The 72,089-nt window shown below is 39.4% G+C and overlaps 1 long non-coding RNA gene across 3 annotated transcripts; it reads right to left on the bottom strand.

Annotated features, from left to right (window-relative positions):
• Positions 1-19,560: 19,560 nt before the first annotated feature.
• Positions 19,561-47,521, bottom strand: LOC107973155 (uncharacterized). Of its 3 annotated transcripts, XR_001715522.3 has the most exons (7): positions 47,274-47,521; positions 39,730-39,944; positions 31,360-31,485; positions 28,455-30,725; positions 28,229-28,330; positions 27,340-27,401; positions 19,561-24,364 (listed from the first exon to the last, which is right to left on the bottom strand). It is a non-coding gene; the product is annotated as an uncharacterized LOC107973155 (long non-coding RNA). The 3 variants fall into 3 exon arrangements; XR_010149180.1 differs by lacking the exon at positions 31,360-31,485 and having other exon boundaries at positions 47,274-47,514; XR_001715521.3 differs by lacking the exons at positions 31,360-31,485; positions 47,274-47,521 and adding an exon at positions 41,526-41,716.
• Between the last annotated feature and the right edge of the window lie 24,568 nt (positions 47,522-72,089).

Below are 72,089 nucleotides of genomic sequence, written 5' to 3'. Positions count from 1 at the left end.
TCTGATGCATCTTTCTTTCTTTCTTTCTTTCTTTCTTTCTTTCTTTCTTTCTTTCTTTCTTTCTTTTCTTTCTTTCTTTTTTATTATTATACTTTAAGTTTTAGGGTACATGTGCACATTGTGCAGGTTAGTTACATACGTATACATGTGCCATGCTGGTGTGCTCTGATGCATCTTATTGATCAAAGGAAGTCACAGGACCAGCTAAAATTTAAGGCAAAGGGAAACAGATTACATCTTTTGCATGAGCAGAGGCAAAATACAAAAATGAAATAAAATATGCCCATCTTTAATACACAATGTACAGAAAGGAATGTATCTGGGATGACTGTAGAAAAGAAAGTAGTCTTATCAGTAGATCACTGATGAGGGTTCAAGTTTGTGTGCGTATGTGTGTGGAGTGAAATTTGTATTTTTAAAAATGTCTTACATAGTTCACAGGAAATTTTAATGGCAGTGAGAGACCAGGAGCCCATGTATACCAAGCCAATGTTGTATGAGCTGCATTTTCAGAGAAGGCCATCGTATTCCGTCCCCAATGGTTGTGGGCTTGTGGCTGGGGACCCTCAGAACTGTGGCTCCTCCTTCAGCCTCTCTGCCATGCCAAGGCTCTGGGCAGTCCCTCCATTATTGAGGACAAGGGGATCCTATCTATATGGTATGATAGTGATTCTAGCTTGGGTGTTACACAAAATTTGAAAAAACACTTAAATTCTTATTTTCCTGATTTTAGTTCTTTCTATGCTTAACTATTATACATGAAGACCGTGTTCCCTATTCTTAATATTAGTCCTTCTGTAAAATCTTGTATGCTGTAAGAGCTTAGTTAATACTTTTTGATTGATTAAATAAATGCATTCTTTTAAATCTAATACCAATTTTCTTCATTTTTAGTTATTGTGGTGTCTCTGATTATGACAATATTTTCTCGAGATGCATAAAAAATTCATGGTAGGAATGAAATCAAAATCACAATTTTATTTACTTACAAGTAGTTTGTTTTATTTGGATACAATATCTAGTTTTCTGTACCTACTACAAGTTATAATTATACCCCTCACCACTGACCCAAAGCTATACTATTTGCTAAATGGGGAATCTGGCAAGAATATGAATGCCTGGCTAACCAAAGATGCTGGAGTTTTCTGGAGGGACTCAAAATATAACAGAATGCTTGTGTCACATTTGTATTCAAAGGAATATGTGTGTATTTAAATACATACATATATGTGTACATTGTATACATATTGATCAATAGATAAATACTTACATGATTTCTTGAGGATAATGATAACCCAGGAAATATTTAAATTATCTGAGCTGAGCTACTTATTCATCTTCAGCAACTCCCATCACTAGAAAGGCTTAACTTCTCATTCAAGAATTAGAGGACTGAGCTTTAGTTCCATTTCTCCTTCTGAATAAGTCATAAAGACATGCCTCATTTGCCCATAGGCCATATTTCCTGCCATCTGATCCACACAAAGTGATCGAAATTGGTTAAACAGATTTCTAAGAACAAAAAGAGCTCTCACAAATCCTGTACCCTTTTGCTTTTTGGAGAGATATGACACAACCTTTATAGCAGAGGAGACTTAATGTGGTTTGTAAAGTTAAGCTTCTTAGGAGAGAATACTAGAAGTAGTGGAACAGTGAGGGTTTCTGCATATAGACAGTGCAGTATAATGGTTAAAATCTAAGTTAACACAATGCATAAGTAGCAGTTCCAAGTCCAAATGTGCTTCACTGCTCTGGACCCAATTTCCTTATATGTAAAATGGAGATAGATACTTTGCAGGGTTGCTGTAAATTCTGTAAACTCTTTATATCACATAGCATAGTGCCAGGAAACAGAAGAAATCAAATGGCACTTAAACTATACAGAAACGTCATTTATATAAAATAGATAATTTCCTAGTAATACTGGAAAATAAACCAGCACTCTATATATGTACACTTCTGTATTATATGTTAAATCTGGCAGAAAAAAATGCTACTACCACAATGCCAATGACGTGCATACATGATGAATAGATTCAGCTCATCTCTGAGCTCCGTGGAGAAGGATACATAAAAAATGCAAACATACATTCAGACAAACTACTAAGATACACCTGTGCAAACAGAAAATTAGCAACATCTCAAGAAGTGTGAAAAGAAGGAGCCTAAAAACCTTGTTTACTCTTGAGTTTTGCTGATTTTCTGCAAAAAGAATAATGATTGAAGAGAAGTACTTCTACTGTTCTTCCTGTCTGAAATTCTAAAGCCTGGAGGCCATCTGAGTTCTCCTTTTAGGTTTTGGCAGTTATTTGAGAAGTGGCATAGGAGGGTAAGCAATCACAGCAGGTTCTAGAGAAAGAAGCATCACCTAAATTGCTATTCTAATGTAGTAAACAGGATTCAGGCAACTTCTGAGAGTTAGACAACTTCTAAGAGGGCAAACCAAGGATAGAAACAGGATGTGGAGTGTTTACCTGTTCTATATGCTTCACTCTGATATATAGATGACTGATTTATTATTTTCTCTTTGAAGAGTATGCAAAATTTCTGCCTTTTGAAATAGATGATTATTGGTTACAGGTTGCAGGAGCAAATTAATAAATAACTTTCATAAAGTTAGAGAACCAAGGTCATGTTGGGACAAATATGGACTTAGGCTTGGACGGCAAAACAGCGAGGTCAGGTGTAGTTGAGTCACTGGAAATGTTGCAGTATTTGTGTGTTCAGTACAGGAAGTGGTCCTTGTGTATTTGGCAGATCTGTTTAAGGAAAAGATTTGGTCATGTTCTTAGTCCAGACCCTATACTTAACACTTTCCAATCAGTAGCCACCAGCCACATGTGCCATTCAGCACTTGAAATGTGGCTGGTATGAATGAGTAAATCTATTAAGTATAAAATACACATGCAATTTCAAAGATTTAGTATTAAAAAGGATGTAAAATATTACATTACTAATGTTTATACTGGTTGTTGAAACAGCAGTATTTTGGATATCTAGGGCTAACCGACAAGTTATTAAAATTAATTATTTTGTTTTAATTTTTGTGGATACATAGTATGTGTGTATATTTATAGGGTACCTAAGATGTTTTGGTACAGGCACGCTATGTGAAATAAGTACATCATGGACAATGGGATATCCATCCCCTCAAGCATTTATCCTTAGAGTTACAAGCAATCCAATTTCACTCTTTATTTCAACATGTGCAATTAAGTTATTATTGACTACAGTCACCCTACTGTACTATCAAATAGTAGGTCTTATTCATTCTTTCTATTTTGTTGTACCCATTAACTATTCCCACCTTCCTCTCAGCTCCCAACTACCCTTCCCAGCTTCTGGTAACAATACTTCTACTCTCTATGTCAGTGAGTTCAATTGTTTTGATTTTTAGATCCCACAAATAAGTGAGAACATGTGATGTGCATCTTTCTGTGCCTGGCTTATTTCACTTAACACAATGATCTCCAGTTCTGCCCATGTTGTTGCAAATGACTGGACCTCATTCTTTTCTCTGGCTAAATAGTACTCCATTATGTATATGTACCACATTTTATTTATCCATTCATTAGTTGATGGAAACTTACATTACTTCCAAATCTTAACTACTGTAAGCAGTGCTGCAACAAATAGGAATGCAGGTGTCTTCAATATTCTGATTTCCTTTCTTTTGAGTATATACCCAGCAATGGGATTGCTGGATCATACAGTAGCTCAATTTTTAGATTTTTGAGGAATCTCCAAACTGTTCTCCATACTGGTTGTACTAACTTACATTCCTATCAACAGTGTACAAGGGTTCCCTTTTCTTGACATCCTCGCCGGCATTTGTTATTGCCTGTCTTTTGTATATAAGCCATTTTAACTGGGGTGAGATGCTATCTCATTGTCGAGTTAACGGGTGCAGCACACCAACATGGCACATGTATACATATGATTTGCATTCTCTAATGATCAATGATGTTGAGCACCTTTTCATATGCCTGTTGGACATTTGTATGTCTTCTTTTGCAAAATGTCTATTCAAATCTTTTGCCTATCTTTTAAATAGAATTATTAGATGTTTTTTCCTGTAGAGTTGTTTGAGCTCCTTATATATTCTGGTTATTAATCCTTTGTCAGATGGGTAGTTTGCAAATATTTTCTCCCATTCTGTGGGTTGTCTCTTTATTTTGTTGGTTGTATCCTTTGCTGTGCAGACGCTTTTTTAACTTGATGTGATCCCATTTGTCCATTTTTGCTTTGGTTGCCTATGCTTTTGGGCTATTGCTCAAAAAATCTTTTCCCAGACCAATGTCTTTGAGAATTTCCCCAATGTTTTCTTGTAGTAGTTTCATAGTTTGAGGTCTTCGATTTATGTCTTGAATCAATTTTGATTTTATTTGATTTTTATATATGGCAAGAGATAGGAGTCTAGTTTAATTGTTCTGCATATGGATATCCAGTTTTCCTAACACCATTTATTGAAGAGACTGTCTTTTCCCCAGTGTATGTTCTTGGCACTTTTGTCAAAAATGAGTTCCGTATAGGTGTGTGTATTTATTTCTGGGTTCTCTATTCTGTTCCATTGGTCTATGTGTCTGATTTTATGCTGGTACCATGCTGTTTTTGTTATTATAGCTCTGTAGTATAATTTGAAGTCAGGTAATATAATTCTTCCAGTTTTGTTTTTTTTTTTTTGCTTAGGATAGCTTTGGCTATTCTGGGTCTCTTTTGTGGTTCCATATAAATCTTAGGTAGGTTTGCTCTATGTGAAGAATATCATTGGTATTCTCATAGGGATTGCATTGAATCTGTAGATTGCTTTTAGTAGTATGGACATTTTAACAACATTGATTCTTACAATCCATGAACATGGAATATTTTTCCATTTTTTGGTGTCCTAATCAATTTATTTCATTAGTGTTTTATGTATTTTATTATAGAGATCTTTCACTTCTTTGGTTAAGTTAATTTATAGTTATTTAATTTTATGTGTGGCTATTGTAAATGGGATTACTTTTTTATTTCTTTTTCACATTGTTCATTGTTGGCCTATAGAAATGCTACTGATTTTTGCATGTTGATTTTGTATCCTGCAACTTTACTAAAGTTGTTTATCAGTTCTAACACTTTTCTTGTATACTCTTTAGGATTTTCCAAATATAAGATTATATCATCTTCAAACAAGGATAATTTGACATCTTCCTTTCCAATTTGGATGACCTTTATATTTTCTCTTGTCTGATTGCTCTAGCTAAGTCTTCTAGTACTGCGGTGAATAACAGTGGTGACAGTGGGCATCCTTGGCATGTTCTGGATATTAATGGAAAGGCTTTCAGTTTTTCTTCATTCAGTTTGACATTAGCTGTGGGTCTGTCATATATGGCTTTTATTATGTTGAGTTGTGTTGTTTCTATCCCCAATTTTTTTGAGGATTTTTAATCATGAAGAGATGTTGAATTTTATTAAATGCTTTTTTGGCATCAGTTGAAATTCTCATATGGTTTTTATCTTTCATTCTGTTGATAGGATGTATCATACTAATTTATTTGCATATGTTGAACCATGCTTGCATCCCAGGGATAAATCCCACTTGATTATGATGAATACTCTTTCTAATGTATTGCTGAATTTGTCTTGCTAGTACTTTGTTGAGGATTTTGCATCAATAGTCATAAAAGACATTGGCCTGTAGTTTTCTTTCTTTGATGTTTCTTTGTCTGGTTTTGGTATCAGGGTAATATTGGCCTCATAGAATGATTTTGGAAGTATTCCCTCCTCCTCTATTTTTTAGAATAATTTGGGTAGAATTGGTATAAGTTATTCATTAAATGTTTGGTAGAATTCAGCAGTGAAGCAATTAGGTCCCAAGTTTTTCTTTATTGGGAGATTTTTATTCCAGCTTTGATATCATTGTTATTAGTCTGGTCAGGCTTTGGATGTCTTCCTGGTTCAATATGAGTAGGTTATATGTATCCAGGAATTCATCCATTTCTTCCAGATTTTCTAATTTTTTGGCATATAGTTGCTTACAATAGCTGCTAATGAACCTTTGAATTTCTGCAGTATCAACTGTAATGTCTCCTTTTTCATTTTGATTTTGTTTATTTAGATCTTCTCTCTTTTTTTCTCTTAGTCTGGTTAAAGATTTGTCAATTTCGTATAACTTTTCAAGAAATCAACTTTTGGGTTCATTTGTAATGTTTATTTTTATTTTTATTTCATTTATTTCTGGTCTGATCCTCATTATTTCTTTTCTTCTACTAATTTTCGGTTTGGTTTGCTCTTGCTTTACTGGTTCTTTAAGATGCATGATTAGATCATTCATTTGAAGTTTTCCTCTTTTTAAATGTGGGCACTAATAGCTATAAACTTCCCTCTTAGTACTACTTTTGGTGTATCACACAGATTTTGGTATGTTGTGTTTCCATTATGTTGTATTTCAAGACATTTTTCAATTTCCTTCTTAATTTCTTCATTGGCCCACTGGTCATACAGAGCATATTGTTTTAATTGCTATATATTTGTGTAGTTTCCAAAATTCCTCTTATTATTAATTTCTAGTTTTATTGCATTGTGGTCAGAGAAGATGCTTGATATTATTTCAATTTTTAACTTGTTTTAGGACTTCTTTTGTGACATAGCATATGGTCTGTCCTTGAGAATGATCCATATGCTGAAGAAAAAAATGTGTATTCTGCAGCTCTTGGATAAAGCGTTCTGTAAATATCCATTAGATCCATTTGTTCTATAGTGCAGATTAAGTCTGATGTTTCTGTTGATTTTCTGTCTGGAATATCTGTCCAATGACAAAAGTGGAATGTTGAAGTCTCTAGCTATTATTGTACTAGGGCCTATCTATCTCTTTAGCTCTCAAAATATTTCCTTTATATAGCTATGTGCTCCAGTGTTGGGTACATATATATTGAAAATTGTCATATCCTCCTGCTGTCTTGCTGAATTGTCCTTTTTATCATTACGTAGTGAACTTCTTTGTCTCTTTTTGAAGTTTTTGTCTTGAAATCTATTTTGTCTGATATAAGTATAGCTACTCCTGCCCATTTTTTGGTTTCCATTGGCGTGAAACATCTTTTTTCATCCTTTCATTTTCAGTCTATGTGTGTCTTTATAGCTGAAATGTATTCTTGGTAGGCAACAAATCAATGGGTCTTGTTTTTTCATTCATTCAGCCAGAGTCTATGTCTTTTGATTGGAGAGGTTAGTCCATTTACATTCAGTGTTATTATTGATAAGTAAGGACTTACTACTGCCATTTTGTTATTTGTTTTCTAGTTGTTTTATGGTCTTCTCTTTATTCTTTCCTTCCTGTTTTCCCCTAGTATAGGTGATTTTCTCTGGTGATATGACTTAGTTTCTTACTTTTAATTTTTTGTGTATCCATTGTATGTTTCTTGGTTTGAGATTACCATGAAGCTTGCAAATACTACGTTATAACCCATTATTTTAACTTGATTACAACTTAACATTATTTGCATAAACAAACAAGCAAAAGGAAAACAAATAAAAACTGTACACCTTAACTTTGTCCCCCGACTTTTCAACTTTTTGCTGTTTCTATTTATATCTTACTGTACTGACTATATCTTGAAAAGCTATTGTAGTTATTATTTTTGATTGGTTCATCATTTAGTCTTACTACTTAGGATAAAATTAGTTTACAATACCACAGTTACAGCATTATAATATTCTGTGTTTTCCTGTATACTTACTATTACTGGTGAGTTATGTACATACAGGTGATTATTTATTGATAATTAGTGTCTTTTTCTTTTTTATTGAAGTACTCCCTTTAGCATTTCTTATGGGACAGGTCTGGTATTGATAAATCCCTCAGCTTTTGTTTGTCTTCCTTTATTTCTCCTTCATGTTTGAAGGATATTTTTCACTGGATATACTATTCTAGAGTAAAAGATTTTTTTCCTTTAGCACTTTAAATATGTCATGCCATTCTCTCCTTGCCTGTAAGATTTCTACTGAAAAATATGCTAACAGATGTATTGGCACTCCATCGTATGTTATTTGTTTCTTTTATATTGCTGCTTTTAAAATCCGTTCTTTATCTTTTACCTTTGGGAGTTTGATTACTAAATGCCTAGTGGTAATCTTCTTTGATTTAATGGACTTGGTATTCTATAACCTTTTTTTGCTTGGATATTGATAACTTCCTCTAGGTTTGGGATGTTGTTTGTTTTCATCCCTTTGAATAAACTTTATACCCGTATGTCTTTCTCTACTTTCTCTTTCAGGCCAATATCTCTTAGATTTGCCTTTTTGAGGTAATTTTCTACATCCCATAGCCATGCTTCATTGTTTTTTTACTGTTTTTTCTGTAGTCTCCTCTAACTGTATATTTTCAGATAGCCTGTCTTCAAACTCACTAGTTCTTTCTTCTGCTTCATCAATTCTGCTATTAAAAGACTCTAAGGCATTCTTCTTTCAGCTCCAGAAATTCTGCTTGATTGTTTTTAATAATTTTGCACTCTTTGTTAAATTTATCTGATAGAATTCTAAATTCCTTCTCTGTGCTCTCTTGAATTTTTTTGAGTTTCCTCAAAACAACTATTTTTAATTATCTGTCTGAATTGTCACATATCTCTATTTCTTCAGGATTTGTCCCTGGTCCCTTATTTAGTTGATTTGGTGAGGTCATGTTTTCCTGGATAGTGTTGATGTTAGTAGATTTTTTTTTTTTTCTAGGTATTGAAGAGTAAGGTATTTATTGTAGTCTTTACTGTTTTGGCTAATTTGTAGCCATCCTCCTTGGGAAGACTTTTTAGACATTTGAAATGACTTGAGTGTTGTGATCCAAGCTGTATTTACCTTGGGGGGTAACTTAAGCCCAATAACACTGTGGTTCTTGCAGACACATTGACATACTGCCTTGATGGTCTTGGACAAGATATGCTAAAATTCTTTTGATTACCAAGCAGAGACTCTTGTTCTCTTCCATTACTTTTTCCAAAACATACAGTCTCTCTCTTGTGAGCCACCTAAGGCTGTGGGTGGAGTGACATAAGCCTCCCTGTGGGCACCACGACTATTACTGTGCTGGGTCAGACCTAAAGCCAGCACAGCCCTGGGTCTTGCCCAAGGCCTACTCCACGGATACTGCCTATGTTCACTTAAGACCCTGGGGCTCTACAATCAGCAGGTGGCAAAGCCAGCTAGGCCTGTGTCCTTCCCTTCAGGGTGGCAAGGTGAGTCCAGAAGTGCCATCCAGGAGTAAAGGACTAGAGTCAGAAACCTTAGAAGTCTACCCAGTTTTCTATTATACTGTGGCTGAGCTGGCACTAAAACCACAATATGCTGTCCTTCCCACTCTTTCTTCTACTTTCCAAAGGCAGAGGAGCCTCACCCCGTAGCCACCATGACCCCAGACCACAAGGAGTACTACCAGATTACCGCCATCGTCTCTTAAGGCACAAGGTCTCTTAAGTCAGCTTGTCATGAATGCTGCCTGGCCTAGGACTTACCCTTCGGGGCAGTGAGCTCCCCTCTGGCCCAGTACAGGTCCAAAAAAACCATCCAAACATCAAGTCCTGGAATCAAGGACCCCAAGAGCCCACTTGATGCTCTACTCACCTGTGGCTGTGCTGGTACCTAAGGCGCAAGACCAATTCCCATTTACTTTTCCCTCTGCTTTTCTCAAGAAGGAGTTTTGCTTCACAGCCACCAAAGCTGGTGATGTGCTGAGTCTTACCTGAAGCCATCAAGTCTCAGAGGCTCACCCGAGCCCTCGATGTAGCACCTGGGTATTGCTGCTGCTTATTCAGGGCCCAAGGGCTCTTCAGTTATCAGGTGATGAGTGCTGCCAGCACTGGGTCTTTTCCTTCAAGGCAATGGGTTCTGGCCAGGATGTGTCTAGAAATGTCTGTTTGCTAGGGCCTGGAACAGGGGCTTCACGACTCTGTCCAGTGCCCTATCCTGCTGTGGCTGAGCTGGTATCCTAGATGCAAGACAAAATCTTTCTCATTCTTCCCTCTTCTCTCCTCAAGCAGAAGAAAGGGGTTTCTTTTGGAGCCTTGAGCTATGCAGCCTGGTTTAGAGGAGGGGTGATGCCAGCATTCCCTTGGCTTCCCCAGCTGGTGTCTCAGTATGTCACGTGTCCCCTCAGTCCACTGTCTCTGGACCTAGTTCAGCACTAGGACTCACCTAATAGTTGCAGTCCTTATGGCCTAGACTGCCTTTCAAGTTTAGTTGGTGATACAGCGTGCTGTAGCCCTCGGTGGTGAGGTTTGTAGGCACTCAAGTTTGGACCACTGGGATCTGCAATTCCCCTCTGGCTAGGGCTGGTTTGAAAGCTCCCTCTGTGAGCAGGCATCAGCTGAGTTTGGTCTGGTTTTCCTTTCTGCTCTAACAGAACAGCACTGAGTTCAATGCCTCACAATTGCTGTGTTCTCCCCCAGCACCCAGAGAGGCTCTCTGCATCACACTGCTGCTGTCGGGGGTGGGTGAGGGGTGGTGTTGGTGATTCAGGACTGTTTTTTCTGTCTCTTCAAAGCCTCTTTCGGTGATGAGAAGTTAAAAGCAGTACAATGAGGGCTTGCCTGATTTTTAGTTCTTACGAAAGTGTTTTATCTGTGTAGATAGTTGTTAACTTAATGTCCTTGAGAGGGGAACAATTGCTGGAGCTTTCTATTCTGCTGTTTTGCTCTGCTTCCTCTCAAATTATTAAAATTAATTTCACCTGTTTCTTTGGACATTTTAATGTGGCTACTAGAAAATCTAAAATTACAGATGTGGTTCGCATTATGTTTGTATAAAGAAGTGCTATCTAGACAGTGCCAGACTAAAAAAATAGGTAAGGCTTAACCAGCCAGGTAGTAAGTCTACTAACTTGTCAACTCTATTGTAGGAAGCTTTTTGCCCAACTGTAACATAAGGAATATTCATAGTAGATAGAAAAAATTTCAATTTGAAAGTGAAGAAGGAAGAGGAGATAGAGAAGAAAATATTAAGGTGGTTAGCATAGCAATAGTACAATTTATTGCAATATAGTCTTGGAAATGAAAAAAGAGAGCAGAGATCAAGTATACTCACGTTCTCTGTTAGAAAAAGGAGATTAAGATGCAGATGATAGTCTGATAGGTTTGTGTCAACATGCTGTGCTCTATGTCAAAATTTTAGTTGGTATAACTTAGGTGGAGTATTAGAGTGTTTTTCAGTATCACTTATAAGTGCAGATAGAATGCCCTACTCCCACCTCAACGAATAACCACGTTATGCTGAGTTAAACAAATTTATAAAAGTTTGTTAAGCTTTTCTATATTATAAATCTGAGATATTCCAAATCTCTTTGAGGCACTGAAAGGCCAAAATCATTTCACGTGTTGGAACAGATAGATCGTCTCAAAATTTGTTTTCAGTAGTAGTCTATGGTTGATTTTCTTTGGGCTGGACTGCTGAAAGTAACCATGGGGATCTCCCTGGGAGCAAGAGTGAGGATGAAAAGCAGATTCCTTCAGAAGAAACTGGTTTCGATGGACAGGATCATACATATCTCAAGTTAAAAAAAAAAAAAGGTGGACTATTGAAATTGGAAAAGAGAGAAAATCCATTTTTTCCTCGCTCATGCCTACTTTTTGTTACACATCTGTAATGGCACTACAAAACAAGTTAGCTATTCCTGGCTAATGTTGAAGAAACAAAGTCTTAAAATTAACTTTCATTAGTTCACATAAGGAAAACAAAGGTAAACTTAAGATTCTGCTTGTAAGGTCCAAACTGTCTACTTGCGAAGACAAAATGTACAGAGCAGAGAATGTTTTACCCAAAGAGAGCTTCTTTGTGGAAAATTTCTCACAATCTTAAAGGTCCAGGGCTACAGAAATTGGTATTTTCTTCAAGAGAGAGCTCTAGTGAGGGGCTTAGGAGGGCAGTTGTTGTAGATAGGTTAACTTGGTTAATATTGGATCAGCTGCTTGTGAGCAGTGTGACCATAACAAGTTACTAATCTCTAAAATTTAGCATACCCATCTTGGACATGATAGTATAATAATACCTACCTATAGTGTTATCTCACGCATGCAAAAGAGTTGATACACATAAAATGCCTAATAGGATAACTGACACTTAATAAACACTAAGTGTTAACTGTTATATACTTCAATGGCCAATGATGATTTATCTGTATAGTAACATATTACTCATTGCTGAAGGATGAGTTCTCTGGCATGCAGATTCTAAATGGAGCAAACTCTTCAGAAAATTAATTACTGAATACTGATGCAATCTACTCTTATGGAAGGAAGCAGAATTGGACAGGATTGGGATGGAAGCAGGGTTTGCCAGAGGGAAAAGTTTTGTTGAGATATAGTTTCAATCCAGATTTCTGCTTGCTCCTTAGGAAGCTCTGAAGCTGGCATGGCTCTTCAGAATTGTCCAAATTAGGGTAAGGGACTGGGCCTGGAAACCCCCATGTTAAACAATCACTGGATGTGGTTTGCCTTGGGAAAAAATATGTCTTTGGGTAAGGCAATTCATGAAGACAGCAATTTGAAAGCCACAGTCTCAGTAGTTGGGAACCAAGTTCTTCCATTCTGAAAGGGGCACTGAGCAGCATATCACAGCATCCACCACACTCAACATGACCAGAAGCAGTGCCATCACTTGTCAAGGAGCTCTATTTCAGGCGTTGGAACAGATAGATCACCTGTTCAATAACGCCTATTAGGTTTGTGGGGAGAGGGGGTTCCAATAAAAACACCTTCTTTTGCTTCTCCTGAGTTTGAAGTCAGATGAGAAATAAGATATTTGAATCCTACACATGGAACTAGAATGACAGTTTTCTTTCTAATAAAGCTGAATTGGATAATGTGGATTTATCTCCTTCAATAATTACCCTATCTAATATACCTTCCCACTGGAATCCAACATATAACGCAATCTTCAGGCCTTTCTCTGCAGTCAGGGCCAGACACTGTCTAGAATGCAGCCCCTGGACTAGCAGAGGGCACCTATGTCCTGAGGGCGATACGCGCAGAAGGAAGCAGTACTCCCAGAAGTAACTGAGCCTCATATACTCGGTGCTTTCTGCTAATTTCAGAAGAGGTCATGGGAGAGCACAGGAAGTGTTTCCATGGCTTTCTCTCAAGGGGAGTAGAAAATGAGAAAATTTTTCATTCTATAAAAATGAGAAGTGGGATTTAAACATTCCTGCTTAATTCTGCTGCTTCCTCTGGCTACTTTTGGTCTTCCTTGGAGGCTTTGTGTCCTCAAAATAGCTCAACAGAAGACGTTATGTTCATTGGCATCTTCTAACAAGGTCTTTCTGTCCCTGAGGCTAGCTTTAGGCTTCTAAAGAGTGACTGTGTAGCTATGATTCTGAATTTTATAGACATGCAACACTTTTTACCACATAGCACGTAAAGATGCAAATAATTCTACAAGACTAATTATACAAAATATGATTGCCTTTCTACACCTCTTCAATTGCCGTTCCAGAAAATGGCAATTTTCAAATAGTTTTGCCTTCCTCTGGTATCAATCTTCATGTTTCTTAATACTACACTTACACTGACATGTTTTGATTTTTCCACTTGAGGCATTCTCTATTGATTTACCTGTGGAAGAGAAAGAGCTAATTTTATTTGCTGGTCACCTTTCTCATGTACACTTCCCACACTCCATCCTACCACAATAATTATGACATAATTTTTGATTAGATCAGAATTACAGTGTATTATACTATGACAACTTTTTCTTTTATGTAAAACTTCTTGGTTTCCTTAGAATTAAGAATAGTCTTTTCTTTTTTTGTTGTTTTGTTTTGTTTACCACTAATTCATTTTCACTCTTATCTCTGGTATCTAAGTATTTTTGTTAAAACACATCAAATATTTGATCAGCCTCTTCTTGAAGAATCTTTTCTGGGTCCTTCTGACCTGCTAATATCTGAACTGTTTTGTCTCTGGGACTTTTTTTGTTTTTTTTGTTTTTTTTTGTTTTTTTTTTTTTGAGATGGAGTCTCGCTCTTTCAGCGGGCTGGAGTGCAGTGGCGCAATCTCGACTCACTGCAACCCCCGCCTCCTGGGTGCAAGTGATTCTCATGCCTCAGCCTCCCAAGGTGTTGGGATTACAGGTGTAAGCCACAGTGCCCAGCCTGTCTCTGGGATTTCAATGTAGCTTTCGGTCTAATATCTCCTTCCATTGCCAAGTTGGAGATTTCCTGCATCTACTTTGATTGCTAGATCCCATGTCTTTTCATTCTCTGATTTACTTCCTTATTTTGGTAACCACTGTTTCATTACTTTTCTGAGAAAGGGTGCATGAAAGGCAAATCTTTTATGATACTACATGTCTACAAATGCTTTTTATTGATCCTTATACTTAAAGTGAGAGATAGGCTGAGTAAAGAATTCTAAATTGAAGATAACCTGATATAACCAATTCTTAAGCTTGTAGGAGATACAGGGAGAAGCGGGGAAGGTGTGTTACTGTTTACTACCAGCTGAGTGTTCAAAATGCTCACATCTGACAAGTCAGGTTCACTCATTCTTCTGCTTTCTTGCCTGCAGCATTTGGTTTCTATAATATTTTCTCCTATTCCTTTGAATTTGTGATATAAATAGTTCCCTGCTATTGTTTTGGTCAGGTTTCTGGAGTGGTAGCAGAGGAAAATGTGTTTTCCAAATATGCCATCTTATGAAAGTTTTAAAGCCACTATTTCCCTGTCTCCTAAATTCAAGCAGTGCTGTTGAAAAGTCTACAGCCTTTCTCTTTCTCCATCTTTTTACTTAGCTTACTTTCTTCCTTTTAAATCTCAGCAATAGTTAGTTTTAGGTTTTGTTTTTATTCCAGTGTTGTGAAATTTTATGATGTTGTGCCTTATAGTATCTTTTACTTATTTTACAGGAAACTTGATGACACTGTTCATTCTAGGAACTCACATAATCATTGCTGGCAATCTTGTAAAAGTTATTTTATTTTACCTTTATGTTTATTACTTATATATGAACACTTCTGAATGATTAGTAATCTTGACTGTTTATTTTAATTTTCGTTTCTATTCTCTGACTTTCACTCATTCTTCTGCTTTCTGGAAGATATGTGCAACTATTCATCACTGTATGGTTCAATCTGCTTATTGGTGTCTGGTGGGTTTGGGGGGACGTTGCCTTCCTATGTTCATTTCCGATATTCCTTTTCTTATGGTTATTCTCTTTTTATAATACTTTGTTACTGTTCGGGGGTGTAATATTTTCCCTTATTTCAGTAAGGATATGACTGGAACTTTCTTTTTCTTTCCGAATTTCTTCTATGTCCAAGTTGTTCTTTCTATTTGTTTTGTTCTTTGCCTTTTGAATGGTATCTTCCTTAGATTTCTTATTATTTTTCTTTTAATTGCCTGTCTATTTAAAAAGATGACATAAAAAGTTTGATTTGATATTCTGTATATGTTGGTAGATTTTACCATAGTTGAAACGACTTAGGCTTTTCACTGTGAGCTTTAAAATTTTTCTCTTGGACTGCAAATTTTCTGCCCGGAGGGTATAATTCTGGCTGCCAATACTCTTAGAGCACTGCAGAAGAAGAGTATCACATCTCTGCTGTTCTGAGTATCATGTCTCAAGTGTTCCCTGTCTTTTACCCTCTTCACAGATAATATATCCACCTCCAACCTACAAACAGGGTGTAGGAGGGACGTTGCCTAGCTAATCCAAGAGGACAAGGGAATTTCTGATGCAGCTTCTTAAAATAAACTTGCCTGATCTTTTTCTTTCTAGTACCAACTTTACATCCACTGCTCTAGATACCTGATGTAACCAATTCTTAAGCTTGTAGAAGATACGGGGAGAAGTGGGGAAGGTGTGTTACTCCGTTTTCTCTACTACCAGCTGAGTGTTCAAAATGCTCACATCTGACAAGTTAGGTTCACTCATTCTGCTTCCTTGACTGTAGCATCTGGTTTTTATAATCTTTTCTCCCATTCTTTTGTATTTGTGATACAAATAGTCCTCTTGCTATTGTTTTGGTCAGGTTTCTAGAGTGGTAGCAGAGGAAAATATGTTTTCTAAATATGCCATCTTATGAAAATATCTTTTTTAACATATTAGTACTGTATTTTCCCCAGATGCATACATTCACTTTCTTTCCTTTATCTCCCATACATTCAGATCTTTATGTTTAGTAAGCATGGATTTACAAACCTGAGAATCCTCTGAATCTTTAAACATTAATATATAAAATAGAACTTAATTTTCAACTGCTATCTCCCCACAAACTATCCAGAACAGGTCTTACACATTTCATCTTAATGACTACTTTAGATCCAAAATAATTTTTATTGATAACAGTAATATGGTAATTCATTATGGTACACTGTTACCCAAGTGCTAATTAAAAGGAAAGATAGTTGAAGGATAAAGGAGGGCTTGAAAGCACATCGCACAAAAGTTCCTTCCTAATGTATTTCCTGTCTATCACACTTATTACTGCAGGGTGGGATGACAGGTTAATTATGTACTAGGCAGGAGAGCAGGTACAGAGGATGTTACAATCTCAAAAGCAAACACTTACAATCATTTTATCTAAATATAAGACAAACTTACCTTGATGAAGGACTGCATTTAGTGATTATGTGTGAGGCAACCTCCTTACCTATAGATTGCAGATGGCACCCAGTTAAATTGTACACAACAAAAACTAGTACATATGTGCTGACCCTGCAGCAGCTAACTGTGACTCATATGTAGGGAGTGTGGATATTTGAAAGTTTGCTGTTTTCTTTTACCATGGAGGGTTCTGCTTCCTCCATTTCCTTCTCAAGTCATAGTTTAACAGCAAATCTCCCACCTGGTATTTACAAATATATAATTGAAAAAATCCTATATTTATAGCTTATGTTTATTATGAAATAGTGACAATTTGTCATTTCACTTAGGGAAGATTCTTACCCCGTGAGGGAACCCTTTGCCAACATTCTGCTCTTGGCTCCTGTCCTCTCCTGTCCTGCCCTGGAACCCATCACCTGGTGACAAGAAGCTCATCTCCACGTGGGACAGCCCATTGAATCATCCGAGAGTCCTGTTAGAAAGTTCTGGTTGCCGTTTCATTTTGCTTTAGGTTGAGAAAATACATCCTTGTAACTATTTTCCACTGGTGGTTGTTCTTGTTTGCTGGACTTGTGCATCAGCTCTCACTATCTTTCACAGGAAAGTATTCTCAACTTTGAATATAGTTGATTCATTAGCCTGTTCTCAGGCTGCTAATGAAGATATACCCAACACTGGGTAATTTAAAAAGGAAAGAGCTTTAATTGACTCACAGTTCAACATAGCTGGGAGGCCTCAGGAAATTTACAATCATGGCGTAAGGGGAAGCAAACACATTGTTCTTTACATGGTGGCAGCAAGGAGAAGTGTCAAGCAAAAGGGGGAAAAGCCCCTTATAAAATCATCAGATCTCATGAGAACTCACTATCATGAGAACAGCATGGAGGTAACCGCCCCCATGATTCAATTACCTCCCACTGGTTCCTCTTACAACATGTGGGGATTATGGGAACTACAGTTCAAGATGAGATTTGGGTGGGGACAGAGTCAAACCATATCTCTTGAAAGTTTTGTTTCATCTCTTGTACCCCTAGTCAATTTATTTCATCATTTCATCTTGTCACTTTTTCCCAGAATCTTCTTTATGCCAGTTGACATTCTCTGGACAGTATGTCATGATATTCTAAATGAATAGCTATAGCAATATAATATGCCAAATATATGACTACACAGATTAAAGTAAACCTATTAAATTTGTTATTGAGATCAGTATACTTTCCCTGATGTATACCAAGTTGCCAATAGCTTTTCACTTTATAAGTTTATAGGAAGCATAGAGTTTTCCCTGTTTCCTCAACTCACCTATTGCTCCAAATAAATAAGACTTACCTATTTCTAATCAAAATATTTTCAGATTTTAGAAAACTGTAAGCAGCATACTTCTTTGTAATATTTTCTTTTTTTTTATTATACTCTAAGTTTTAGGGTACATGTGCACAACGTGCAGGTTAGTTACATATGTATACATGTGCCATGGTGGTGTGCTGCACCCATTAACTTGTCATTTAACATTAGGTATATCTCCTAGTGCTTTCCCTCCCCCCCTCCCCCCACCCACGACAGGCCCCCATGTGTGATGTTCCCCTTCCTGTGTCCTTGTATTCTCATTGTTCAATTCCCACCTATAAGTGAGAACATGTGGTGTTTGGTTTTTTTGTCCTTGCGATAGTTTGCCGAGAATGATGGTTTCCATCTTCATCCATGTCCCTGCAAAGGACATGATCTCATCCTTTTTTGTGGCTGCATAGTATTCCATGGTGTATATGTGCGAAATTTTCTTAATCCAGTATATCATTGTTGGACATTTGGGTTGGTTCCAAGTCTTTGCTATTGTGAATAGTGCCGCAATAAACATACGTGTGCATGTGTCTTTATAGCAGCATGATTTATAATCCTTTGGGTATATACCCAGTAATGGGATTCAACATATGCAAATCAATAAACATAATCCAGCATATAAACAGAACCAATGACAAAAACCATATGATTATCTCAATAGATGCAGAAAAGGCCTTTGACAAAGTTCAACAACCTTCATGCCACAAACTCTCAATAAATCAGGTATTGATGGGATGTATCTCAAGTAATATTTTCAATGTATTTTCTCTTCGAATAATTTCAGTTCTTCTGAAAATGTGTATACTTTTCCAGTGTGGAGATTGCACTTGGTGTTTTATTTTAACGGACTCTTCTTCACTCTTTGGCACCCAGAATATGGTGAATGGCTAATAATACTTAATCCATTTTGATTTATCCATCAAATTAATATTTATAAACAAATTCAGTCTCAGGTACTGAGTTAAGCTCTGCTGCAGTACATATTAGTAAACTAAGTAGGATCTCAATCTTTGGGGAAAGATAGAAATATAAACAAGTTGCTCTAACAGATGATAACTGCAGTGGAAGGTATATTATAGGTATAATGCAATGACGGTGAGGCAGAATGAGTTTCCCAACTTCTCAAGCTATTCTGAATGTGCTCTGCTTTTGGTGGCCAAAATCAAACTGTGGGACCATGGTGAATTGATGTGATGCTTTGATAACTTTTCCTGACATGCCAACTTATGAATGATAATGCCACTTTTATAAGTCTACTGGTTTGTTTATATTGTTTTATTGGTAACATCAGACACTCACCTCTGAGAAAAATAGTAATAAACTGTGAAAAAAAGCCAAGTATAAATAATTTAGATTGATTAATAATTCTATAAAAAATAGAATAATGTCATTACCTGTCAGATAATACTTGACCAAATCACAGTTCTTTGCCTCTTTCAAAATATGTTCACATTTGCAATTCTATTCAATCCTCATAGTAACAGCAAGGTAGGTAGAATAGAGATTTTGTCTCCAATGAGATGAGAAAACTGAGGAGATTTGGCTTGCTTGGCCAAAGTGGTACGACCAATGTGCAACAGACATGTGGTCTTCTGAATTTCAGCTTTTTCTTTTTTTCTTTATCTTTTCTTTTCTTTGTTTCTTTCTTTTTTTTTTTTTTTTTGAGACGGAGTTTCGCCCTTTTGCCCAGGCTGGAGTGAAGTGGTACAATCTTGGCTCACTGCAACCTCTGCCCCCTGGGTTCAAGCGATTCTCCTGCCTCCCGAGTGGCTGGGATTATAGGCGCCTGCCACCATGCCCAGCTAATTTTTGTATTTTTAGTAGAGATGGGGTTTCACCATGTTGGGCAATTTGGTCTCAAACTCCTGACCTCAGGTGATCCACCCACCTTGGCCTCCCAACGTGCTAGTATTACAGGCTTGAGCCACCATGCCCAGTCTCAGCTTTTTCATTCTACAAAAAGCTACACTGAAGGGTCAACCATTTTCCTGTCTCTCTGCCTGGTGTGTATATTGGAGGAGAGAAAACTTAGATGATGCTCAAAGGGGGTCATGTGTAACTTGCAACTTTATTAGGGAATTCTCAGCACAGATCCCAAAAAGCAAAGGTATAAGAGAAGATGCCGGGCCAATCTCATTTAGACCTTTCTTGTGAAAGCTAAGCCAGTGAAACCATGTGATTGATTCTTTTTAATATGGTATTATTGTCAGGGAATAGCTTCAGTATGCACCGTAAGCATTAAATGCTAAAAATAATAACAGAAATTATAGATTGTTGTGACACCAGAAGAACAGAATTATGCTTCTTAACTGCATTGCCTTTAGCCAATAAAAATACAAAATCACTTTTCTAAAAACTGTTTTCTTCTGTGCTAGATTACCAAGAGATGGCAGCATTCCATCCATCATTCAGCAACTATGTATTCCTTGCTTGAGAAATAAGATTTCCCCTTTCCCAATGAAGTGCTGAGAACACATAATAAAATTTAAAGTATGAATCTGTTTCATAATCACCCATTGTCACACAGTCATGCGGCTGTAGATTGCCTGGATCTAAGTTTGGGTGCTGATGATACATAACTGTAAAGATTCAAATGACCCATTTTAAAATAATACATAGCATAGAGTTGGTGGTAGTGTACAAAATCCACTGAGTGATGATTTAAGAAAGAGAATGGTGATATGTGGTTCCTCCTTGGATGCACTTGAAGATTTCTATTTGCAGGTTTCCCCTTTCTGCAGATACTTGGTAACCCAAAGCAAAATGTTCTGTGTTAACAAAGTCAGGCCACTGTGTTATCCAGTTTGATATTTTGTTTGGAGTTTGGTGTTCATCGGGCAGTGGAACATTTTAGTAAATGTAACATCACAACCCACCAGTACATTCTAGTCAATGAATGGAACCACAGACATGTCATCTTTTCTAGGGAGAGGTGGAAGGAATTCTTTATTTGGAAAGATTCAGAAATTATATAAAGTTAAATATTTCACAAGTTCATGTTTCCACTGCTCAGCTTGTCATAAAAACTTTCTGGAATTTTTTCATCATTGAGTTGTTGTTTTATGACAGAGGCCAATGAAAAAAATAATTGTGATACATTTATTACTTAAAAAGTGAACACATTTAAAGTAATGGGTATATTGACAGTCTCCCTTTTTTTTTTAGTAACTATATAGTTTTACTAGTTTTCAATTGTCAAACATCACAGATTTGTTATAGAATTCACTTCTCAACCAATGACCTCTGTGAAATACCTTAAACACAGTTTTGGAATGTGTAGATTCTCTAATATGTCTCATTGCTTTCTGCATTATTGGAGGCCATTGCAGCCTCACTTGATGAGACAATCATGAATCTGAATAGTATCTGCGTTATCTTCATGTCACCCAAAGGATGACTCATTCATCCCAGAGAGTTGAACAGAGGTACCAAAAGTCACACAGCAAGTTAGTAGCAGACACAGCCATGGCTAAACTCTCGTGGTCTGACTGCCAAACCAGTGTGTTTGCTACTGAATCATAATATGTAAACAATGTTCAGAAAATGACACCTTTGGTTTTTAAGGTGAGCCAGTAACAGTCCCTTTCAGGCATTCTTAGTTACCAGCATTGGAGGTATTTGAGCCATTATTTAAAAAAATATATATTTTGAGCCAAGGAAGGAGCAGTAGGAACTGATCTCTGCAGGCAAGGGAAGATGCTGGTGAGTTCTGGGCACACATGGAAAGGCATAGGTCCTCCCTCTATCAGAGACTGGAGGTTGAGCTGTGTGTCCGGAGGCAGGAACCTTTATCTATTGCATAAGACCCCTGTGCTCCTGTGTCTATTCACTTCTAAGAGAGAAGATCCACCAAGTAGGACCTCAGAGGGATCTCCAATTGTTTTCTGCAGATTGGGCATTTTGCCTAAGTCTAACTGAGAGGTTTGAAAGGATGAATACATTTTTCCCCATTGGAGAGCCAAAGCTCATATTGCTCCTTCCTTTGCTCAAAATAATATTCTTTCAAATAACGGCTCAAGTACCTCCAAAGTTACACACAGATCAAGGCCTAGGTACAGACTTGCTGAAAGTGTTACAGTTACTGCAGCCAGAGACTGGGAGGCCTTGAAGGATGGCTCCTCTCTGGCTGATAATCAAATGAACTAAATCTCCCCTTCAGCTTCTTCCTTCAGGGCAACAATGCCCCAGGTGGCAGATTCCCAGAGATGTGGGGTTTTTATTGACGAGGCACAGTCTTATCTCTTTGGTTTCCATGGATGTCCCTTTAAAGTGGATCCAGGGCCCTGGAATAAGCAGAAAAATCTTGAACAAGGAAATGTCTCAATGACTTCTCCAAGGCTCTTTTTCCTACATGTAAGAAAGCCTTCATGGGGTCTGATTATCCAAAGGCCTGCATAAGAGGGCCAAGTTCTCCTTCTTTCAAGGCCAAATTAGAAAGAAAAAAAAATAGGAGAAATTATTGATAATAATGACAGTCTTTTGTTATGTGTCAGATATGATTCTGAGTGCTTTTCGTATGTTAATATTTATTTTCTACACTCATCCTATGCAACTGCTACCATCATTACCTCCATTTTGCAGAGGAAACTGAGTCTCAGAAAGGTTAAACAACTTCTTGAGGTCACACAGGTAGTAGGCGCTGAGACTGGAATTTGATCCCAGGGAGACTGACTCCAGCTGTTTACTCTTAACTATACCTTACTGTCTCTGTGCCTATTTTCACCCCATCATGGTTAGTATTTTCTTTTTCTCTTTAGAAAGTCAAACCATAGCTAGTTGTGGTGTGACCTGTCTATTTTTATCTGTATTTCCAGAGAACACAGAGGCAATCAGGGTGGGAGACTTGAAAGCAGGAATATTTATTCCTGGCTGGGAAATATACAGTTTCCCTGATATGACCATAGATGGTGCTCAACCCTGAGGACAGCGGCCTCCTGGTTATAGGGTTCCTTCAGATGGCTCCAGTTAATCTGCTGAGCGTATAAAGATGGTACAGGTCAGACCCAGGCACTGATGTGGAAAGGTGATCCGCCATGCCTTGCCCTCGAATGAGACAGATCTCATAGGCGTTAATTTTTCAACAAGCCCCAGAGTCATTTTGGGCAGATTTTACCTGCTTGTGTCCATCAGGTTTAACTCTCTTTCCTGTACTGCTGGAAACAGAAACATGACTTTGATTTACACTTCTCACAGAAAGCAAACTTTTCAGCCATTGGTTTCCAAAGTGCTTCCTATGAAAAAAAGGGAGGAAAAAAGCAGCCTAGTGGAACTTTTCTTCCAAAGACTTTTCTCCACCTCTCACCTTGTTGAATAGATAAATTTAGATGGCAATACATCTCTAGCTTCTGCTTTAACTTCTGGAGCTGCTCACCACTTCCCAGCTTCCATAGTTTCGAGCCATCCTCCATTTCAAGGTCTCTACTTGTCAATTTTCTCCATAGAATTGAGTTCTCTGAATACTTGTTCATAAATCCTTTAATTGAAGAAGCTTGCTGTGGTGAATTTTACGTTCTCTCTATTTCATCTGTTGATCTTGTTTGGAGAGCCTCAGAAAGAACCAGTGCCCCCTGACCTTTCATTTAGCAACACAATTTATCCTAAAATAGGTAAAACAATTTGCAAGAGAAAACTTTCCTACTGTTCTAAGCTTCCAAAGAATGGGAAATAATTTATAGTAGAAGTTTGATAAAAGTCTTAGGAATCCCTCAATTACTGAATGTGGGTGAAACAATAGAAAATAATGAATTTGTAGGAGTAAAGAGCAGAAGCCTCAGACCTGGACAAGAGTCAGGATGATTAAAGGCATTGGGGCAAATGGCCAGGCCATAAATACACTGCCTACCTTCCTTATTTCTGAGTCTTTGGATTCAGGGTAGCTTTCACTCATGTTCCTTGCTATACATTGATGTACAGATAAAATTCAACATTTAAGTCAATCAAGTTTATTTCTAAGATCTATTTACTTTCTTGGTCATTATAGGGGTTTGGTTGTAAGTTTTACTATCTCTTAGTAGCAATATCCACTGGCTAGAGGAATGTATCCATTGTTAGTTTCCATTATCTTGTAGGTGACTTTATTTACCCCTTCCTGAAAGAAGATGATGACAGGACCTCTATTAGACCATATGCTTCATTATAATAAAAGAGTTGTATCATTTATTGACTCAGTTGTAAACCAAGAACTATACTAAGAATTGTAACCATATTATCTCATTTAAACTGAAAAATAACCCTATTAGGCATTTTTAGTTATCCTCATTTTACAGGTGAAAAACCAAAGGTTTAGCAAGATGAAGAAATTTGCCTAAAGTCACATTGCTAGTAAATGGTAGAGCAAAGATTGAATCCGAGATGTCTGACTATGAAAGCTGCAGTAGAAACAATTAGCCTCTTTCAGTGTCTCCTTAGGGCTTTAATTTTGTCTCTTAGTGCGGGCCCTTGTGTCTTATCCTTTATATCCTTGGAGCCTGAAACATAGAAGGTGCATGGGAGACAATGATGTTGACAGATTAGATTTGATGGCTCTTTTCTGATTTACCTGATGTGTAGTTATGAACAAAGTAGGTTTTAGAATACATTCTGCTCTTTTAACTCTGATCACCAAGATCTCATACCACATTTGTGCCTCTCTACATTTTTGTGTGTGTGTAAACTATAAACTCCCTAGGAGTAGGAATTATTTTTGCTTCATTTCTCAACTAAGTTCTTTGAATAGGGATAATCTTTTATTCCTATTTATCTATTATATATATATACACACACACACATATATAAAATATAATAATATGTATTATTTATGTGTATATATACAAATAACATTATAGTGCAATATATTATATATATTATACATATGTTACTGATTTAATGGTGACATTGACCCAATAGAAACATCAAAACAATGGAAACATCAAAAAAGATGACATCAACATGGAGAATGAGGCATGCCTTGCACTGTCACAAAAAGTCACCTGAGGCCGACCTGCTCAGCTAGAAGGAGTGATCCGCCTTATGCTTCCATTTTGCCTGTACTTTGCCTCTCCCAGTACCCAGTACCTTTCTCAGTGTATTCTACAGTAATTGTTCCTATTCCATTTTCTGTATTTCTCGCTGGACCATGATCTCCAGAAAGGCAAGTACTGTAGAACCCAGCTCCTGATTGCTCATTCCACATTTGAGGAATGATTGAATGTACTTATCTGTGGTTATCTACAACTTCAGATGCCAAGTACTCTGCATGAGTTATTTGGACTGGATGAACTGAAGCACAATCCTGAGGCTCATTGATGGCAAACATGAGGGAGATTTTTGGAAATAGATAACGATATGCTAAGTGGTATTCTCAGTAACAACAACAAAACAGAATGAACTTAGTCCTGTGTAGAAGAGATCGAATGCTCATTCTTCTAATCAATTCTTAGAAGCAGCAATTAGAAAACAAACCAAAAATCATGCCTATAATGATGACATAGAAATTATCCAAAGGCACATAAACATGATGAAGACACAGTATGTGAGTGAGTTTTGAGGCCCCAAGTGAAGGTCACCATCACCAGAGGTAAAAGATGTAAACCGAGTTTCACAGAGACTAACAGCCGAGTCATTTACTTGATTCTTGGAATACAGCAATTCAGAGAAAAGCCGGAGGATGCTCTTTTGTTTTCAAGGTAACAGTAGATAAAGGGTTTAATAGGGCTTTCTCCGTCTATACGCAATCTAGTCAGGCTGCGAGTGGCTTTTCTCCTGTAACACAGATCCCTGCAGAAACTGACTGCTGGCTTAGAAATGGCAGCACCAGAAAAAAAAGCTGCTGGAGGCTGAATAATTATTTCATGTCTGATCCCTAGGTCTAATACCTCGTGAGTGAAGCAAAGCCTTTAGTAAAACAAATACCCACATTACGCCTATAGGAGCAAAGAGACAAACAAGAAGAGGCAGCCAATTCTGTTGCTGAGGCAGACGCCAGTGAGGATTGCCAGAGGGCATCTGCATGGCTAGCAACGAAGCCTGTCTCCGTCTGCGAAATGGGGTGCACTGCTAGCTGCCTGAGCTGGCTCCTGCAAGGACACCACTGTAGGGGATATTAGGACAGCTCTGGCTCGAGCATAGACGTGATGTTTGCTAAATTGATTTCCATTTTTACTAACTGAAAACTAGTCGCTAAAGGGAGAGTGATTTCCGGGTGCCATATGGGGACATGGATATTTTCTAATTTAGTGGCTTGAATATTATGTGTTCATCTTTGTATTAAGACATTTTATTATAATTATATATACTGCCCCTGGCTGAAACAAACAGAGCTATTTGTTGAAAGGTTAAATGAGGAGAGTTGATGACTTCGCTCATGCTTGGGGAATCAAAAGAGATATGACACCCGCATTATGTCAATTATGTTCCAGAAAGCACAGCATGTCAGGAAAGAGCAAGGTCTGCAGTGTTGATCAAAGGAGAGTGATAAACTCAGATCTCATTTACAACCTTAGCAGCATGTCCTGACAGAGCTGGAAAGACCTTCAACATCATTTAGTCAAAACCTTTCATTTTAGAAATTGAGGGCCCGGAAAAGGGAAATGACTATCCCAAGATCACACATCCATAGGCAGATTCAAGAATATTCCAGGTTTTTGAAACCTAGTCTTGTGAGCTCTCCACTTAATCCCATTACTTTGCCTCTTCCCTCCAGGTAGCTGTGGTTCATTTGTTGGATGTGACAGTGATTACAGTGATTGAAAAAAATTTGTTTCTTTTCTAAAACACATATTTTAGAAAAGCTTTCAAAAATAGAAAATATGCATATATATATATATATATATAATTTTCGAGAAAAAAGAACAGAGTCAATACCCTACTACTTAGGAGGATGTGGTTGATACAGCATTTGTGTAGTACAAGCAATCAAAAATGTTTCACCTGCACTACAGCTGAGTTTCCAAAAGTCATTTAGCCCTTGTTACGGTCTGAATGTTTGCGTCTCCCCAAAATTCATGTGTTGAAATGCAATCTCCAGCATAATGCTGGGAGGTGGGTCCTGTGGAAGATGATTAGATCATGAGTGACTTTTCCCTTATGAATAGAATGAATGCTTTTATAAAGGAAGCCTAAGGGACTTTGTTTGCCCCTTCCACCATGTGAGGACACAGCTAGAAGGCACCATCTTTGAAGCAGAGAGTGAGCCTGAAGTATTTTGTTATAGATACTTCTTGTCTTGTTCTCTGAACTTCTGAGAAGCAGAAGCTATTTTAAAGCCAACTTCTTAATATCAATGTATCTATTCAGGTTAAATTCTTACAGATATATACGAAACTCTCTCCCTTCTCCCTCTCTCTCTCACACACACATGCACACACGCATGCCACCAAATTAAATATGAGGTGTTATTCGACAATTGCTAAATAACGAATTCACTAAATACTATAGAATTTAAGCAAGTGGATACATTTCTTACCCTTGGAAAGATTTCTTAGAGTTGGTGGGACTTGAATTGGATGTTGAAAGATGAGAAAATTTCTACAATAAAAGAAGAAAGAAGGAACCATTTCAAGGGAGAGAACAAGATGTGGGACTGAGCATGATATAGGAGTGACGGGGTGGCGCTGGGGTTATGAAAAGTGATTGGGGTTGGTTGCACTGGCCTCAGAGGCACATACACAGGCAGAAGTGAAGTATGTTTTCAGGGAAGCTCAGTAGGTTCAATTATAGAGAAGACGCACTAAGATAACACACTCAAAAGTTGAAACTCAATACTATGTGTAGGTACATTGAGGTGATGCGTATGATTAGTTGTTTTCAAGAATTAACCTAAACTAGATTTTATGTAAAATACAATAATTCTCTTTCATTAGTGACTTAGAGAGGGAGCTCTCTCTTCCCCAACTCCCACATCCATCTGGCCCCAACCTTATTCCCTGCCAATCTAAGTCAAATTTAAAGTAAGGAACAAAAAAATCTGTAATTGAAGTTGTCTATTTTTGCTAGTTATGTCTATCTCCTCAATGCTGCTTATGATTAAATCAGATGTCCCAATAACTACTAATGGTAACGATTTAAATGAAAACTTTTTAGTTTTATTCAACATGTAATTGGCAAATACTTATTATTAAGTCTTAATGTGTGCCTGAAATTGGGCTGGTGTCCGAGACTTGGAGAACAATAACAAAATAAGCTCTCAGTTCTCAAGCAGCTTGAAATCAACTAGGGGAACTTAATGCTGGAAAATATTCCAGATGTGCTTTCAGAGATCTGTTCAGTGAAACTTGGCACATAGGAATCATTTAATACACGTTTGGTGAATTGACAACCCCTCATCTTGTGCCCTAGATCCCATTCCTTCTCACCTTTTCGAGGACTTTGACTTTTCCGCTCCCCAACATACGTGATGTTCCCTCTTCAATAGGGTCATTCCCATTAGTAGGTAAACACGGTATCATCATTCCTATCTGAAAAATAAAATATAGTGAGCAAAAACCTCTTTTGACCCCACGTCCCCCTCCAACTCTTGTCACTCCCCCTACTCCCTGCCCCTTTTATACTCATGTCTGCTTTTTCAGTGAGCATCCTCACATGAGTTTATTCCAACGAGGCTCCTTCATCCAGTCCACATTACTTTATCGACACCACAGTTATAAGGAGCACTGGTGATCGCTTTGCCGCCAGTCCAAGTTACTTCTCTCTTCGTATTTTACTTTATCCCTCAATAACATTAGCAAACAAACTCCTGTCTTCTCGGAGTCGGGTTTTTCTCTTGGCATCATGGCACTAGATATGTCTGGTTTTCCTCTTCATTCTTCAATGCCGGCTTCTCCCACTCTGCTCGATCTGTCTTATCTCCTGCTTTTCTCTCTCTTTGCATTATCCCTAGGTGATATAACTGACATCCTGGTTTTAATTACTATCTCTATGCCAGTGACCCTCAAACTGTATCTCTAATTCTTATTATTCCTCAACAATCCAAGTGTGAATATCCTTCTAGGTGAATGTCATGTGGGTGTTTCAACTTTAACAAGACAGGTGTAATTTTCTCAATTTCCCAGCCCAGCTTTGCTCCTACATCAATTCTCTACATCTCTCTTTTTGGCGTTACCATATACCTAGTTTCCCAAGCCAAAGCTCAAAATTTTTACTTGGTTCTTCTTTTTTCTCAATTCTTACATCCAATTCATGAGTAAAAACTATAGATTCTACCTATAGTCAGGCCTAACATTATTAAGTTTTCTTCCTTTTATATACCCCCTAGCAAAACCACTGCAACTTCTAACTCAGTCTAGTGCAATAGCTGATTTTCCTATTTCTCTTTTTACCTATTTACAAAGTGTTCCATAACATACTCAGAATTGTCCTTTACATATGTAAATCAGACCATATTCATTTCCTACATAAGACCAACTAATGGCTTCCCAACACACCTAAAATTAAAATTCCTTTCTCTGCCTTATAAAGCCTAAGATGATTGGTTCCTAGTTACTATTCCAGCTGCTGCTTATACTCACTCTGTGGTATGCAAAAAAATACTCAATAACAGGCTCTCTGAATGGGAGTTGAGGGTTGGGGACAAAGAGGGAGTCCTGATTCACAGTGTTTGCCGATTTCTCAGGTATGAATATTCCTACCATAGTCAATTATAAGCTACCAACGTTATATCAATTGGCTTACAAAATCCCTGAAAATGCAACAATTGTCTCTCACTAGGAATAAAAACCAGCCAGCACCTGGTATAAACCTTCATCACAATGCTCTAGCTACGCTGATCTTCATTTATTTCCTCAAAAGCATCATTCAAGTACCTGTTTTAGCCCATGGATCCCATTTTTCCCTCTGCCTGAAATCCTCTTCCTCTTGATTATAATACAGAACAAGAACCATTCTTGCTATTTGGGTCTTATCTACGTGTAGAGACTCCTCATTGAGGTCATCTTCGACCATCCCATATAGTTACCATTTAGTCATTCTCTAGTACATGCTCCAACAGTAACTCTCTCCATAAGACCCGAAGCTATCTGGCTTTCACCTAATGTGTATATTTATTTATATTCTGTTTGCCTCACTATAATTTAATCTCCATGATTGCAGGGTCCTTGTTGATCATGTTCACAGCTGTATCCCCAGTGCCGAGAGCAGTGCCTAACACACTCCAGATGCTCAATTTGAAAAACATTTCTAGCATAATTGATCTCTGCTTGCTTACATGGTCTTTCTAATAACCAAAAAGTCAATTTTCCCAAACACAACTTGCCTTCCTCCTGGTCTGCCATTTTGAACTCCCACATTTCCTAGCCTGCAGTGCTGTACCTGTCTCTCTGCTCTTCAAATGTTAAAATCTCTTTACCCTAAAAGGCTACAGTCATGTCTTTTTGTTAAAATAAATTTTTTATGGTCATTCCAGGCCATGGATTCCTTCACCTTTGAAGGCCAGCAGTACATTTTAACTGCATAGGTGTCTGGTAATTAATTGCTAATGTACTGCCCAGTGACACCCTCAGTTACTCTCTTCTCTTGTGATTTATTACTTTTATTTTCATTTAATGTTTTCAATGCCCATATCGTCTTTCTGCCATTTGACTCTGAACTTCTATAGGTCCACTCCAGGTGTGTACTTCCGTCCATGTCCACTAAGATTCTTGGAGCCATTACATGAACACAGTGCATGTTTAGTAAGTGTCCGTGAGTTGGATTTGCTTTATGGATCTCCTTTTATTTTCCTTTACAGGAGCATGCTCCAGTCTTCTTTACTTTGGTTTGTGTCCTGGGAAACTGACATGTATCCACTTCATTAAAGAGCTCTCATCCTTTCTGGCTGTGATGAGGTTGAGCCAAGGGAGAGCAGGAGTTCAGGATCTGGTGGGAGAAAGGAGAGTGAGGTCAGAGTATGCATTTCTCCCGGCCCTTCCCCTCCCTGCAGGGTTATAGTGAGTTTGCTTTACCTTTTGTTGTAAAGCATCAACTTTCATCATGTAATGTATCTACATAGCACTCTCTCTCTCTCTGGCTCCAGGGGCCACTTCCTCTTCTCAATCCTTCAAGTCTAAGGGTGGTTACTAGACCTGTGGTATGTCACCATTCCTTGGAATTTCTGTACACATTGCTCATACCTTTATAAGTAGTCTCTTTATTGAACTCTTCTCAATTTACCCAATTTGAGGGTGTCTCCTGTTTCCTGCTAAATCCCACAATAATTTCTCCCCTTTACACAGAAACTGACCCATTCTTTAGTACATAGCTTGGGTCCTACCTCTGCTTGAAGCTTTCTCCATTTACTTCTGATAGAAATGAGGCTCAACAAATTTTAGCTCAATTGTATTTGGCCAAGTTATGATTTTATAAATTCCAGTCCCCCTGTCTGTGACAAGGAAATTCCTGCCTCTGATAGGAATTACATTTCTTGAAAACAGAGATGTGAATATACACCCAAAAATCTCTTTTCTCTAGCTTCATCACCATTATCCCATCATGAGCTACCATCGTCTCTCACCTGGCTTGTGCCCATTCCAGAGGCCTTTCTAATTAATTGAGCTGCATCTTTTCTGGATCTTCTCACATCTGTCTATGTTCCATGGTCAGTGTGTTAGTCCATTCTTGCATTCATATAAAGAAATAGCTGGGAGTGGGTAATTTATAAAGAGGTTTAATTGACTCACAGTTCTGCAGGCTGTACAGGAAGCATAGCAGCATCTACTTCTGGGGAGGCCTCAAGAGGCTTCCAATCATTGTGGAAGGGGAAGAGGGATCAGTGACATCACATGACAAGAGCAGAAGCAAGAGAGAGAGGCGGGGAAGATGCTATATACTTTTAAATGACTAGGTCTTATGAGAACTCACTCGCTATTGCAAGGGAATGGTTCTAAACTATTCATGAGAAATCCGCCCCCATGATCCAATCACCTCTCACCAGGCCCCACCTCCAACATTGTGGATTACATATCAGCACGAGATTTGTATGGGATATTCAAACCACCTTAGTCAGTGTGATGCCTAAAACATTCAAATCTGATCATACTTCACCACTCATATCCCAGACACACATGCACAGAGACATTCCATGCATGTCCATTAACAGCCCTTCCACACTCTGAAAAAAACAAAATGCCTGAACTTGATTCACAAGGTGTCTCATACTCTGGTCATCACCTAATTCACCAGCTCCCTCTCACACTATAGCTCTTGGCTCTTTCCAGTTCAGTGACACTGGCTTTCTTTCAATGTCCCAGATGCCCCATATCCCCTCCTTTCATGGAGCATCTGATATGCAGCCTCCACTCCCTGGAATGTTCTTTCTTCCTCTCTTCCTCAGTTAACTTGTTCTTATCTCCAGATCTCATCTTAAGTGTCATTTTTCTCCAGGAAGTATTCCTGACTTTTATAACTAGGTCATATTTCCTTATTTCCAAGTTTCTTCTCTTCATAGCAATCATCACAGTTGCAACTTTGCATTTGTTTGAGTGATTACTGATTTGTCTGTATCTTCCACCAGCTCACAAACTTCACAAACACAGAGTCCAGGTTTGCTCACTCTTGCTCAACAGTGCTGGGTAGTACTGGGCACTCAATAAATATTTGCTGGACAAACATACGATTCTGACCCAGTGGTAATGGATGCCTCATATCTGCTGAATTTCTTCACAATTACATTTGTTATTCTTCTGAAAAGTATTTCTATTTTAATCAGATAAGTAGACAAATCACCATGACAAAAAAGAATAAGTTATTATAAAAGTACGTAAATATTTGGGGTTCCTTATAAAGCAGTGGTAAATGCAGATAAGTAAAAGAAAAAATCCAGAGATAAGTACTGTTAATATATTGGTGTATGTTATTCAAGAATATATTTCTATGTTATTCAGGAGTCCTTTGTATATAAGCAACAGTAAGTGTACTAACAGAGGTTAGATAAGAAGTGAATTTATTGGCAGGACATCTAGTAAGGTCACATAATCAAAGGAGAAGCTGATATTTGAATTACAGGAAGTCCAGGAGAGTAATTGGAACCCAAGTTTGAAACTCCATTAGCAGTCTTGCTTTCTGCATCTCTGACTATTCTTTCTCTCTGGGTGCCAACATTATTATTTCTTTCTGTAGTACAGCTTCATCCATGTGGGGTAATTTTGATTCTGGAGTAGAAAATACTTTTCCATTTCCAATTTGAAAATAATTATGAATCTGGGAAAAAAATATTGTTGGTCTTATTAACTTGATTTTGATCCTGAAAAAGAGTGTCGGCACCATATAAGAATATGGTTGGATGGGCCGGGCGCAGTGGCTCACGCCTGTAATCCTAGCACTTTGGGTGGCCGAGATGGGCGGATCACGAGGTCAGGAGATCGAGACCAGCCTGGCTAACACAGTGAAACCCCGTCTCTACTAAAAATACAAAAAATTAGCCGGGTGTGGTGGCGGGTGCCTGTAGTCCCAGCTGCTTGGGAGTCTGAGGCAGGAGAATGGCATGAACCCGGGAGGCAGAGCTTCCAGTGAGCTGAGATCGCGCTACTGCACTCCAGCCTGGGCGACAGAGCAAGACTCTGTCTCAAAAAAAAAAAAAAAAAAGACTATGATTGGACCTGGGGGAGAAACAATTACAAAAATAATACAAGTTTGAGGAAGGTTGGTAAGAGGTATCCATCACAATATGTGTGCAGTGTGTATGTGTGTGCATGCATGTGTGTATATGTGTGTGTGCTAGGCACATTGTTTCCTAGCCTCTTACCTCATGCAATGATATATCATGACCATCTTTAAAAGGATGGCGCTGAAACTGTAGCATTTCTGTCATCCTGACATGCTTGACAAAAGCAGAGCTTGGCCTGTGCTTGGCAGGAGAAAGCAGTTTTGCTCGGCCTTTTCATTCTTTCAGTGGAAGCACCACTGAGAAATGAAAAGTAGAGGAGAGGAAACCACAGGGCAAAGGAGGAGGCCTAGAGAGAGACTGAGCAAAAAGATCCTGGATTTAGGCCACAAGGAGGAAAAGTCATTCAAAGAAAAGGCAAGCAGACCAAATGAGCTCATTTCTGAGAGAGGAAATGGGAGTTAATGAATAAAGATAGAACTAGAAATCTAAGGAGATAATTGGCCTTACTAGATATAGGGTCTCTTGCCAGAATAGTACAGCCTCAAAATGCTAATTCAGAGCCCCAGAAGATTGGAGTAGCATTAGATCAGAACAGACTCATCAGACCTATTTGCAGGAAAGTCAGGAGGGCTTGGAGAACAGGGATATAAGTCGGCATCTGAAGCAGGAGAAGGAAGATATATGTCACTCATTTTCCCTGGCCTGGCCTCTTCGTGAAATCTCTTGGGCTTGGCTGCTCCCCTCCCTTGCTCTGCACACAGGTGGAGGTGAAAGATGAGGCCCCTCCCAGTGGTATCTACTGAAGATGTGTCCTTCCATCCTGAGGCGGCTGTGCTCCCAGAGCTGTGCATCACAAAGTTTTCCAGGAGTTCTGAGGGTGTGTGCTCAGCTGTCTGTCCCAATCGCCCAGAGATGTTTCCTGTCCCAGGGGCCTGCAAAGCCAACTGTTTGGATTTGGCCAATGCCAGCCACCTACTGAGCCCTGTTAGCATTATTTAAATATCATTTCACATTTTATATTCTCATGGCGGGTAACATGATCTCAAATTCATGCAGCATCTGCTCTTTCCTTATCCATCTACTCTGGAGATAATTTTTAAGAGATTTTTTTTTTCTAATGACTCCAAATTTAAAGCTTTTTTAATGTGGAAGTTTGGGAGACTTTGAAAAGTCACGCTCAGCAAAAAAAAAAAAAAAAAAAGTAATTTATACTCTCTCTAGTTAATAATCTCTTATGTGCTTTAATAATTTAAACCAATTATCAATGGGAAAGTCTATAGTGTATACTTCAATGATTGCTTTTCGTATATTTCCTTCTTTCTTTCATGCCACATGCCACTTGTCCTCAATGTGTCTCCAGTGCCTATTATCGTTGTTACACACATAAAATAACTGCCTCAGCTAGGGGAACATGACCTTGACACTGAGAAGAGCAGTCCTTTAAAGGATAGCTCAATTAAAACCTAAGGCCTCTGCTCCTGATTGGATTTCATTACTATTCATAAGACCGTGTGGTGCTGAGCCACGTGTTCAAGGGGTCCTCAAGGCTGGTTTCAGATAAGGTGCATTAAAGTTATCAGTGGGATGCCTGCCTGGAGCCTGCTGATGCTGAGTCACCACCAAGCTCATTAGCCTGACTTGGCTCACGGAGGTTTTCTGCCTCCAAATGAACATACGTAGCTCTCTCTTAGATGGGGAACACCTTGAGGGAGGCTGTGCAATGGACTAGTTAGGAGCATGGGTTATTATGTTCACACTGATCTACGTCTGAATTGCAGGTCTGAAATGTAAAAGCTCGTGGTCTTGAACAATTTATTTAAATTCGCTGAACTCAATTTACTCATCTATAAAATAAGAAGAATCATATGTTCCTTGTAAAATTGAGACAGTGCATATAAAATGCTTAGCAGAGTTTCCAGAATACAGTAAGCTCTGAAACTATTAATAATACAAGGAATGGCTTCCTTTTCTTTATATATACCCAGTGTTCATCATGACCATTCATTGCTGAGATAAGACTTGGATAAGGAAAACCCAGCTAACACAAGGTGGGGTGATGGGGGAAAATGCCGCAGTCAGTGATTCATTGTTTAGGAAAATAAGAGAAATGCAAACCGGAACAGCGGGGGAGGCTTTCTTGCAGAAATGGAATGTGAAAGTGAGTTGCAGAGGTGGGCTATGGACATGGAAACTCTTCAAACAAGCAGGACTAATGATTTGTGCCAAGTCAAGAGAAAGTACTTCATGAGTGAAGCATGTTTAATTCAAAGGTTAAGAGATCTGAACTGTTCAGGAGGCCAGAGAGAGGATCATCAGTAGAAACTGCCTATAAATTATCTGAAGGCTGCAGAAAGGAGGCCCAATCTGAATTATATGCCAAGTTCCAAGTAGTAACTCTAATACTTTAAAGGCAAGTCTTGATGATTTTTATTCCCCCATACAAATGGCTCTCCTGCCCCATCAAGAATACGTAAAATGAACATGCAATGCAAGGACATATTATAGAATGACATGGGAGCCTTGTCATAGGGGCGAGGTGTGAGTGAGGGAGAGGACTTAGAAGAGTATCGAAAACCTGCCACTTTGGGTAGGTTATGCTGAGTGTCATTCCTTCTAACTATACCTTGAAAATATCAACTCTGCAATATTCTAGTGATTCTAGGGCAGGATTTCTCAACTTCAGCACAATTGACATTTTGGGCCAAATAATTCTTGGTAATGGAGGGGTGTCTTGTGTATTGTAGGAGCCATCCCTGGCTTCACCTGCTGGATATTAGTAGCAACTTCACAATAGTGCCAACTGAAAATGTCTCCAAATATTGCCAAATATTTTTTGAGTGAGGAGCAAAATCACCTGAGTTGACAACCACTTCTCTACAGAAGTGATACTTCTCTGTGGAGACAGGTATACCTAGAAAACTCAGTAAGTAGTGTCTGAAATCTCTGATCCGGACTCTAGCTTATGCTGAGGGTTAGCACTGGCATTTGTGAGTCTAGTTGCTATTGGTCTGTTGGCAGGTGGGCAAGTACCATGATGTGACATCATTTGCTTTGGTCTAACATAATCAAGGCAGGGTTGGTTATATATTTTTAAACTTTCAGATGGAAAAATAATCTCCAAATTTAATTAATGCTTCTTGGCAAAGAGCAGCAAGATTGGCTTATCTGTACTATCCTACACCAGGGCCAGGCCTGTTTTCAGCATGGTTGTGCTGGTTTCATGACATCACAGCTTTGACATGCATTACTGGATCTTGTGAACTTCTGCTCCTTTCAGACTATGTGTAACTCAGAGACAACTCTGTGTCAACACAGAGACAATCATATGTGGAATAGAGTGGGGACCGAAAGGAAGACTTTTTTTTTTTGGACGGAGTTTTGCTCTTGAGGCCCAGGCTGAAGTGCAGTGGCATGATCTCGGCTCACTGCAACCTCCACCTCCTGGGTTCAAGCAATTCACCTGCCTCAGCCTTCTGAGTATCTGGGATTACAGGTGCCTGCCACCTCGCCCAGCTAATTTTTGTATTTTTTAGTAGAGACAGGGTTTCACCATGTTGTCTAGGCTGGTCTCAAACTCCTAACTTCAGGTGATCCACCTGCCTCAGCCTCCCAAAGTGCTAGGATTGCAGGTGTGAGCCACCATGCCCGGCTGGCATTTTAACAGCACTGGCTTTAGGTAGTGTTGAGGAAGATTAAATATAAACCTCATACAATTGTTCTAACTGATCCACATTTAGTGGGGCTATTTGAAACCACGATTCTGGCATTTTCTTACAATATCCAGGTTCACGATATGCACATAGAGGTGAACACATGCCTCCTAAAATGCTTTTATAAAGAGTGGAACAAAGTTCTAAAATCTTAATCACTCGCTAATCACAAATTGTGTCATCCCTCCTATTTGTATCAAACTCTTCTGCAATTGTTTTTCTTGCCCGAAAGCATAGGTCAGCATTGCTGACCCTCAACAGGGTCAGGGTCAGCTCCATAACTCGGATGAAGTGTGACTGCCTGGGAGCCCACTGACAGCAGCACCAGCTACCAGCTCTCAGGATGCCCATTCGTCTGGATCATAACTAGAAGACCAGGCACAAAAACAGAGAGGCAGACAAGCCTTCCTTTTATGGGGCTGGGATTATCCATTGTGGATTGCTCTCTTTCTCTTAACTTATGTTTTTATTTCTCTGTTTTAGTAAGCTGTTTTCCCAATGTTTCCAACACGCTAGTCTACATTTGTCTTTCTTCTTAAGTTTAGTATCTTAGCCAATGAGCCAAAATTATATTCAAGACTAAAAGTCAAGCCCTACAAAGACTACAGGTGAAGTAAAACTTCTATAGTTCAGTGTACATTCTGCTTCAGCCTTATCATTTTCTGATATTCTAAGTTCTTTGAATTAATTTTCCTCCCTTTGGTTGCCAAACCAGATGAGATCCTTGAGACAAGAGCTGAAACCGTAAAAGACACAATTTTGTGAGTTACTTAGATCTGGAGAGGGCAACTTCAGAGTGACGAAATATTACAATGAAATACTATAAAGGGTTCCAGTGTTCACATCAAGTGCAAGTTTCCAAGTACCAAATACGTTGCTCTTGAACTCTGAACTCACAAAGACTGGAGGATGGTTGACACTACATGACCTCATTTTTAGCTTTCAATATTGATTTTTAAAATTTCTTACTATTGGAAGAGATAGCCCATCTGTCCTTTAAGAAATTAATGGCTTTAATGCCATGAGTTTTAATGTAAAGTTTTCATTTACCATTGCTGTTATTTGGCACACATAGAATAAAAAACATAAGTCCTTTCTTCTGACTGATTGCTCCATAGGACCTACTTCTGTCTTTTGCTATTTAATATGGACAGCTGCAGAGCCTAAGTGACAATTGCCAACACAGAGGAGAAAGAAAAGGGTGGTAGTCATAAAAATTGTTAAGCTGACCAAGAACAAAAGCCCATTATAAGTGATAGAACATTATCTGAAAGAGGGTCTGAGTACTCCTGACATTGCATATGTGATCAGATCTCTCTCCCACCTGAGCAAAGCAGTTTCACTTGCTTACTACTGAGTGTTTTCTTACATGTCAACATTGATTTATTGACAGATGGAGGACACACAAGCACCATGATGCTGTGAAGTTTGCTGTAAGAATAAAAAACATTCCCAGCCTCGCAGACGACGCTTGTTACTAATCACCACATTGCTGGTCATCAGATCCAGGGGAGAGGGTAACTAGTGGGCAGTGTTAAGCCATTTGGCTCAAGAGTTCAAAGGATGAAAAATCACAGCTGCTTCCCTTATAAGCCATAAGGGCCAGATCGCTGCAAAATGCAACTTATGAGAGTTAAGGGAGGACTAAAATGAACATGGAAAATTGGAGCTGCCTTAATTTGCTGAACCAGCATATGCTACAGAATAAATAAACTGTGCAGGCAAAACCCAGGCCACACAGAGGCTCCCCTCCCTTCCCAGGCAAGGGTCTTGAAGAAAGACCTGCTCATCTCCTAGCCTATCAGCTGCTGGTTGAGCCCACATAGGTTCCTGTGCCTGGAGTATGGGTTTGTGGCTCTCTGTGGGCAAAAGCATCTCCCTGGACTGGGGAGAAAGTCGGCAGGGGATATTACGATGGGCAGGATCGCATTACAGGCCCAGAAATGCAATGGATTTATCTGATGCTCAAGATGCATCTGAGCCTTGTGTTCCTGTCAGTGCTTCCTCCTTTTGTTATTATTAATACACAGATTATCACTTACCAACTCCCATGAGCTCTCTGACTCTAAGGAAAACGTTTCTCTCATCATCAGCTAATGAGAACATTTTGTCCCTGTAATCCCTAAAGAAGTGTACTCCTCTCCTAATTAATGAACAAATATTTATTGAGAAGCTTTGGCACACAATCTCACTGCCATTCCCTTGGAGTCTCTCCTCCGCTCCTCAGTGTTCTCAGAGAACTCATTTTGCTTGCACTTCTGAAGCATGTTTGTTGCACTGTATGATCATTACATGCCTACACGTCTGATTCTCTCACTAGGCTGAGAGCTCTCAAACTCAGGAGCCCTATATTCATCTCTGTAAGTTTAGTAGCTAGAATGAGTCCTAGCAGAGAGCAGGTGCTGAATACATAGTTAAGGAATAAATGCGTGAATAATGCATAGATGGTTCTCATCTCCTTGGCCCTGTGAAGACATAAGAACAATGGAAGCCACATCCTCTACTCCTGGAGTAGCTCAGAGTCAAAATGTGGGTCCCATGAATATAAATACAGCAGATGATTAGTTACCAAACAGATTCAGGTAATGAATCTATCAGAAGGGTCTGGAGGTGGTGATCAGAATATGCTGGAGAAACCGTGCAAGATGTACAGGGTGATGGAGTTTGAGTTGCATTTGGAAACTGGAAATCACGGTTTTGAATTCCTGGAAGACGATAAGGAGACACAGCCCTCCCAACTTGCTGGTTTTTCTTTCAAGGCATTCAGAAATGCAGGGCTCATATCTGAAATGAAAAGTCCATGATGTTCTTTTTAGTGGTATACAGTCTTTTGGATTGGGGAAGGTCAGAAAAATAATGACACTGAATTCTATTAGGGAAAGTTTTCCCCTCATCTGTGAAAAGACAGCCTCTAAGTCACCATGAGTGTTCTGTTACTAGGTTTGGCCCCTTCTCGAACCCCTGTCCTTTTCTGTTTTTTTACTTCACTGGGCTGGGGAGACCCAGGGCGGGGGGCGCTGTAGCCAAACATTCTCAAAGTGTTTGAGACTATAAAATTCATGTACATGGGGAGACTGTGAAGGTGGCAGCAGAAAAACATTTTTTAAAACAGGAAAAGATGGCAGACGGTCTTTGATTTAAATGGAGGCCAGATCTAGCTTTGCCTTCCACAGCTACCCTTGCTACGTGCTCCTCCCTCTTGGAGGTGCCACTCAAATAAGCGTTCTAAAAATCCTCCTGGCTGCAATGTCCACTGAGCCAGGATTGCCTGTGCTCCTGTCTTGTCCCTCCTCTAGGTCAGCGTCCTGCATCTGGCCTGCCCTATCTGACTGATGCAGCAAGGATGCCTTCTCTGTTTCCTTCCATTTTTCCTCATGCATGGACTAGACCCAGCTCTGCTCCACCTGGCCCAGGGAGTTCATGGTGTGTCCTAAGCCACATCAGTCACACCTAGAACCTTATCCCTCACCAAGGCCTGGCATCACCCAGTGAGAATCCCCCATTGTCTTTCTTTCAGAATGTGATGGGTCTTCTGGGTGTCATATTTGCATGAATCCTTAGAGAAGGAAACTTGAAAAGACATAAAGAAAACTTGTAAATAACTGACTGAAAGAAAGCAAACTTCTTTACTGCTACTCTTCATGGTGCCTTCCATGTGGCTCCTAGGGATATCTTGGGAACCAGGCAAGATGCAGAGGAACATTCTCTTCTAGCTCCTCTTTGTAAGGTCAGTACTTTCCCCAATTCCCATACAAGGGTGGTTTCCGGACTGGCAGCCAGAACTGCCAGGCTACTATTAGGTGTGGTCCTTGGAGTTGTGGGGGAAAAAAAGAAAAAGCTTTCCAATTTAACATTTATTTTTACTCAGAAGAGGTGTGCCTCTCTTCACACAGCCTGGCCCACACTCTTTTTCAGTGCTGCCCTATATTCCAGATGTGCACCTGGACAAGCACTTGCAAATATGAGGGCTGCATTAAAGGAAGTCAGGCAGAAAGGTAAAGCCAGGCTGTGGACCTAAAATAAGATATATGGCTTCTGCCTCATGCTCATTTTGATGTGGTTTCTGCGGGGATCATCATCTGTGGGGTGACATCAGACATTGTCAGCAGATTCTGCTGTCTTTTAGCTAAGGGATAGCGTGAGCATAGGGCCATAAGTTTGGAAGGGAAGAGACAGAGTCAGAAGAATGGCCTTGGGACACAAAGTAGACTGACAGCTGACATTCCTATGGCCCCAGGAACACTTGTGAAATGTTTGTGAACATAAGGAATAGCCCAGAAGACAAAAGCACAAACACACAGTAGAGGAAAGCCTGCCATGTGACCACTCCTCCTCCAGACATGGGATCCTCGCTCTTCCCCTCACCCAGGGAGAGGCATGCAGAGGCCTCTTTGGTTTGTAGAAGAAGGAGATGATCTGGACATTCGAAAGAAAGAGATTCGGTCTAGAAGTTAGAAACCATGGGTCCCAGATGACCTGTGATGTTGAGTCGCCTCCATCCTTATCTGCCGAGTCTTAGTGTTTCTCATATGCAAAATTAGAGACTTGAAGAAAGTGGCCTCTAAAGAACCCTGTGGCTATAATGATCTGTGAATCTATGACATCACATTAAGTGGTTGAGAGGAGAATTCTAGTGAGGCACATTTTTATTTAAAGTATGGATTCTCCATTATAGAGGGAGAGAGTTCTAGGCAGCAGCTACTTCAGCTTCTCCTCAGGATAGCTGGCTGGACATGAGGCTCCTGGCACCCATGTTCACTGGTAGAGCCCAGTCCATTGATTTTAGGCAATGCGTATTAGTAAAAAGGATGAGCAAATATTATTCATTAATTTACCTATCAATTAATTAAATGCTCTTCAATGGCTCTTACAAACTGGCTCTGTGCTGGGGATGTAAGAGAAACAAAAGCAAACACAAGACACGGTCTTTGGCCTCGAAGAGCTCACATCCAGTGATGGGGATAGAAGTGGCAGCTCAGGAGGGGCTCCAGCCTAGAAAGGCAGCAGAGAAGCTTCCCTGGCAGAGGATTTCCAGAGCTGACATTTGAGGACTGATTGGACTTTTGACAAGATGGAGGGTGAAGGTGGGGGAGTGGGCAGGTAAGAGACAGAGGGTGTTGAAGACAAAAGGACCCGCTTATTTGATTGTCCTGTTGGGAGGGAGTCTGAACAGAGGTAGAAGGAGATGAAACACGAAATACTTCCTATCTTTGACGCCCCTGCCTTAAACAAGGGAAAAGACAAACAGTGAGAATAAAGAAACCTGAATCTCAGAGCCATCCCTGTTCCTGCCATGCTTTGTGGCTTTGTGCATCTTGCCCGGGGTGCGTTCTGCAGCTTCTGGACGCTTATTATCCATAATAATCATAATAATTAATAAAACCTTTTAAAGGGGGCTTTAATCATGCTTGTGCTTTGCTCCCAAACACATAATAAAAAAGAATTACTTATAAAAGTGACAAATTTGTTCCTAATTATACCATTATTTTGTTATGCAATACAAGTAAAGCAATCTTTGAAGCTGGAAAAATGTCTCATGCAGAATTAATTAGAACAGTACATGGTTTGGAATTAGGCAATTATTTTATTGGTATTTCACAACTAGAACTTTATAAGAGCACCTCAAATATTTTCGTTATTGCCAGTAAATAGTTATTTTAAACACTTACTGGTATGAGTTCCGGAGATAAACGCTGGACTACTTTTGGACCTTATAAAAATGTTTTTAATCTGAGAGAAAATTTAGAGAATGCACGAGTCATTGTGGCCCCAGGGAAGTTCTGAGGAAGCAGATGGTAACATTCAGGGAATTCACTTGCTTGATATGACACAGCAAGAGAGAGGCTGCAAAGGGTCCCACCCACTACTCAAGCAGAGTCCAGATATCACCAGTGGGCTAACGAGTAAATCCATAAAGGGAGGACAACAACCAGGTCACATCATAAGTCATGAGCCAAGACTGTATTTCTCATCTCTGGACTCTCATTCCATTTTCTTACTTTCTTTAAAAATATAAGCTTATTTTTCACGATATAAACGTAATACCTATTCATATCCAACGCTCTTTCCTACTGCCTTCTGTCCCAAGCCCACACTGATGTCTTTATTTCACTTTTGCTGTAGATTAAATAGCCCGTGAGTACTGTCATGCATTCTTACTTTGCCTCATGCATGTCAAACCTGCCTCCTTCCCCATCGACTCCAAGTCTGTAAATAAATCAAAGGCTAAGTTCTCTTTTAGTCTTCTGCCTTAACCAGTTCTTGTTCAGGGCTGGGCACGTAGCCTAGGCACTTTGGGACTTACCTAGAAGATTTACCTAGCTCACAGCACCTGACCAGAGCAGTAGACACTCTACTCATGAGGGTCCTATGGGTGGACATCCGGATTCAGAGAAAGGTTGTGGGTTGGAAGGCGACCATGCTTGTGAGACTCTCCCATCCAGAGGTGATCACCAGCCATCCCAGGCCTCTGCTGGGTGTGGACATGTCCATGTAGGGACCTCCCCTAGGCCATTGTTTTGGAGCCCTCTACAGAATAGAGGGCCTCTTAGTTTCTTGGGTTGTTAAGAAAATAACTTCTTTTTTTATTGGATGCACATAACTTTATTGGGTACATATAATATGTTATACGATCTGCCTAAAAACACCCATGCAAGGTGTTTTCAGGCAGATCAAACAGCTTGGTAGGTGGGGGGCATGGGCAGTTGGATCAGTGGATTCCACACTCCAAAGGAGAAAGAAAAGGTTGGAGAGGCAAGAGAGAATGAGCAAAAGAACTTTGAGGCCTCTATGGTTCCCAGGGAAGACTCTGGACACTGTGTTTGCTGACCTCAGCTCTAGCCTGAGGTAAGGCTAGAGCTAAGGTAGTTTAGAGTACAAAATGAGGTACTTGCTCATTTTGCCCTCAAAAGTAAGGCAATATCAGCTTCAGGCCTCAGTTTCCCAAATTCTAAAATGAAGGTGTTGGCCTGGCAGGAACCTAAGGCTTGTGTGTGGTGCACTGTGCTTATCAGCCCCACCCTGCAGGTGACTTCTCTTTGCTAGAGACAAAGGCACCGTGAGCTTTGAGTAGCTAAAATAATAACGATATTCTTCAGGCTCCCATGGCAGCTTGCTCAATCATTACGGCTCTCTCACAACTCAGATTTGCTACCTAATATTTAACCTAAACCTTTTCCCTGCTTTTGTTTTAGTTCATCACCACTTACTCGGTTCTATCAATCTACCTATGCATTTCTATGCCCCCTCTCACCGCAGTGCTTAGCACCTGTCCTTTCTGAGCAATGAGGTTAATATTGAAGGTAAAATCCATTTCGTAGAGATAATGTACTATAGACCTTTCAGAAAAGCTCTCTATGATAATGAGGAATGAGTTACCATGCTGAGGTTGTTTAAATGTCATTTATTTTAACAAGTGACACTCTGAATTTATTTAAAGTTGACTACAATGAAGGAAAGGTGGAAAGTTTTAAAGTTTCATGAAACAATAATAGAACTGCAAAGCAAGGAGCCCTGAAAGATGGATCTGAACGGCAATCCTGATTACAAGCTCCATGGGAGGGCTGGTTGGGTTGAACGCTTCCTGAGGCTTGTGAAAGACTCCAGGGATGTGAATAAGGATGTGGCAGAGAGCGCCCTGGCTTGATCACTGAGCTTTGCTTTCTTTTCTATTGTGCTCATGTGCACATATATGTGTTCGTGTATACACAGATGTCTCAGCAGGTGTATGTGTGCAAGTGGGTGAGCTAGAGTGGAAGCATTCTCTTGCCTCTTGATTGTACTATTTAACACACCTTCCACCACCAAGTCAGGGTCTAGGAGTCCTGAGGCAGCTGCCACTCACTTGTCCATGCTCTCTTGTTTGGCTGGAGCAAGCGCTGTTTGGCTCTCTGAGAATGAAGGCCTTATTTTGTTCTCAACTTCACCAATAGGGGCTCACAAATTTAGACATAAAACTCAATTCTTGCTCATGGAAAAATGGAGTTTGGAAGGTAGGTAGTGGGCAAAGACTACCGTCTCCTTGGGGAATATACGGGAGGGGCAGAGGCATGACTCGCCTTTATCTGAATAAGCTAAGGGTTGTCAAGTTTTGAGGAGGAGATTATTTTGATTGCAAGAAACAGAAACTAGTTAAAGCTAAAAAAAAAAAAAAAAAAAAAGAGGGAGGTGGGACGGAAAATGGTATCCCTTGTAGGACATAAAGCAGCTGGGCCTCTCAGGGCGTGGAAGGAGGGAGTGGAAAGTCAGCAGGAAGCCGTGTAGTAAGGACTCTCCCTGTGTCTTTTGTCTATGCCTCTCTGCTCATTTTCTCTTTTCATTCTCCCTCTCTCTGGGACTGGCTTTCTCGGTCTCCCTGTAGTCATATATGTTGGGCAGAAGATGGATGCCCAACAACTTCCCAAAGCATATCCTCTCAGTTCCAGTCATACATAGGGAATGCACTGGTTAAATCTGAATCCTAATTTTATAACCCTAGGGGAGACAATTTGATGAATTTGTTTTAAGCCAAGCGTCTGCCTCCAATAGCTAACTGTTCATTCCCCTTTCCTCTATGGTTCCTGGTATAAATAAACTACATCTCCCCATTGGCAAATAGTAATAATAAACTTAAAAAAAAATAAATCATTTGTGGCCAAGAAGACAAGATTTTTTTTAAGTGGGCTTTTAGGGGCTTGTTCCTGCATATAGAGGAGGCAGAGTTCCTGGAAAGCAACCATTTGATGTGAGCAGATAGCACAAAATATTTTGACTATACCAGAGAACTTCAGAACATGCGTAAAGCTGAGCTCAGCATCAACTGCAATCTTGTCTTCCTGGATATGGGAGATGGTATATGGTATATGGTAGTTTGCCAGTCTAAGGGAAATGCCATCTGAAGGTGGGTGATTTTTACGAAAGCTGAATTATAACAGTATTTTTGAAAGTTAAGTAAGTTATTTTCTTTTCACTTCAATCAATTTCCTTATTTGAGCATTTAAGATAATTATAGGCTACAGGTAAATTATATAGTATATACATGCTAAATTATAACTCGTCTCCACCAATTAATATTTATTGAGCAATGAATGGGCCAAATATGCCAACTTGGGGATTCAAGACCTGAGTGTAATTAAGCATTTCGGCTGGGAAAGATTATAACTGTATCTTCCCAAACATCCCTCCCTTCTCTCCCTAGTGTATGTGAAGGGAAATGTAAGGATAATCTGCTAACTCTGAGCTTACCTCTAAAGTTGTTTACAGAAGAAAAGAAATCAATGACTTTAAATATTTTAGAACCTATTTCCTAGTTACTAACCAATGACAGTTTATGATGGTCTTAAAAGACAGGCAGAGGAGTCAAATTTAATTGTATTTATTTCCTAATTCCCTAGGGCTTCTCCCGGGTCTCTCACTGGCAGGCAGGAAGGATACTACAGTGGCCCTCCCAGTTTGGTGCTCAGAAGTTTGGAATCTCACGTGGTTGCAGACTAGAAACTAGTCTACTCAGTATTGCCGATAGTGTAGCAGGGATATGCAGGGAGGGTTATGGTTGAGCAGAAAATAGATGTCACAGTATATTAACAGCTTTGCAAACTGATTGTGAATAAAGCTGAAAAGTTGTTTAGCTCATGATAAATTTTGAAATCCAGAATTTGAGCTTCAAACCATGGTGCGGATATTTATTTTGTAAGAATTATTACTGTCATGTGGAAGGATAACATGATGCCCGTCAATTCTGCATTTACCAACCTCCGTAAGACTAATTCTCTTTTCAAATAAGATTGACACATAAATCTCAAGGATGATCTGAGTCTCTGGGAACTCTCCTGGCAGGAAGAGAGGGGAGGGTAGAGGGAGTCAGAGAGGGAATCAGAGAAATCTAGAACCTAATTGACAGTATGAATACATAATCAATGTGTGCAAAGCATTCCCCATTTGTGCCTGTCTGCATTTAAATGATGAATTATTTTCTCTCCCTACTCATTACCGGCATCGGCTTACATAAAGGTTTTAGGAACCATCAAGATGTATGTGTTCATGGATTCCTTTCTAAACCTTGTAAGCCCCATGTTTCACCCCATATTTGGATTTCTGATAGCTCTACATATTCCTATTGTCATTAGAGATCCTCACCTTTAGAGCGATTTCTACTTTCCAAGCTCCATTCTATAGGTTTTCTCCTTTGAATCTCAAAATTATCCAGAGAGAGGCAGCGCCTGGGCCATTACTGCGTAGACATTAAAGTACTTGCTCAAGGTGATCATGGTTGTCAGGGGCAGAACCCAGACTAGAACTCAGATTTCCCAATTCCCAGGCCAGTGCTTTTCCTACCATATGAAGGGCAAAGCCATGTACACACTGAGATCTCCTGGCCAGAGTCCACATCTCACTCATCTGGGCATTCCCATGACCTAGCACAATGCCTGGTATGTGGTCAGTGTCTATGATGCTCATAGGCTCAGGGCAGAGAAGACAGAACTTTGCATGAGGCAACCTGAACTATAATTCTACAGCCAAGTGACTGTGTTACATGGCCCCTTTCTCCCCTGGCTAGGTCTTTATTTCTCTCCTATAAAACTGGGGCAATACGATAAGCCCTATCTACTCAGGAGTTGTAATGATAGACATACATGGAAAGAGTAGGGTAATGTTAAGAAAAGGGAAAATACTCAATGCTCAATATTTAAACATAAATAGGTATAAAAAATGATTGATTTTGATTCCCAGAAAAAATCTTTGGTGGCCTTACAGAGAATGGTACCCTGTAACCTTTGACCATAATTCATGTACTGCTAAAGCCCTGAGAACTCATGGTCTCTGCATAGGAAGTGGAAGTAAGGCTATGCTTGGTCAGTGAAAAGGGAAAGTGAATATGAGATGCAGCAGGTATAAGCCAGCCAGGCTTGGTCTTTTTAGAAGAAAATTGAAGGCAAGTCTTAGGCATAATCTCCATAATCCATATTTTGGAATGCAGAAAAGCATATTGTGCTTCTAAAAACATTTTTTTGAGACAGAGTCTCACTCTGTTGCCCAGGCGGGAGTACAGTGGCACGATCACAACTTATTGCAGCCTTGACCTCCTGGACTCAGGCAATCCTCCTACCTTAGCCTCTTAAGTAGCTGGGACTACAGGCCTGCAACACTACACCCAGCTAATGCTTTTTTAAAAAACTTTTTGTAGAGGCAGGGTCTCACTATGTTGCCCAGGCTGGAATACAGTGGCAAATCACAACTCATTACAGTCTGGACCTCCTGGACTCAAGCAATTCTCCTACTTCAGCCTCCCAAGTACGTGCATTATATACACCATACCCAACTAATGCTTTTAATGCTTTTTTAAAAAAACTTTTTATAGAGATGGGGTCTCACTATGTTTCTCAGGCTGGTCTGAAACTCGTGGGCTCATGCAAACCTCCTGCCTCAGTCTCCTAAAGTGCTGGGACTACTGGTGTGAGCTGCCATGCCTGCAGATGCTTGTGCTTATTAGACCATATTCAAACTTGCTGAAGTGGCTGCGGTTTTCCTTTTCACTTCCTAACTGGAACTGTTGGGTGTGCTGCTGTTTTGTACTAGAGAAGGCATATCTGAGTCAAAAGGAAATGCCAGCAATTTAATAGAAGATAAAAGGATCCAACACGGCTCACACACACAATAAATGAAATGAGAGGAGACAGACTTATAATGTGTCTTTAATGTAATCACAACTGTATTCCAAGGATGAAGGTGTAATCTCAATTTGTATGGATGCACACAGCTTTCTCATTTGCAATCATCATTAGTGGGTTGTGTGCACGCTGTTGAAAATGGGAATCTGCCCGGTGCAAATCTAATACCCTCTAATGAAACTAGAAAACATCAATTGTGACAGAAGGGACTCGGCTGAGTCAGACCACCCACGCAGCTCAGTGGCCTGATTTCCAGTGGTCAATACCAAAGATTCTTAATTTTGCCCCGATTAAGAACAATACAATGCACTCCCTTTAGAACACTCATGTTAGAAGGAAGACCAAGCCTCCATCTGTGCTGACATCAAGGAAAAGGCCCTATGGGGCCTGTGTGGGCACATCTTGGGTTGGGTGCTTCGGGTCATTTGACATCTCCAGTGTATTTGATTTATAAAGTGGATTTGATCCTTGTTCCTATCCCTTAGCAAAGGAAACCTATTTACATTTTAGAGAATGAATGCATTACTAGTATTTCCCACTCCCCTGGATTACCATGACTTTTTATCTGTTTCTTATCACATTCAACCTGTCTCATAGTTATTTGTGTCTGAGGTTTATTTTCCCCTGCAGACTGTGAACATCTGATATTAAGGTCCACTTTGTAATCATCTTTGTAATCCCCCCTTGCACTTAGCACAGGGCCTGGAAAGGAGATGACTTGAGCTGTGCTTGGTGAACTAAATTGAAACTCTTCTCTTATATCTGCAAAAAGGACTGTTCCTCTGAATTAAATCTGTGTAGGACTTAAATTAAACAATTTTCTTTATTTTTCCTTTGTGTTAGCTCAAACCATAACATTTGTATTAGCTAAGAGTGAATTCCAGTAAAATACTCTCTTGCCAGACTTTCAACTTAGCTTACAAATAAGTTTTACGTTTGCCAAACATTGCAAACATTTCAAACTTCTTACCAAATTATACTTATAACTAAACATAGACTATCTTTATCCAAACTTAGTCACTAACTGTAACTGAGAGATTTTGAGGATGAGTGTGATGAAGTAAAGTCTTAAGAACTAACAGATAGCAGAGCTCATTCAGATTGTGCAACTCATTCATCATATGGCCTTGGGCAAGCGACAACTTCCTGGATCTCAGTTTCTTCAGGGTTAAAACACTTGCATCAATACCTGTGCTGTGTATCTCTTAGGGTTTTAATAAAACTAATGAAGTGATTGATGTCAAAGCACCTTGTAACCTGCAGAGCCATATATAAAATATAGGAAATACGGGAAGTGAAAATGGAAAGAACTGGACGTGCTAATGTCTCTTCATGCTAATAAATCAAGGGGAGAGAGGGAGTCTCAAAATGAACCTGGTGAATGTTCACTCTAGGATTCAAGGACACCTAAGCAAGACTGTCCAGTGCATGGGGTGGGGCCAACGGAGGTCAAATTGTATAAATCACCCAAGAGGTTTCTGGAAAGAGAATGCAATTTATAAGAAAGTTAAGCACGCAAGAGTGTTCCAGTGACAGTGGGAGAAGGCCCAAGTAGGAGGGGCAATTGTGAATGTGTGACTTCCAGCTTTTGGTCTCCACCTTTTCCCATAATCCTCTAACCCACTGAGTAATTCCACTGAAATCTCTGCAAGACTCTGTGTGGTGAGGAAGCTCTGTTCTAATCCCCCTCTGACAAAACATTACTCCAGCAGAGTGGAGGCACTTTTCCTGCCTCAGCGTGGGATACAGATGAGCTGGGATACAGTGAGAGTTCCATAAGGCATAGCCTGGCCTAGTCACATTGAGGGTCCCATATCCCACCTGGAGCAGCAGTGCCCAGATCTTATTACAGCAGTTGTGGCCCACACCTCTGGAGGCAGCAAACACCAATGACTATGAAAGCAATGGGGGCTAATGGCCTTGCCTAGGACATCTGCATCTGCTTTGAAGACAGCAGGCAGCAAAGTGGCATCCCTGAATGAGAGGCACTGTCATTCAGGGATGTAGGCTTGGTATCATGCAGTGTTTTGGCATGATTGACAGGGACTTGGAGGAGTGGCAGTGATATCATCTAAGAGGATTGGTATGGCATCAATAATGTTGGAAGAATTTCCATGAACTAATTGGAAAACACCAGTAATATATAGAAAATTGAGAGAGGGTATTTGTTATGGTGCAAGTGGTAGATAGAATCCAGTCTAAGAAAGCACAGATGACACAAAACTGGGAAGAACTGAGTGTTGTTCAATTCTTATTGTTTTAAAAAGGAAAGAATTGTAGGCCACTGGCCAGTGTAGCTCTGGCAGCATCTCATGGTTTTAAATAGGGGGATAATACACAGCTAGTATGCAATAACTGCTAATAAGGAATGCTGGAGCCCTTAGAGCCTCAGGGAAAATTATCCTCAGTTGTAAAGAGAATGAGAGTGTGCTTGTTTCTTCCATTTACCATTCCCCAGAACCACAGACTTCTTGAGCTCCAGCGAGTGCCTCCTCACTCCTTAGAATTTACATTTCACAATGTTAAAACAAGATCTGTTATAGATAATTTAGCCCCAGGAAGCTTAAACCAGGGACAGCCAAGCAGGGCTTCAGTAACAGAGAACGCCAGGCCTCTTTATTTCCTTACCCTGGGACTTTATTTCTGAGCCAAGAAGCTAACGCATCTTAATAGCAAGCAGCTGAGTTAACTAGATAAAAGGTTTCATAAACAGTTAGTGAAATCTTGAAATCAGAGAAACCGGAGATTCACAGCCTTACCTTGCTTGACTGGATCTAAACGTACATCACAGAAAGCAACACAGAAGGCGATGGTGAGATACTAGGCAGTGCTCCTGTGAGCCGAAACACACTGGTTTTCATTCATTCATTCTACAGATGGATATATATTGAATTCTACAACACAGTTTCCTCTTGGCTTAAGACTGAGGATAAAGGATACAAAAGAACCAATCAACTAAAACAGATTTAATGATCTAGACAATAACGATTCCATTAAATTAATGAGTACATGGAGCTAACAAAAGGCCAGTTTTATATACTGGTTGATAGTTGTTGATAGTTCAGAAATAGAAGACCTAAGAAGTTTAAATTTATAGTAAATAATGGCACTAGGAGTTTATGTAAAAATATGAAAAATGAGTTAAAATGAATGAACTGACATGTATTAGCAGATAGTAATAGTAAAAGGATCAGGATTATAAGTTGTGATGATTCTATAGTTAAGGGGGAATCATAGGCACACAAAAACAGAAAAACTCAACAAAGGGAAAGAAAAGCTACTTGGTGAGAGGGAAGAACTCAGAGAGCTTTTTAGGATATTGACTTTGGTGGAGGAAGGAGCTAGAACTGGCACTGGAGGTGCTGAAAGCCTGGGGCATTAGATTAGGAGCTTCAGACTTGTGAACGGCTGGCTCTCGAATTGACCACCCACAAGCAAAAGATTTTAAATAAAGTACAAATTCAAGAAAATTCCAATTACTGTGGCAGCAGTAGAAAAAGGGAATATCAAAGGAAGTATCGAGGGGAAAAATGATTGATTCTGAACAAAGAAAAATTAAAGATCAAAAGCAAAAAGATAAAGGAAATCATACTGGTTTTGGACAAAGACTGCATGCATTCAAAACCTATAAATAGATAAATAGGGAGCAATTTTCTGAATAAAGTTAATGAAATGGAGCAACAACTGAGATATGGAAAATAATGATTTTGTGACGATGGGAATAAAGCCAGTCAAATGCTACCACATCAATTAAGGAAACAGCAGGCCTCCAGAGCAAAGACAAAAATAATACAACTTCTGAAGACCCAACATTTACAAGAAAACATAAAAGAACCAAGAGAAACATGTGCCTTTCATTACTAATCTGCCTTTACATGAAATATTACAAAAAAACTTTTAAAATATTACAAAAATACTTTTAAAAACATGATTATGATTCAAATTGTAAAGCAAATTCTTCAAAGCCCTGTGTACTTCATTGGAGCAAATTTCACTCAATCTCCCATGTCATCACTAAGCCATGTGCCCTCATTTTTGTAGGTGACCACTCTACAGGTGATGTCACCAACTTTGTAGATTGTTAAAACCCTTCTGTAGGGACAGAAGGGCCCTGTGGGCTTGGTGTCATGAGCATTTTTGGCAAAGTTGACGGGGACTTGGAGAATGCCTCTGCATCCCCTGAGCTCCTGCATTGACTCTAAGCTTCCTTTAGAGCCAGGATGGATGTTTTTAGCCATACGTTTTCTGGCTCCCCCCGCCTGACTTCTGACACTAATGTGTAATCTGTCCATGGAGTCCATCTTGAGACACACCTGCTGAGCACACAGTTGGATGAACAGTTGGACTGAAGGATTCAGTGTCCCTGATAACTTCTCTCTTCCAAGTTACCAAACCAAGGAAGACACTAATGTTCTTTCTGATGTCATTAATTAGCTGTGCTTGACTGTTTGTAGAGGGCATCGTTGAAATTTTGTTCTCAAATGTTCTCTCTTTTCCTCTTTTCTCTACTGTTTTTTTTGACATCTGTTTATTTCCTCTGCGTCTTCAGAGCCTAGCAAAGCACGTAGCTCATTGTCAGTGTCAAGAATGAAAGAACTGGCCTTCCTTCATATGGAATCCACTACACCAGCCCCTGCCTCCACTGTCTCTTCTCTGCCCACTTCTCTGGCTCTATTTCTTGTACACTCCTGCTTCAATCCATGGGGGTCTCCCAGGATATCAGGATATCCTCTTGTCCTTTCTTCATTCTACTTTATGTTTTCATTTCCCTTTTTTACTCCCTTCGCTTCTCTCTCTCTCTTTTCTATTTAGAAAAGAGAGTCCAGGCATGGTGCTTACATCTGCAATCCTAGCACTTTGGGAGGTTGAGGTGGGAGGATCAGTTCAAATCAGAAGTTCAAAACTAGCCTGGGCAACGTGGCAAAACCCCGTCTCAACAAAAACAAAAATTAGCCGAGTGTGGTGGCAGGAGCCTGGAGCCTTAGTCCCAGCTACTGGAGTTGCTGAAGCGAGAGGGTTGCTTGAGCCCAGGAGGCTGAGGCTGCAGTGAACCGCGATCACGCCCATGCACTTCAGCCTGGATGACAGAGTGAGATACTGTCTCAAAAAAAAGAAAGAAAAAGAAAAGATACATAGTTCATTTTAAGGCAGTGGATAGATCACCAAAAGGAAAAAAAGATCAGTGAATACCATAGTATTTCTTGTCTTTGTTTTATTTTATTTCATTTCTTTTTATATACATTGGCCTTTGTAAAGACAGAACTCAAGATCTCGTTTAATTCCCCCTGGGCACTTCTTTGAGTATGATTTCTGAGATACAGGATTTCTCATGAGCTTATTTTAAAACAGCAAACACAAATTAAAAAGCATACATATTTATAAAACTTATATAAAATATATATCATATAAATATCACAATTTAAACAAAACTGAAACACAAATCTGTAGTTACAATGGAGTATGATTTCTACTCATTTATAACTATTTCTAGTAATTTGAATCCCATATTGCCCTCCATGCTTCTTGTTGTTGGTTTTTCGACTCATCCGAATTCTTAAAAATTTGAGTTGTAAACTTCTGGTAGTGGGTTTAGTAACTCTGAATATCTTATACTGACCTTGTAATTACTCTTTTAAAAATCGTTATTAAGGTACACATAAACGTAATTTAAAGAGTTAACTATTTCTTCAGAGTTTCTCATGAAAAATTAGTCTGTCCTCTCCTGCCATGATTTCCCATTTTTCATGTGTATTAGTTTTCCATTGTTTATGTAACAAATTACCACAAACTTAGTGGCTTACAACACAGATTTATTATCTTATAGTTCTGTGGGTCAGAAGTCCAACCTGGGTCTCACTGAGCATCACTAGGCATCACTAGGGCCGTGTTCCCCTCTGGAGGCTCTAGAGGAGAATCTGCTTCTTTGCCCATTCAGGTGTTAGCAGAATTCAGTTTCCTATGGTTGTAGGGCTGTTGCTGGCTGTCAGCACAGGGCTGTCCTGAGCTCTAGTTTTTGTATATACTCCTCACATCTGAGAGCTAGCATAGGACAGTGGATCTTTCTCTTGGGGCCATTTCTCAACTTCATCTTCTGCCTTTCTCTTCTACTTTTAAGGATTCAAGTGATTACATTGCCCCCATCACACTCCAATAATCTCCCTTTTTCAAGTTCTTTAATCTTAGTCACATCTGCAAAGTTCCATCTGTAAAGTTCTTTTGCCATGTAAGGTAACATTCAGAGGCCCCAGGAATTAGATCTTGGATATCTTTTGGGGAAGGAGTGTTATTCTGCCTACCACACTATGGGACCCACAGTCAGCTCTTTTAGATACTTGTTTGGTATTTACTCCAGTATCTCTAAATAGTATTCTGAATTAGAGCTTGTTTGTTTTCAGTTTTTGTACTTACTCTTTGTTTTCCAAGTATAGAAGATGATGATTTAAGTACCTTTCACACTCAGCCTCTCATAAAATATGTCTGTTTCTTGTTCCTTTGTCTTCCTAATATAAATAAATTTAGATCAAATATAATTTTTATACTACTACTATTATGTAAACACTATCCATAGCTGAGTTATGTATTATAATGTTGATACTATTTTTCTGGCAAAAGTTTTTGGTTGTTAAATTTCCTATTATTTGTCTCTCAGTTATCGCATACTCTCTTCCAGTAGTGTAAATTTTTTCTCCTCTTCTTGAAGAGCACTTGCTAAGAATTTTCTGACCTGCTCCAATCTGGATTTGTTGATTTCTAAGCATGCTGTCCAACTGCTTCATAGGAATCTCCCTGTGATTTCCACCCTGAAGATGCCTCTCACCTCTTACTCTGTTTCTTTTTTCCCTATTTTCTCCTTCATTTCATTTGAGCACATTCTTCAGGAGCTGCTTGATGAAAAACGTAAGGGGGTGATATATTTTAGACATATAATATATTTGCATGCATGAAAATGTATTTTTCCTGCCCTCGCACTTAACTGAGAGTTTAGCTGGTTTGGAATTTCAGACGGATACTATTTTTTCTCAGAATTTGCATTCAGTTGGAAATCTTGCGCTTCATCGATCCTCCCTGTTTACAGTGCCTTCGTAATCCCTGCCCTTATCTCCAGGTCCAGAGACATTCTGTTTTATTCTCTCCAGAGAAAAACCCTTTAGGCTTCTACTGTGGGAAAGAGGTTGCATGGAGTGGGAGGAGGGACTGGGGGTCTAACTGCTTCATAAAAAAGACTTCCTATGAATCCTCCTGCTTCTAACCCGGTATTTTAACTCACCCTCCCAAACACCACCTTTCCTGGGTACCCGGTTCTTCCAATTCCAGTGCCTTTGGAGATTTGGGGGTAAAAATGAGAGTGTTGCTTGGCTTTCCCCAGAATAGGATTTAACATTCTCCTGTCTGCTAAGGCAGTTAGCATCAGCTATTTTCAAGCCTCAGCATTTCATTATTGTTGTTCCCATTTCTGTTCTCTTTGCTATTGTGTTTATGTGCTTGTGTCTGTCCATTTTTGCTTTGCTTGAAGAAATCCCTGAGACTGGGTAATTTATAAGTAAAAGAAGTTTAATTGACTCATGGTTCTGCAGGCTATACAAGCGTAGCAACAACATCTACTTGGCTTCTGATGAGGGTCTCAGGAAGCTTCCACTTATGACAGAAGGTGAGGTAGGGGCCAGCACATGGCATGGCAAGAGTGAGCAAGGGGGTGGGAGGTGTCACGTGCTTTTAAATAACCAGATCCCACGTGAACTCAGAGCAGAGTGAGAACTCACTCATTACCACAAGGAGTACACCAAGCCATTCATTAGGAATCCACCCTCATGACCCAAACCTCCCATCAGGCCCCATCTCCAACACCGGGGATTACATTGCAACATGAGATTTGGAGAGGACAAACATCCTAACCATATCAGACCTTTCATAGTTGCTTTACCATTGTTTTCTTTCTTTGCTTATTTATTTTTGGTGGTAACTGAATCCCATTTGCATGGCCAACCTGCTGTTTTTAACTGGAAGTCCTCACAGCCTCTAAGAGCTCAATGATCTTTATTTTGTGTTGCTGCTGTTATCAAGATGAAAATTTCTAGATGTACCAGCTTCCTCATGGTCTACTTTTAAGTAGACTCTATAAAGGACAGTTTTATCTAGATATTCTGCCACACTGCAGCTAAAACTCAACTGGAAAACACTAAAACATTCCTTTAAACCAGTGCTTCTTTCTGGCCTACCCCTTGTAATCATGGATACTGCCATTTTCCAGATTTTCAGGCTATTCTACTATATTCTAATTTGTCCCTTCCATCCAATCTATTAGTAAGTCATATTGTTTTTTTTTCATGACATCTTTCAAATGTGCCCTCTCTGCTCCTGGCCTTTTCTTTCTTCCTAGTCTAGGCTCTCATTATCTCCAAACAGGATTATTGCAAAACAACCTATTGACAGTTCTGATCACCCATTACCCACTTCTTTTTTTCTATTCTATTCAACTTTTCTCAACACCACTGTCACCATGACACTTTCTAGCCCTATACATAGGGCCTCACCAATCTCCTCGCTCTTTAGATCAAGTCTAGACTGCGATGTCAATGCCTGAATACAGAAAGCATTCAATAAATGTTCATAAAGGGAGAAGCTGGATGATGTCCAAGGACTTCCTTAAGAGCTTTTCACCATATCTAACAAAGTTTTTCTCCAAATGAATAATATCGACCCTTCCTGCCTCTCATGACTTGTTTCCCCCTTGTTTCCAGTCCTAATCCTACTTGTATCCCTAGGTTTAAGCTTGCACTTTCCTTGGGCTTTTTCCGTCCCCATGTAAATCTGCATTTCCTGGGCCAGGCATGGTGTTTCACACCTGTAATCCAGCACTTTGGCACTTTGGGAGACCGAAGCATGTGGATCACTTGAGGTCAGGAGTTTGAGACTAGCCTGGCCAATGTGGCGAAACCCCATCTCTACTAAAAATACAAAATTATTTGGGCATGGTGGTGCATGCCTGTAATCCCAGCTACTCAAGAGGCCAAGGCATGAGAATTGCTTGAACCTGGGAGGCAGAGGTTGCAGTGAGCTGATATTGGGCCACTGCACTCCAGCCTGGGTGACAGAATGACACTGTTTCTCAAAAAACAAAACAAAACAAAAAAAATTCTGCGTTTTTTATAAGGATCTGCTTTAACTCTAACTGCTCCTGGAAATAAGCCCTGACTAATCAAGGCTACACAGTCCCCATCTTCCTGTGAACATCAACAAGACTTGGAGCTAGCTGTCTCAAAATCACTTGTGTGTTGTTTGCTCTTTTGCCTGTGTGTTCATTTTCTTCCCCAATTTCTTTAAGAGTAGGGATTATATCTAACATTTATCTCCAACTCTTTCTGGTGCTGGATACATGACTTGGCATACACAAATTAGTAAGTTTTTAACTCTTGTATAAAAATATTCTTAAGCAAAGAAGAGTAAGGACCTTACCCTGAGACCCACCTAGAAAATTTGCCATTTTCTTGACTTATCACATGAAATCTTATTTTGTGTGTGTGTGAAATTTGCATTTTAAGCCCCAACATATTTATATCAATAGACTGAGTTGACAATTTGACTTCACTACTTAATACTGCACAACCTTGGTCCAATTACTCAGCTTCTCTGTACATCAGTTTTCTAATTTTTAAAACAAGGATTACAGCAATTCCTATCTTATTGTTGAAGTGAAAAAATAAATTAGTTCACATAGAACACTGAATAGTGCTAAGTAGTTGGAAGATGCTCAGTAAATACTAGCAGTTTTAAGAAAGATCATTTAGATGAGTTTTCCTCCAATACTTAATATTCAAGTTGCTCCAGAAATATATGTCATATCTATCTTGTGGTCTCAGAGTACCAGGACGAAGGCATGCAACAGACTCTTACACAATAGACTTGGGAGCCAGCAGGGCAATCATGATATATTCCTTCTTGGAATGGCTGAGAACCAATAATCTCAGCCCTGTTCCACATCATGGAGGAACTAAAACCCACACCTCCACACTGCGGCACCCTCATGCATGGCCCTCACAGCACACAAACATTCTCCACTCTTTACAACAGATGGACTTGGATGATCTGTGTCTCTCAAAAGATTTCATATAATGGAAACCCCTACATGTCTAGATCTGGTTTTTGTTTTAGAATTGCCAGAGTCCCTGCAATAAAGAAGAAACACATCCTGAGATCAAACGTCACTCTTTTCTTTATTATTCCTTATGGACCTCTTTCAGTCTATCTCCACATTACGGTACAGTTTTACCCTCCTGTAATCTTCAGGGGACACTGAAGCAGAGTGAGGTTTAGACCAAATCTAGGCATGCTGGTGTCACACTGAGAAGTGAGGAAAAGAGGAAATAGAAGGTCTAAAAAAGAGATTAAGATGTGCTGTGATTTAACCTAGAGTGCTGTAAATTACTTCCAGTTTGTCACTTGGCAGATTTGCTCCTCAATCCATGTCTGCTCTAAATATAAGTGCTCTGGGTTCCCAAAATACTTCTCCCTTCTCACCCCCTTTGATCATCTCATTCGTTGGCAGATTTCAGACTGGTATGAATCAGTAAGTGTCCATTTAATTCTCTAAGGCTAGATTCAGTGATGTCCTTTAAGCAGATGGACAGATATTTTAGGAAGTGCTGGAGGTCTTGGTGTTACCTACTCAGTTGTGACACATGGGGAGGCCACTTGGTTTTGAAGCCAAAGAATAATGCCTTTACTATGGACAAATGCAATATACAGCCCTCTCAGCACAATGTCCACTTGGGCGAAACACTCTGCCCCACTTCTGCCTGTGTAACTCATAATATCCCTCAAGGTGCTGTTCAAATTTTCTCTTCCAGGAAGCCCATGCCGATTCTCTCCTCCTTGTTCCTTCGGCTTTTTACTTGTACTAATTTTGTGATACATAGCCCTATCCATCTATAGTGTAGTGGGTTAGCATTATGACAGAACTCATTACCAAGTGATGAGTTCGTGCAGGGCAAGGAATGTGTCCATTTTCCATTCATCGTCCTGAAATTTCATAGCAAACTTCCTGAAGCAATGAAGGGGCCAAATATAACTTTCAGAAGCCAATAGGCAATGTAGCTTGTTTAGAGAGAAGAACTACTTGAATGGATGTTCTCTCAGGGTGCTTAGAAACAAGGCCCTTCTGTAGGCCAGACCTTGAACTTAGGAGAGGGACAGCTCTTCTGCGGTGCCCTTTCTCGTCTCTGCATTACTGGTGTCCTAGTGACCTCACCTCCCGCCCAACCAAACCTGCTGCTCCCAGATCACGACCGAACCCTCCTTGCACTCTTCTGGGCTCTTCTCTCTCTGTAAGTTATCTTTCATGACGAAGGAGTTAATCAATTTTTTTTTTTTTTTTTTTTTTTTTTTTTTTTTTTTTTTGCCGAAAGGGTTTAAGGAAGTAGAACAAACCTTCCAAAAGAAATTAAAAAAAAAAAAAATGCGTGTCTTTGTTTAAGATACTTCTTCTGCCTGCAATAAGGTGGTTGTAAAAGTGACAAAACATCGGTCTTTGGTTGGTTGCTGTTTTTCTCTCAGCCTGAGAGAAAAACAATGACTATTTTTTTTTTCCAGTAAAGCCTCCCCCTTTAAAACTGGTTAACAATAGGCGCTATTGAGAGCACACCTGAAGCCTTCAGTGTATATGAAATCAATGGGGAACTCACAGCAGTCTCCAAGGCCTCTTTTTAAAATCACCTTGGACCTGGTATCTCAGAAAGAAAGTCAGAGAAGAAGCTAAATATCATTGCCATGCACAAGGCATTTCACTACTTGCTACTTTAATTTCTAAAAACTCTACAGCTCTATTATAAGGAGCACATAGTCTATTATCTCTTGATAATAACCTTAAATAAATGCCAAACACAGAGGTCTAAAATTATTTCTGGCCTCATGCATCACTTACGTTCTATGTAATGGCCCTGAGATTGACTAAAAATAATGAAATGTATTCAGTATGCAGTTTTTTTTCTCTCTCTCTCTGTGTGTGTGTGTGTGTGTGTGTGTGTGTGTATTTTATAGACTCTTCCAGAAATTAGTCCATGGATATCCCCTCTGATAACGTTAAAACTTTGCAAAAAATAGAAGGGCCCTTAGTGAGCCAAATTTTTCTTTTAATTTTTATTAAAAATGCCCTTTGTGTATGTATCTCTTTCCTTGACTTGCCACTTCCAGTTGGTTCCCAAGTCCTCTTAGTTCATCCTCTTATCAATCCTACCTAAAATCCACACCTTCTTTTTTATCCTTATTGTCATCACTTCCCTCCAGGTCTTCATGACCTCTCAACTTTATTTTTGCTACAGCCTCTGCCTGATGTTACCTCACTCTGGTCTCTCCATGCTGCTGTTAGAATACTTTTTCTGGCCTGTAAAATTGGGTTTTCATAGTCTTGCTTACTATTCCAAGTTAAAGCTAAACTTCTAAACACTTCAAGTACAACCTTTGGTTGATACTGCTCCTGCCTGGTTCTATAAATGTTTTTCAATGCAGCTCCAGAAACACTCCCCATTTTACAGCTATAATCTTGTAGCTGCTCAAGTCTCCATTCTGTTTCATCCCTGGACTTCTGTTAATTCTGCTTTATCTGTTTAAAATTCCTCTCTCTTCACTGTCTTGCTGCCTAACTCCTAGATATCCATTCAAAGCCAGTAAGTTGTCACCATTTCCAACAAGGCCAGCAATATCCTCCCTGAGCCTAAACTCCTCCTTAGTAATCTCAGTGCCCTATGCATAAATCTATCCCTATGACCCCGTTACTCTCCTTTCTTTTTCCCTGGCTACATTTTAAATTCCTTGTGGGAAGAGACCTTGTCTTTGTATCTTCAGGATTTAGCATAATGTCTTTAAGACCCCTTGTATAAAATTGATGTGTTCAGACAAATTAATGAGTTTGACACATTGTTAGCAAATAAACAGGAACTTACGACTTCAAATGAATGCTGCCTTTTCTGAAAAAATTTTCTTTTTTAGCCTAAGGTGTAGGCTTAATCTAGTGAGGAAAGTCCTCTTTGGGGACAGCTTTTGGGGCCCATTTACGTGTCACATAAGGAAATTGGGCTCAACTTCATAGGCATGTTGCCATGTGTGACATAAAATTATCCCCCTGCTTCATCACCCGGCTTATTCATCAGAGTTGACTGAATGGCTTCTGATGAGGGTGAATTGTATTTTTGGCAACAAAGGACACAATTTGCTACCACTGAAAATTTTAAAAAGAAAAAAAGGTTCTCACCAGCTCTGAAATCCATTCTAAAGAGGAATCTTGTAATATATGTGTTATCACCTGTGGGGACTGTTTGGAAGAATGGGTTTCAATTTTTGCCAAAGAATTGGTTTGCTTATTTCATCAGGCCTGTGACATACACGCAGCATGGGCTTAGTAACAAAAGCACAGATTTTAAAATCGAGTGCTTTAAACTTGATTTCTCACCCTGACTCCTGCCTCTTATGTGGCCTTGGATAAGTGATGGACTTTTGGGGGAAAGAATAGAGTTCAGATTATTGTGCTAACATGAGGTCATAGATGCTCAAGAATGTTGGTAATCACTAAATAATAACTGTTATAAAGTGTATTTTTATTGATTGTTTACTATGCGTTAAACTGAACTAAAATGTTCATAATAATTTCATCATGTAATTCTCTCAAGAAAACCCAATTTATAGATAAGGAAACGGAAGCTCAGAGAGATAAGAACTTTGCTCACAGTGACAGAGCTATTAAAGGGTAGAGAAAATCAAAGTTTTCACTGAAGCAGTTTGACTACTCTGTAGCCAATTTTTTTTTTTTTTTTGAGACAGAGTCTCACTCTGTCATCCAGGCTGGAGTGCAGTGGCACGATCTCGGCTCACTGCAAGCTCTGCCTCCTGGGTTCATGCCATTCTCCTGCCTCAGCCTCCCAAGTAGCTGGGTCTACAGGTGCCCGCCACCATGCCCAGCTAATTTTTTGTATTTTTTTAGTAGAGACGGAGTTTCACCATGTTAGCCAGGATGGTCTCGATCTCCTGACCTCGTGAACCACCTGCCTCAGCCTCCCAGAGTGCTGGGATTACAGTCGTGAGCCACCGTGCCCGGCCTGACTCTGTAGCCAGTATTTTTAAGCACGCTTTCCCCATTTCTTACAAAACTATCACCGCTTCCAGATCCTCTAGCAGTACAGACTCAACATGTTGATGAATTTTAATTTGGGACTATTTATATTTCCTTATCAAGTTATATTCATATAAACACAAGTTTTTGGTGACTCTCATTTACGAACATCTTACTTCAAATACATATAAAATTGAACACACGCACACACACATGCACACTCCTCTACTCTAGATACTCTTCAAGAGACACTATATAACTCCCCAGGGGCTTGAGTGAGGATCACTTGTGAGGCATCGTTTTGGGGAATGATGTATCTCCAAACAGAGAGAAAATCTTTCTGAAGGGCTGTCACATGTAAGAGGGTGCAGACAGTTTGTGTGGCCTCCAGAAGTCACAAGGAAGACAAATGGATGGAACTTACAGGAAGACGCTATTTCAGTTTATTGTGAGCAGGAAGCAGGTGACAATCAGAGGAGCCCAAGAGCAGGGCAGGCTTCCTTGTAAGGTACAGCACTTCCTGTCACCGATGGCATCCAAACAGAAGGTGAAAGACCCCTGTCAAGGATGCCATAGACAAAACCCCCAGGAGGATGTTGGGTCACATGTCCTGTACAGTTCCTTACAGCCTTCGGGGTTTGAAATTTCATAAAGGATCCAGGACTCTGGTGACCCTAACCCGGCTCAGTGGACCATAGAGCTGCCAGACCAAATACTCCATAACTCAGAGTGAAAGGGGCTCTGGGCAGGTCTCTCAGGACAGGGACAATGCCAGAGATGACATATCAATGTCTTTCCTAGCTTCTGTCTGATACAGAATGTCAGTGCTTAACTCTGTGCACAAAGTACTCATCAAGTAGAAAATCAGTAGTTTCTTCTTTCACTGATATTTTTCAACTTAATATTTGCAATATTAATTGGACAATGTCTGCTGGAAAAGGTATCTAAAGATCTGAAAGGCTACTTTTAAATAGGTATTTACAATACCTGTCATTGTGTACAAGTTGACTTATTTAGTGCTCTCAACAATATTTTGGAAATAGGTATTATCTTCATTTTACAGATTCGGAAATGTAGGCTTAGAGAGCTGCATAGTCTTTATAACCAGAATGAGAAATGTCAGGCATGAAGACCACCACAGTGAGAGGAGGAAGATTTATTTGATACAAAGAACATGCATACAGCAATAGAGGACATATCTCCATCTGTAGAAATGGTTTCTCAGGTGTACCCATTCCAGATGCTGGGATCCACAGTTTTGATCTCAGCTTTCCTTACCAATCACTCTCTTGATTCAGTGATTTCTTGTTTCAGTTCCTTACAGGAAAACTCAATATCTCAGCTACTTAATGTGGGGGGCCAACAGAAGCACCCAAGGAATTATAGGTTTGATCAGTGTGAATTGAAATTCATTTTCAATCTAGTGTGTCACATGGTCCATACTCAGTAGAAAGTGAAATACTCTACTGAAATAATATGTCCCTCATGTCAATAAAAAATCATTATAATTTTTGTGTCAAGAATAATCCAGACTGGATTTCTAGCATTATCTCCTTCCCCCACATTTTTCTCATATTTCCTCAAATAAATTAGGTCATTAGAGTTTGACAGCTTTGCATTTAAACCCGTGTCAGACACCACTCTGTAAAACATAGCAGGTTGGTTTGAGAACTGGTAGGAAATCCATACAATAGAATATTACACAGCAATGAGAAAGAGAATGAATAAACTACTGCTACATGTAACAACATAGATGAGTCACAAGGAATAATGTTGAACAAAAGAAGCCAGGCAGAAAATTTCCAGTTCAATTTGTATAAAACTAAAATACAGTATTTAAAGTAGAATGACAGGTATATTTTGGGGTAGGTATAGGTGAGACTCCAATAGGAACTTTGAGACGTTAGTGATGGTTTTTATTTTTCTTAAACCAGGATTTAAAATTTCACCAAGCCCAACATTTATGCTTATTTGTGAGCTTTTTTTTAAAGGCTATATTTCAATTAAGAGTTTACAAAAAAAAAAATGCTTAGAAGAAACCACATTCAGACCTCTGCTCTGTTTCACGAAAGCTAGTGATTTGAGAGAGAATAATAAAAGCAGATGAGCATCTTTCTCCTCACTAACATCTTTCTCCCTCCCCATGGGATGAGTTTCTGCAAGTGCTTTCTACGCAGGTAGTTTCTGACAAAATTAAGAAAGGAAATGAACTTTTGCTGCACTATTACGCTTTTACATACAACAACAATCAAAAAGCTGTTTAAGGAAGGCAGTTCAAACATCAGGCAACTGTGAGATTCTTGCAGTGTCCAAGATTCCATCATCTAGAAACGTGGAAAGTCTGGATTTGCAAAAGATATTTGCGCAAGGTCACTCAGCTCAGAAGAGGCTCCCATCCTTTACATTCATGTTTTCAAAAGTGTATTTCTTATAACACTCATGCCATATGATGGCGATGGATGCCACAGATAAAAGGGTTCCAGAGGCAATTTAATGTCAGAAAGCCCATGTTACAGAATGCCTCATAGGCTTTCATATACTGGTTTACCTCTAGTGGACTTGTGTTGAGATCCATTGCATCAGATACCCTTGTCCCCATTAAAATGAACTTTAGTTATCTTGGGAGGCAGAGTGGAGGAAGTTGGGAGCAAGTATAAACACAATGCATAGCTTGGTCCAGATCGCCAAATACCAATTTAATGTACTCAAAATTCTTAAAGGAAAATCTGCCAGGGATTGAAGTCACCATTCATGGAGAATAAGAGTGTTGCCAAAGGAAGAAGGAAAAATGAAAGTTGATAAATCAAGTACTGTGGATTCAAATCCCAACTTTTTCACTTGTGTCTTATACAAACCTTTCGCTCTTCTCCCACAGATATTTGTGTGGTTTGCATCCTCCCTTCTTTCAGAACTCAGCACAAATGCTACTTTCTGAGAGAGCTCTCACCTAAGCCTCTTCTGTAAAATAGAACTCCTATCACTACCCTCTACCCCCTGTCCTGCATTTCATTGTCCATAACACCAATTATCTGTTTATGTGTTTATTGTCTGCCTTTCACAAGAGAGTGAGTTTTATGAAGACAGCCTCTTTATCTTTTTGCATCACAACCATACTCTAGTGTATAGAACTATGCCTGTAGCATTAGGGCTCAATAAATATTTGAAGCGCCTTTTAAAATAGAAAATATTTGTGCACATCTAAGATAATGTTAGCATTTACTGTTGGTTATTCTGTCTGTTTATTCTCTCTAGCTCTAGATACATGTCTATTCTTGAACTTTAGCCAGGATAATTTGCCCTTGAATGTTCCAAAGTGTCCTCTATACCACCTAACCCTGTCCTGAACCTTGAACCTACTCAACCAGACTACATGGTACCAGCGTAGATCAACCTAGAAAACCTGCCCTGGTTTCCAAGAGTCTGGCTTCAGTAAATCACCCTTAGCCCCCTTGGTGTAATCCCAACTCAGAGGCTTTTAGAGTGTTCTTGGGGCTCCTTCCAGCATTCACAGCCACTGGATGCGAATGACTTCTCTGGCAGATAATTATGGGGTATAAACTCTAGAAAAGGTGGTCAAGACTCCATTCCAGAATTCTCCCTGAATCAGTGCCTCTGTAGCCTTTCATAGATTTGGCTAGCCTGTGTTATTCTCAATATGTTCTTCTACTGCCAGAAAACTGATGAAGGAAGCTGTCCTAGGTCCACACTGACTGAGGGCTGCCATTTTCAGGGAGAGTTCCGTACTGTCACTGGCTGAGAGACTATGAGCCTAACATGGGGTTTCAGATTATTCTCAGATAATATTGTTTCTCTTTGGGCTTTGTCTTCAGGGTCCTCCCACCTGAAACTTGCTTGCATGGACCATAACAATTAGCTATAGTGCCCTGAGAGTCATCTGGCCCAGGATGGATTCCTGCCATTTTGGTTAACACATGGATTGGTGGACACATTCCTCTCACCTTTCTTAGGTTTTGACCATAAACAGCATGGTAAGTTAATTCTAAATGTAACTGGATTATCTTTCCTTCTGGTTTGGGAACTTATATACTTCTTTCAATACTGGAGCCAAGGCTGTAATCCCCACTTTTTGGATTTACTAGGAAGTCTTATCCAAAGCACCTAGTCTCTTCCTGCCCATGAACTTTCTGAGCTCACTGATGTCCACTTGGAGGTGAGAAGTCCAGTGGGTGTGTTCTAACCTCAGTGACATGGCCCAGTATCAATATGTCAGTGAGGACTTGATAGGAGTGGCAGAACCAACAGGAATAATACATAAAAAAGATTTTTGTAGGGATTTAAACTTATACAATTATGGAAGTTGGTTGAACAGTATTTTTAAGGTTATTGCTTCTGTGTCTGCTACAGGGGTCTGAAATCAGAATGGCAGAAAGTTAAAAAAGAAAGAGGGACATAAAGTAGGGCAGAGCAACGAGAAACTGAAACTTGTGGGAATAAACCAGAACCCATGAAGAGAGACTGGAATCGACATAGGCTGTCACTGTCTTCAGTGATGTGGGTGACCTACAGTAGAAGCTTGCTCTCTTCCTCATGATGTTAAACACACATGGCCCACGAGTCATGAAGGAGGGGATGGTTGAAAGCTGGGAGAGCAGCAAGCCTTGCTGCTAGTCTATGCCAACAAGGTGAGCCAGCAGATAATCAGCAAAGTACCTACCTGGCAAAACAAGCCACCCTACACTGATTTTTGAAGACTTAGAGGAACATGACTGCTCCTTCGTTTCCAGTTTCCAAATCTCATGCAAAGTATCTCCAGTTGCCTGTACTGACATAGAACTATTCAGGGTAGGGAATTACAAGAAACATGCTCCATATTAGTTAAATGGACACAAGGTGAATCCACTATAGTCCACCACTTTTTAGCTTGGCATTCATATCTTTATCATCATCTTTAAAAACTGTATTTAATTTCCAAATAAATACAATAGCAAAATCATGTTTTCCCTGGTCAATATACAAATACCCTTTGTAGAACCTAGGGTACAAACAAGCTGACTCTTTTCCCAAAGGAAGATACAAAATCTGTTTATCCATATTTGGGTAATATATTTATCTTCTAACTGAGTTATATTTATATTTTTGAGATCCTATAGGTTAAATAGTAAGATGTGAGGTTAATTACTTGCAACATAATAAAAAAAATAGGAATTTTTGTCTCTGCCCTGAGTTCTTGGCACAGACCTCCTAAAACCTCTGTGCTGGGTGCATGTTTTGTTTTTGACCTTACTTCCTACACAGAATTCCTAATTCCTTGGCATTTCCTGGTAATGAGGGCAACTTTTGTTCTAATGAGATGACTCTGGGTGGACTCCTGGGTGGAGGCTGGCCAACAGAAAGATGAAGCCATAATTAGAACCTTATAACTTTCAGGTCTACCCCCAACTTTCTCCAGGAAGGAGAGAGGGGCTGGATAATGAGTTAATTATCAATCATGCCTACATAGCAAAGCCTCCATAAAAATTCCTAAGGTACAGGGTTCAAAGAGCTTTTGGGTTGGTGAATAAGAACACATCCACAGGCTGGGGAGGAGGCACACTTCAACTCCAAGGAGTTCGAAACTCCTGTGTTTGATAACCTTCTGAACCATGCCCTGTGAATCTCTTCATCTGGCTGTTCAATTGTATGCACTAAGATATACTCCATAATAAGTTGACAATAGTGAGAAGGGGGTTGTGGGAACTTCCAATCTATAGCGAGTCAAACAGAAGTTGTGGTTGACTTGGGGACCTGCTACTTCCAATTGGCATCTGAAGTGAAGGCCAGTTTTGTAGGATTGAACTCCTTCTCTGTGGGGCCTGCGCTAACTCCAATTAATGTCTGAATTGAATTGGCCAGTGTGGGGACACGGACACACACACACACACACACACACACACACACACACAAGCGTTCTGTGTTGTTTTTCTCTCTACTCACTTTTAACATATATTATGTTAAATGGTAGAGAAATAAGAGAATAAAAATTCTATGATATAAACACAAACATATTGGTATGAAAACAACAAATTAACATAACTGTTGCAGATCTCATTTCTACAATTTGTCCCTTGATCATAGTTAGTTTTTATAATTATCTTCTTCCACTGTCCATGGCACATTCCTTTTGCCTTCAGTAAGCTCCTTGGCTATTTTTGGTTCATTGCTAATAAGGTGACTCAAATCTTCATACCTGAAAAGTGGGTCATTAGCAGCCCTCTCTATTGATATTTTTTATATTACTTTTCTTTGACTTTAATCAAGGGACTTGGGAGTATTCAGTGGACCTCACTCTGCATTCTATACATATTCTTTCTTAACCCCATTGTTAAGATGTCATCCAATGTCCTCTTGATAGGATGAATTATGCATATCTATGCATAACTCCCTTCTTTGTCCGTTTACTTACATAATGGCCAGGGGAAAGCTTAACCTTCAGGCAGGGAAGCCATCTGAGTATCCTGGTAGAAATGACTATCAGTTTAGAACTAAGAATTCTAGACATTTGGAATAGCAGAGCCCAAAGCTGTGCAGACAGGAAGCAAATATTTTACTGTGGATCACTCGGAATGATAGTGAGAGGAGCTACTTCCATTTCTACCCCTTGTTCCCTGAGCTTATGAATATTGACAATAGGAGAAACACACCATTTGTTGGTTGCCAATTTAGGTCTGTACTGCATCCTTCACGATATTATCCCAGCAAGCACCCTGAGTTTTCAAAAGGTCATTTTAGGAGGATTCTTGGAAAATGTCAGAGCGGGAAATACTAGAAATCTGTGTCCCCACTCAGATAATAATTACACTGGTGGAATCTGCCGATACAACTCTTTTGGAACTCTGGAGACAATTGAAGGCTTCCAGGGCGAAGGCTTAAATGGTAAATTGTGGTTAATTTTACTCAATTTCAGTTCTTAGCTAGGCAGTAACCACTGATCTCTCACTCCCAGCCTTGTAACACGAAGCTGTGCACATGTTCCTAGAGCAGCCGACAGCTTCTGGGAGTCGGAGTGGGAAATAAGGACACTGTTATTGCCCCAGATATTGGGGATGTATGTTCTAATCACTAATTGTTATTCCTGATCATAGAGTTTCAGACACAGAGTTGGGGACATGTTGTTGCACCTCCTCTCATTTTTGCAAGCCCCTCCCACTCCAGGTGGTATGTCTTCCAAGAGAATTAAAGGACTATCACCTTTTTATTTCCTCTTCATTTACTTATTTTTTTCTCCCATTGGAAGCCATACATTAAAGATTAGGATATTCAAAGCAGCTCCATATATGGGGGACATTAGAAAGTCACCATGCATGCCCAAGGAAAGGTACAGGGTCAAAAGAATGCCTGAAAAGACCTTAAGTGGATACTCATGGCTTATTCTTGGCACAGATACATCATACAGCAATCAAACCAATCCAAACCCAAGAAAAATCCCCAGAAAACCCCAGGGAAGGGGTAGAATCTGATCTATGGAATTACTACATTATTAGATCCCAATGTCCAGTTTCAACAAAACTGTCACAAGGCATACAAAGAAACAGAAAAGTATATCCCATTCAAAAGAAAAAAAGAAACCAACAGAAACTGTCCCTCAGAAAGGCCTGATGCCAGATCTACTAGACAAAGACATTAAAATAACTGTCTTAAAAATGCTCAAAGGATGAAGGAAATACATGAAGAAAGTCAAGAAAGCAATGTATGAACAAAATGAAGATATCAGTAAGGATACAGAAAACGTTTTTAAAAAGCCAAAAGGAAATTCTGGAGCTGAAATATACAATAACTAAAATAAGAATTCACCAGAAGGATTCAAAAGCAGATTTGATCAGAAAGAATAAAGAATCAGTGAACTTGAAAATTAGATAATGAAAATTATCAAGTCTGAGGAACAGAGAGGAAAAATAATTGCAGAGAATTAAAAAGATTCTAATGGACCTGTGGGGCACCATCAAGCAGACCAGCTTAAACATTATGGGAATCTCAGAATGAAAAGAGAAAGGGAAAGGAGCGCAGAGAATATTTGAAGAAATAATGGCTCAAAATATTTCAACTTTGATGGGAGACATGAATATGAACACCCAAAAAGGTCAATAAAGTACTAGCAGTATGAAATCAAAGAGATTCACACCAAAACACGTTAAAACCAAACTGTCAAAAGCAAGAAAAAATCTTAAAAAGCAGCAATAAAAAAGAAACTTGTCACAAACAATAAAATATCCTTAATAAGATTATCAGTAGATTTTACATCAGAAAATTTGGAGAGGCAATATGATGATATATTTGAAGTGCTAATAAAAAAAAAATGAAAACAACCTCAACTAAGGATCCAGTATCTGGCAAAACCGTCCTTCAAAAATAAGAGAGAAATTGACTTCAGAGACACAAAAGCTGATAGAATTTGTTACCACTAGTCCTGCTCTGTGAAAAATTTTGAAAGGAGTCCTTCTGAGTGAAATGAAATAAATAGAAGCTATATGAAATAAAAAAATTGAGGAATAAAGATCTCAATAAAGGCAAGCACATGGACAATTATAAGAGCTAGTATTATAACAACATTAATTTATAACTTCACACTTCATTTCTACGTAGTTTAAGAGATTAGTGTAGTAACAAAGAGACTATTAGTTTATAAAGATACAATTTGGTGATATCAACATCCAAAAGGTGCAGGATCAGAGCTGTGAAAGAATAGTTTTGTATGGTAAGCTGTTATAAATTTAAATTAAAGTTCTGTAACTTTAGTGTTGCATGTAATACCCATGGAAACATAGAAAAATCTGTAGAATATACACAAAAGGAAATGAGAAAGGAATTAAAACATTTCATTACAAAAAATCAACTAAACACAAAGAATATGTAGAAGAGAAATTCAAAAAATGACAAACAAAAAAGCTATAAAGTATGGAGAAAACAAAGAGCAAAACAACAGTCCCTTTTTATCAGTAATTATTGTAGTTATAAATGAATTAAATTCTCAGTTAAAAGACATAAATTCACAAAATAGATTTTTAAAAGCCATGATTCAATTATATTCTGTCTACAAGAGACTCACTTTTGATCCAAAGGCAGAAATAAATTGAAAGTAAAAGGATGGAAAAAGGTATTCCATTCAAATGGTAACTGAAACCACAAGGGTAATTGTACTTTTGTTAGACAAAATAGACTTGAAATTAAAAAAAAAAATTGCAAGAGACA

The sequence above is a fragment of the Pan troglodytes genome, chromosome 12 (genome assembly GCF_028858775.2).
Source record: "Pan troglodytes isolate AG18354 chromosome 12, NHGRI_mPanTro3-v2.0_pri, whole genome shotgun sequence".
NCBI classification, from domain to species: Eukaryota; Metazoa; Chordata; class Mammalia; order Primates; family Hominidae; genus Pan; species Pan troglodytes.
This window is presented reverse-complemented; position numbering and strand designations above follow the sequence as displayed.